General features: G+C 49.8%; 1 protein-coding gene across 1 annotated transcript; it reads left to right on the top strand.

Annotated features, from left to right (window-relative positions):
• The first annotated feature begins 16533 nt into the window (after positions 1-16533).
• Positions 16534-65250, top strand: Shroom3 (shroom family member 3). Its single transcript, XM_036201474.1, is given in 10 exon segments — positions 16534-16676; positions 31290-31421; positions 37981-40405; positions 40407-41174; positions 45980-46053; positions 48368-49258; positions 50409-50867; positions 53638-53788; positions 61772-62044; positions 64273-65250. Coding segments are annotated over 9 exon segments (5481 nt in total). The 5' UTR covers positions 16534-16676; positions 31290-31362; the 3' UTR covers positions 64654-65250.
• Positions 65251-71031: the final 5781 nt, after the last annotated feature.

Here is a 71031-nt window from a genome sequence, read left to right as displayed (position 1 = left end):
GTTTTCTTCGGCTTTCATAACACCAAATAAGAAAAAGAACAGTGGATATTCATTTATTTAGCAAACATTTACCATGTGGGAGGCATCCTAGAAACTAGGGAAGGGTTCTCTGCCTTCAGGGAACCCATCGTATATGAAAAATAAAGCATGTTAATAAGTTACTGTCGTTCTATGGGAGTAGGGTTCAGGGGTTAAGAACATAAGTTTGTTGTAAAGTTAAATATATACCAACCTGTGACCCAACGTAGTCATGCCCAAGTATTTATCCAAGATGGTAGGTGAAAGCAAATGTCTATTTAAAAAAAAAAAAAAAAAAAAAAAAGGAGAGACTTGTTTAGAGTATCCATAGCAACTTTATTCATGTTTGTCTATAACTGGAAATAATCATTCATCTACAAACAGGAAAGCAGGTAAACTGTGGCACACCCATATGATGGAGTACTATTCAGCAAGCAACAAAATGAGCTTCATGTCCTCAGCCCTTGATGAGTCTCAGGAACTCTGTGCTAACTGACAGGTCAGATGAAAAAGAACACATAAAGTGTTTGTTTATTTACTCTACTGTGGATTGAAACCTGGGCCTTTCACGGCCCAGACAAGCACTCTACCCCTGAGCTACATTGCCAGTCCTAATCACTGAACTAATCAATGATGGTAGAAGTCAGTGGTTGCCCAGGAAAGGGGCAGGAAAGAAAGAAGAACTTTGTGTGGTGGTGGAAGGGCTTTGTGTTCTGTTCTCAGTCACATAGATGTTGGCAGTGACTGGACCCTCTTGAACTGGACACACCATTAGCGGAACTGGAAGAGGAGCTCCCTCCCCCCCACCCCTGCCTGTAGGCGTTTGTAACATCACCTTAGGCAAGTTAAGAGATGCCTGGGGACATTGGCCAGGACCTGCGCCTCTCCTTAGCTTGTAGGAGGACAGAGCTAGGTAATGATTGAAAGTATCTAGCTTGGTCTGAGCTCAGGGACTTGTTCACCTTTCTGTGCACTGTGGTGAATATGTGGTTTAAAGTGTGAGTGACTTAGCCTTTATGTTACAGGCACTTTCATCAGGGTTAGGAAGCTTTCGGGGCGACAGAACAGCCACCCCCGGCATTACACGTCTCTTCATTTTAGTGAGGATCTCTTTTGTGTCTGTTGAGCGTTTCACTGTAAAGGTCTGGCCTGCCTGATCAGATCACAGGGGTGCACCCCTGACCAAGATGCTATTTGCAATGGATAGCCGGTGACAAAGAGAAAATTAGTTTTGAAGTGTGGCTGGGTATATCCACCACACACCAGGTGACCCCCGTGTCCAGGAATTGTTGGCCAAACCAAAACAAATCCCATGCTTTCTTTTCTTTTCTTTTCTTTTTTCTTTTTCTTTTTTTTTTTTTGGGTGAGCATTTTGTTTTGTTTTGACTTTTTTGGAGGGGGCTTTCTGGGTTTTGGTTTTGGTTTGGTTTGGTTTTGGTTTTGAGAGAGAGAGAGCATGAAGTTGGATGGGAGTTGGGGAGGATCTGGAAGTAGTTGGGAGATTGGAAAACAATAAAATACATAGTATGATTTTTTTTTTTTCTTTTGAGATAAGGTTTCTCTGTGTAACCCTGGCTGCCCTTGAACTCACTTGGTAGACCAGGCTGGCCTAGAACTGAGTGGGCCATCTGTGTCTGCCTCCAGAGTGCTGTGGTTAAAGGTGTATGCCACCACCATCCATTGAAAATTTTTTCTTAATAAAATGGAAAAAAAAAAAAAAAGGAACTTGTCTTTAAAGTTACATCAAAGAGAGGAAGTGTCTGTTAGGCAAACCCCACTTTTGAAGACTGATTTCATGATAGTATTTCAAGTGAGTTCCTTCTGGGCTGAGGCTCAAAAGCATCTTCTGGGAAGCCAGGCTAAATGTTCACATCTTCCATGATCTTTCTAGAGATGCAGGTGGAAAAAGGAAGTTTCTAGGCTCTGAATCAGATACTTTGTTTTTTTAGACTGGTCTCCAGAGCCAGTTCCAGGACAGGCAGGGCTATCCTAACCCTGAGGTGATAACCCACAGGCCTTTAATCCCAGCACTCGGGAGGCAGAGGCAGACAGATCTCTGAATTTGAGGCCTGCCTGGTCTACAGAGTGAGTTCCAGGACAGCCAGGGTTACACAGGGGGGGAAAGCAGATGACTTATTTAACTTGAATTTTCAGTGACAAAAAAGTTTTGAAAGGACAATAGTTAACCTGTTAAGTTTCCATTGTTTCTTTGAGTTCTAGCATTTGGGAAAGATGTTCTATGCTTTGCCAAATCCAAAGAGGCATTTTGTTGTTGGATTGGTTTAATTCACTTAGTAAACATTTCTCAAACATGGCCCGAGAACTCACCAGCCTCCAGGAATGCAGTGATGAATACCTGGGCATTGTGCTCTAGGGCTTGTAGGTATTCTGAACTGAGGGTGAGCACAAACATGGTTCTGCCAGGCTGTTTCTCCGAATCCAGAGCATTGTCCGGGGAGAGTGCTAGTTTTTCATGTTATTGTGTTTTGTTTCCAAAGCCTCCAGCTAAAAATGAAGATTTAAGATCCTGGTGTTATTTCTCCAAACACTGGCTCTTACTTTGGTACTCTTTTATTATTCCTTACTAAAAATAGCAACAAAAGTCTTGCTTAAAGGCCACTGAGTATAGTAGAGAGGTCACACACAGACTTTGCAAACAGAATGGTCTAGGTCTGAATCTGAGCAGGGATGTTTCCTGATGGCTTGGGGAATCCATTTCCACCTCCATTCCCACCTCCATTTCTGCATGTGTGAAGCAGAGATAATAATACCCGAGAGAAGCTGTGGTAAGGATTAGCTGGCAACATACATGTCGGCTTTACCAGCCACCTGGCGGGTGTTAATTGCTAGCCTTTACTTGCTAATGCTCACTTTCTGAGGCTCAGGCCTGTTTGACACTGCCGGTCCCAGCCGATTTGATCTGCCTCACATTCTTGTAAGGTAGGCACTATTATCTCCCTTTTAAAGTGAGGGAACCCAAGACACAGAGGTCAGATAGCTTGTGGAGTGCTTGGAGGTGTCAGGGTTAGAGCCAAGTCCACCCATTCCCTTAATTGATGAAGTTCAGAACAGGCGTTGGCTACCTTTCCCTTTAAGGGAATATTTCTGAGATGCAGTTATCCCAGAAGAGAATAACACCAGTAATAACTGACCTTCATGTCACTCTTACACACTGCGTGCAAATCATCATTAGTGAAGGAGAAGTTGGCCCCTCCCTCCACCTCACTCACTCACTCACTCACTCACTCACCCACCCCATCCTGGTTGTTGAGCTAAATACATAGAATTACTGTTTCTCCTTCATAAGGCAGAGTTGGACATCTGAAATCTCAGGCCCCTTCCTTAACCACCTAAGAGGGCTCTGCAGAAGCTACCAGAGGGCAAGGTGGGTAGCTCTGATGACAGGCACACTGGGCAGAAGCTAGGTGGTGAAGGGAGGAGCCCTCTACAGAGTGCAGTCAGAGGCTCCATATTGGCAGGACGTCACTGTGGGCCATCTCTGGCCATCCAGGTGAGCTGTGTTCTCTCACTGCAGGGGAGGGCCGTCAATTGGCAAGTTCACTTTAGGACTCTACATTCTGAAGGGAAAAAAAGAAAAGAAAATTTGAAGATCCTACAGGATTAGCAGCAGCCTGGCTGCCCTGACACCCTTGAGGCCTTGTGCCAGGCAGCTTAACTGTGGGCAGGCCCTGATCCAGCCTCCGTCTCACTACCGTAGGCATGGCTGCAGTTAGGAGAATGCAAGACTTGAGTCCCTCACAGCCTCCTCACGGTCGCCTCTAGTCTGCGCCTCTAGCATTCAGCCTTTTGTGTTGGTTCCCATGGTTACCTCTTCACCAGTAGCAGCTGGAATGTGTGGTGTGAGGAGGCTGTCTCCCCTACTGAGCCAGGTCCGGCTGGGGCGGAGGCCAGTGATCCACAGCTGGATTCGTGAAGTGGGGTCACAGTCCAGTACCTCGCCTTTGTCCTGGATTCTGTACTTTCCCCAGACCTGACATGGCGGGCTGACGGACAGCTCCCAGGGTATTTCTTACCCCAGCCCTGCCTGGTTCGACTGTCACTGACCTGCCTGACTTTAGTCTACAGGGACTCTTTCTGTGTGTGAGTGCCTAGAAGACACTGTTCTGCTCAGTCAGTCTCTTCCCCGACTCCTTTCCTGTGGGCTTTTGTGCCCCAAACTGTTAGTTGACGTTGAGGGGACCAGGAACTGGTATAAAGGCAGGTTTTGCTTCCAGCCTGGACGACTAGGCAGGTCCTGGAAACCCAGGAGAGTGTGGCAACTGGCGGTCACAAATGAGAACAAAGCTAGCCAAGAGTGTGTGTGTCCCCGAGCTCTCCCAGAACTGTTTGGTCGCCTGTCTTGGAGGCCAGTGTGCCTCCAGGTAGAGGTTAAGCTGCCTGGTGGTAAAGGGAGGAAAGTCCGCAGGAGAAGCCACCACATCCATTCTGCTGCAGAAGGCGCTGCCTGAGGAATCCTCAGGCTCACCTAGAATGAGACACACTTTTCTAGAGAACTTTCCACCCTATAGGTAACTTAAGAAGCCCTTGGGCGGTGGCCCAGTGGGAGAGGGTGGTTAAGACATTCTTGGGGGCTTGTTGTAGCTTAGGCTTTCTATTTTACCATTTCTTCGTGATCCTAAATACGTTAGATACTATGTGTTTCAGAAACACTCCCTAGGTTGTTGCAAAGATTAAATTTGCTAGGTAAAAATGCTTTGTAAAGCATAGAGCAGCCCACGGTACCAGTCATAATATTTTCAAATGATGTTTTGAGACTGCTGTGCCAAACTGAGGCCACGGATTCCTCTGTCCTGCTGTGTGCTATATGGGCCAAATGTCCCTTCTTAGATACAATTAGGGGGGCTGGATGTGGTGGCACACGTCTTTCATTCCAGCACACCGGAGGGGGTGGGGCAGAAGCAGGTGGATCTCTATATGAGTTTGAAACCAGCCTGGTCTACACAGCAAGTTCCAAGCCAGTAAAGGCTTCATAATGAAATTCTGTCTCAAACAAAACAAAAAACGGTGTGTGTGAGGGGAATAAATGATTGGGACCAGAGATAGCTCAGATCTTGGAGTTTGGGGGATTCTTGAGTATTTAAATTGTTGAGCATATTTAATCCTAAACTCTGAAATAATAACAGTTTTTTTAAAAAGCATGTCATTTCAGTTGTCAAAAATTTGGGGTTTGAGAACAGTTTTGTTTTCCGTATTAGGATGTGAAACCTGTGTGTGTCAGTGGACCCAGAAATCTCAGCACACAGGGACACCCCAGATCAGACAGAGGGAGGCATCCCAGCCCCTGTTACACTATCCACAGTGATGAAAGGGAGGGTAAAAGTAATGGGGACAAGTAGAACCCCCCCCCCCCAACGCAGTCACACCTTGAGGATAGCTCTGTGAACTGGTTAGCTCTGCATCCTGGCTGCCTTTTGATACCTCACCTACCTTATCAGTGGCTCTCCCACAGAATTAAAGCTGGCCAGTAGCAAAGTGGGAAACCTGTAGGCTTATTATTTCCAGATATTGAAATAGCATGGAATGTTTATTCCCATCCGAAAAAGCAGAATGAATCTTGGAAACAGATGCATTTGCCATGGGCTTAGAGACCGTGCATGTGAGCTCCTTCCTAAGACCCAGTAATCCTCTTGGGCTTCCATTGCAAGCAAGACCGTGAGTCCGTTTGCCAGGATTCCTCGGCGGACGCTGAACTTAGTAAGGAGTCTATTTCCTCTCAGTGAATGACAGCCTCCATTAGCATTTAAAAATTGTGCGTGCTTGCGTGCGTGTGTGCGTACGAGCACACGCGTGCCTGAGTGTAAGTATGTACACCATTAGGCAAGCCTAGGGTTGGGACAGCTTCTCTGCTTGTAGATGGGACAAAGAAAGCTTGGCTCCTGTCCATGGCACTGGGACCCCAGTGTCCTTCCAGAGCCCCAGCCCCCCCATCTTGCTCCCCTGCGGGAGAGTAGGCTTCTCACCCAGAGCTTGAGGTGAGATGGACTTGACAGAAGAATCGGGTTTCATTCTTCCTGAGGCCTGGGGCTGGAGCAGCAGCCTTCACTCCTCTGTCTGTGCCCTTGACCTTGACCATTTCCTTCTCACCTCCACGTCCCCTCTGCCAGTCACTTCCTAAGGGGTCCATATATAGTACAGTATGTTACCAGCGCTTTGCTGCAAAACACCCCCTTATCACTTTGGGGTTATTTATATCTCCTTCCAAATGCATTAGGCATCATAGCTTCTCCCCCACCCTCTCCTCTCTTTAAGGACTCGGGGTCCATTGTGACCCCACTGTCTTAACCCTGCACAGCAAATGCCCACATCCATCTGTCGTATGTAGACCATGCTGATTGGCTGCTAGCAGCTTCCACCTTGCAGAAGTTATCATGGCACAGGTAGATATAACCCCCCAAAAGATAGGTCCTTTTTTCCCTTTTTTTTTAAAAAAAAAAAAAAACAGAAAGTTCTGAGGCTCAGAGAACTAGCCAGGAACTAGCAGAGCCCAAATCAGAGCATAGGTCTTCTGGCTCCAAATCACAGAGAACGGAGGTCAGAGACTGGAAATTCCAGCTTGGAGCCTTGGAGCCTGCACTTGGGAAGTGGTCAGCACGAGTTGACGTCACCCTCAGATGCTGTTTGATCAGGACGTGTCACATATGGCCCTTTCTCAGTTTCATGCATGATAACCTCATCCATGTGGCAGAACAGCCCAGAACACTGACTTGACTTGGGCAAGTCTGGTGGCCCAGTGAACTCCAGGGATCTACCCGTCTCCACCTCCCCATGCTGGGATTACAGGTGTGCAGTGCAGCACCTGAGTCTTTGCAGAAGTGATGGGGATCTGAACTCGGGTCCTCATGCCTGCACCGCAGGCCTTACCCACCCACTGAGCTGTCTTCCCAGCCCTGAGAGCCAACTATTAGATAATTATTTACTGGGTCTTATTGCTAGAAAGAGAAACGTAACTGGCCAAGGAAGAAAAGAACCCCAGATAGGATTAAGACACCCCCCCACCCCCCCCCCCCCCCCGAGACAGGGTTTCTCTGTGTAGTTTTGGTGCCTTTCCTGGAACTCGCTTTGGAGACCAGGCTGGCCTCGAACTCACAGAGATCCGCCTGGCTCTGCCTCCTGAGTGTTGGGATTAAAGGCATGTGCCACCACCGCCCGGCTGGATTAAGACTTTTACATGGTGGTTATGAGCATTCCCCTTGCCGCCAGCCAGCCTCCTCGAGTGCTCACATAAGGGGTAATAAGGACAGCTGTCGTGTCTTGACGAGTGGTTGTGTATATCTGAAGATGAGTATAGGGCCCAGCTTGGCTCAGAGTATTCCTAAAGTAATTAGAGCTTCTATGACAGGCACGTAGTCACCTGCTCTCCATACGACTGGTGGGTGTGAGCATATGCACAGACAGTGATGGACAGAGGGAGAGGGCTTGCTCAGTCTCCTGTACTGTATTTCCACAGCACTCATCGGGCCTGTGGGTGTGTAATCGAACAATTATTTGCACAGAGCGGGGTCCTACCTGTTTGCCTTCATTGCAAGTGTAGTGCTTGATTTCAATATACATTCCGTGATTGGCCCTTAGTGACGATTGGCCGAACAGATGGTTAGGCGGGGTATAGAAGCGGCCAGGCTCTCGTCTCAGAACAAACCAGCTCTCTTGATATGTGTCAGATTGTTTTCAGCAGTGTGCCTAGTGTTAGGAAGCATTCTTAGAGCAAGAATGCAAGCCGGGTGTTGTGGGTAGGAGGCAGGGTGCCCTTTGCTGGCCCAGTGTCTCCAGGTGTAGGAACAGTTGGCCTTGGGCGAGAGGAGTCCCATTTGAATTTCAGCAACTTTCTCTTTTCTCTCTTCTCCGTGGGCTTTCCCTGCGGAGAAGCGTTGGGGATTACGTGCTTGCCACCCTTTCCACAGAACTTTTAGGGTTGTCACGTTCAAAGGCTCAAGCCGCTGTCCCGCTGGAGGTGCCGTAGGAGGTTGGTGGAAGCCTGGAGAAGTGAGGTCCAGTAAGAGGTCAGCAGCCCTTTGGGGACATGCCCTTGAAGGACAGAGTGGGACTGCAGCACCTTCCTCTCTCTTTGCCTCCTCTCCCTGGCTGTCCGTGGGCTGAGGCGGTTTACAGTGTCACATGTCCCTGCCATGGCCTGCTGCGGTAGACCCCAACAACAGAGCCAAGCAACCATGGCCTAAAACTGAGCCAAAGTAAAGCCTTGTAAAAAAAAAAAAAAAAAAAAAAAAAAAAAATAGGCTGATTACCTCAGCCGCAGTGACAGAAGGCTGACACACCGGGTGCCTGATACATGTGAGTCTCAAGAAGTGAGCATTTGTGGACAGTGTGAGTCAGAGTGCTTTATACGAATCAAACTCTGTATATCTGTGTTCCGGCTGTTAGCATTCCTGTTTTGTAGGGGAAGAAAGTGAGATGCAAAGGTAGGTATCCCGCCCAAGGTCAGAGACCTACCAGGCTGTAGAGCCCGATTGAGGACTCAGGCAGCTGGCTCTGGAATCCCTGTTGTCCATACACATGTGAGAACTAGACACGTCTCAGGGTTGTTCCAAGTCTTTGGCTCTGAATCTTTGAAGCTGAACCTAGCAGAGGTCTCACCAGTTGAATTGTAAGGCCCTGAGCAGGGCCCTTGCTTATCACACGCCTTTACTTAAGGCTCGGTGTGGCAGAGGGCCTGGTGTGGCAGAGGGCCTGGTGTGCCAGAGGGCCTGGTGTGCCAGAGGGCTTGCTGAGTACAAAGACTGAAGTCAAGGGCTGGAGAGATGGCTCAGTGGGTAAAGGGACCTTTTGCCACGATTGATGGCCTGAGTTCAAATCCCTGGCCCCACATGATAGAAGGAAGTAGTTACACTCTGATCTGAACACACTTGAGCACCCATACCATGGCACACACTCATGTGTACACACACACTATAAATAAATAACTTCAAAATAAAAGATTGAAGCAGATTAATACTTTTAGGCAGTTGAAAGATAGGGCTAGTCACTTGATCCCCACCCCCCATTCCTCCCTTTCCCATCTTGAAACAAGAAATGGATAAGCTTGTAGATTGTTTAAATGCCAGTGATAAAGATTATAGGCGTAGGTCCGTTTGGAATGTTTCCAGGTCGGTAAGAGAAAGCAACCAGAGCAAGGGCATTGGACCCAGGCCTGAGGTGTGCAGAGACCATCCCACCCAAGGCTGAGGGGTTATGTGTGGCCCTCTTGTCACGAACCAAGCTGAGGGAGCAGGGTGAGTGAGCAGGAAGACAAGGAGTTTCTAAGAGCATGTCAGCGCCATGCCTGTGATTAGAAGTCCCAGATAGGGCGACACCAGCATATTGCCAGTGGGGAACCAGCATGCCGTCAGAGGGGATGCAGACTGAGCTGCCTAGATCTCAAGGGGTGATTAGAAAAGCAGAAAAAAAAAAAAGAGGAATGAAGAGATAGTGACCCAGAGGGTCAAGCCTCAAATAGATAAGTGGCCAAGGGTCAGTAATGAGAGCAAGGGGGCCTTTGGAGAAAGGGGCAGTGCATTGAGAATGTCTGGGGAACCTTTGACCCGTGGTCACATGGTCAGTCGCCAGACACTGAAGAGTGGCTATGTTTAAGAACAGACATCTGTAAAGGCCAGGAGTTCTTAAAACGCCCTTCGGTCACTGAAGGAGCTCAGGCCTTGTCAGCCTCCAGAGGCTCTGGAAGAGAGGAAGGAGGTGTGTGCTGGGGACCCCACCGCAAAGGCAACCTGAGAACTTGCAAGCCCAAGACAAAGGGCAAATGATCAGAGAGACAGGGAAGATCTGGAGCGGAAGGAGAGCGAAAAGTGACTTGAAACACCCAGAATGTAATGTGGCCTTCAGGAGGGAAGGCACACTGTCGTGAAAGAAGCATGCATAAACCCAAAGGCAATTCTCCGGGTTCTGAGGACAGATAGAGTACTGTGTAAACATCCACTGCCCACTTAATTACTAAAAGCTTTCTGGTTGCCAGTTTCTGGCAATGCCACAACTCTCTCAAGAAAGGCTCCACCAAAAGTTAGGGCTGGTGGCCTAAGGGGACAGTGACAAGAAGGGACGAGCTCACCTTTCTTAGGAACAAGCATCGCCTTAGAGAGTTGAAGGCACAGAGCCTCATTTGGGGAGCCAGAACGCACCCACAAAAGGCCGCCTCCCACCTCTTACCATACTCATCTTGGGTGGTGCTGGTTCAAAACAACATAGTGAATAGTGAAGGAAAAACCAGATGGGAACCCTGGCTGAGCACACTGCTTGCCAAGGCAGACAGGATGCAAATGAGCAGCCCCATGCGGTGATAGGCACAATAAAGGAAATACTGGGTACCAGGAAGGAGACTGTTGACATCAGATAAGGCAGCCGGTGAAGGGGGACGCTTGACCCGGAACCTGAAAGCTAAGGAATAGCCAGGAAGAAATGGAAGGAATGTTCTGAGTAGACAGAAGATGTGGTAGAGAGCTTGGTGGGTGTAGGGAAACTTGAGAGGCTCTGGGTGAGGTCAGGGCTTGCTGAGGTTAGGAAGGTTGAAGGATGGCCAGGAGTCAGCGAGGTTGACTCCTTGAGTCTAGGTTAAGGAGCACTTCCTCAGTGTGCAGTAGAAATCAGGTGACACTGTCCACTCAGTTTAAAGGTTGCGTTGACTGCTGCAGAGACTCTGGATTAGAGAGGACAGCAGTGGACGGGGAAGAAGTGCCTGGTCTCAACAGGGGAATGGAGCCTGCCTGTCCTTGGGTTGTTACCATCCATATCCTGGAGGCCCCATCCTTCCATTTGCCACTCTTCTTCCCATTCAAGGATAAAAGAGAGAAAGTAAACGAAGTGGACCTGGCGAGCCCATTTGAATAGGCTCAGGCCCCCGTGTGGTCTCTGGCTTTCACCTTCACTGTAGATTTTACAGTGTTCAAACAGCCACGGGAACAGAATGATCTGGAGCTTTCTCTTCTTGTGTTGGCAGAAACTCAGTCCAGAAAGTAGTTAATGGACGCTATTAAAACACCACACAGTAAAGCAGTCATTGTGTGCTCAGGAGCTGGGGATCTCAAGGGGCAGAATGTACCCATCCTACGAAGCACAAGGAGATAGCCGGCTGACCTGCATTTCTTGTTTCTTAAGTATGAGGAAGAAAGACGTTCCGCTGGCTGGAGTTGCAGATCACAATCATCTTTAGCCCGGCTCACCCTTCTCAGCGTGGCTTAACTCGTAGTTTATCACCCATGGTTGTGATACTGAGGCCAGAGACTAGGAAGAGACAGCATAAAACAGTCCCCAGAAGTATCCCATTAGTGTTGCAACACTAACTTAGGAGTTGGCTTACAGATTTGTTGACCATTTAGCAGTTCTTCATCTGCTCAACAAATATTGGTTGATCGTCCCAGGGTTCATAGTGGGGCTGCTTATGTTAGGTGAGCAATTAAAGAGGGGCCTACAAAAGCAGGCAGGTGGAAACCCTGTGATCATCCCTGATGGACGCATCCACACTAGTGTGTGCTCTGTGTGCTGGGAGGAGGAGGAGGGGGAGTGGGCTCAGCTTGCTTTCACCCCTGCTGTGTTGGGGGAGGAAGGGGGGTACACCAGCCTGTGGGGAATTGGTTTTCAGGGACGTGGTCCAGAAAGGCGGCACAGCCTCATGGTTTATTTCAGTATTTTCACTTGAAGAGGTTTTGCTGATCCCAGGAGCTTCTACAGTGTATTTTAAGTAAAACTAATTCCACGTGAGAACTTTGAATTAGTGGATCTATCATCACTGTTCTCATCTAGGTTAGTAATCCGAAGGCCTAACTAAAAGTCTGGCAGAAACAGAGTTTTTGAAACTGCAGAGTTGAAAGGAGGAAGAGTGAGTAGTTGTCTGGGATTTCAGTCCCCAGTGAGTATAATTCTGTGTGTGGTCTGAGCCAAGACATACAGCTTCTGTGTCTCAGTGTGTTCTGGAAAATGGGTCTTAGGGGGGGAAAAACACAACTCATTCCTTGTCTCTTTCATAAGGAGTTTTGATAATAACTCACAACATATGGGAAAGCGCACACATCCTTTTGTAGGAAAGACCTGGGTCAGTCTGCCTGAGGCATGTGGTACCCCATTAGGACTTGTGGGATGAGATCAAAGTGCCTGCAGGCTGTCAATTACTGCTGTGGGGGCAGTCAGCAGAGGAGTCTGCAGTGGGTGGGGAGACCGCCTTCTGGAGACAGTAGGAGTGGAAATGCCCAGACAGGCTCGCTGTGCAGGTAAGTGGTTCTGTGTACAGATAAGACAGACAGAAAGAGAACTCCAGGGTGCCGAGTTGATGGGCCTCCCCAAGTTCATTCTAGAACTGTCTTCCATCTACCGTCACCGTAGATTCCTTTTCATTAGAACGTATAAATTTAAAACGACTTATTTGTTGTTGTTCAGATTATTCTAGAAGAGTTTAAGGCAGGAGCGTGGGTGCCGGCGGATGCTTCCTCGACCCTCCAGACTGATTGCCACTGGTGTCTGTCCCAGCTCCCCCACTCTGGTTCTTGGACCTCCCTGTCCGGCCCCCTGAACCAGCCTGAGGCAGAAGTGTAAGTGAGGCTCTGCAGGCAGGCAGGCTGCTGTGGTGTCTCCTGCGATTGCGGTCCTTCGTTCAGATGGTCTCATTAGTCTTGTGCCCAGCTGCCCTGGCCCTCTGAGATGACACGTGGCTAACTGCCATGGCTCAAGAGGGCGGTGCCGAGACGCTGGTCTCGGCCCATTAAAAAGCCTTAAAAGAGGATTGCATGTGCCTGGTGCTTGCGGCTCTCTCCCATTGGCTTTTCCTTCCTGCCCAACCGTTGCCCGGGACACCCACAACCCGTGGCTCTGCCTCTAGGTATGTCCAGGATGGGGACCAGGGAAAGAAAAAGAACAGAGCTTGCTCAGAGGCTCAGCCACTGTTCAGAAAGGACAGAGCCAACACCTGCGGTTTAAGTCAAAAATGAGGAAGTTATTAAATGCCACAAAGGCTCTCGGCAAGGCCTGCCTGTGGTTTTTTTCTCCAGTAGAGGACACTAAGGTCTAGGGACACCTGGAAAGGACAAATCCAGCCCTTGTTTGTGGCAGAGTGGATGATGTCAGTGGGTGGTGGTCTTGAAGGGTGCTTTGTTTGTGAAATGACATTTACTTGTGAGGAGCAGAACACAGGACAGTTTGCGGGAGTCAGCCTCCCCTGCTCCCCTCCTGTCTGTGCCCCGGAAATGGAACTCAGGCCGTCGGGCCAGCAGCTCTTGCCCCTCCCTCTCGCTGGCCGTGAGAGTGTGCTTTCTGCGTTCATAAAGTCTTTACACTGGGGTGTTGAAGGGGGAGAGACCTTTGAGTCTACTTTGCACCTCAACTTAAGCCAAATGTCTGTCTGATTGGTATCGCTGGGGTTGTGTGAGAATTTCTGAGTACGGACGGCATGCATTTTGTAGACGGTTTTGGCCTGTTAGCGCTCACCGGCCAAGGCTCTTCTCTCCTCTCCGAGTGAACTAGGCTTCTCCAGTTGCAGCTGCTTTGAGAGTAACCATTGAAAGAAAGAAGCTCTAAAATGAAGATATTGTATTAAGACAGAAATGAAAATAATGGGGTTATTAGGTACATACCACGCTAGACAGTTAATAGACATTATCTAGAACTTTTAGAACAACCCTGCAAGACAGATACAGTAATAATGGCTAATTTGCTGAGTGTTTAATATACTCTGGGCTCTGTTCTAAATACTTCACCTATGTTATAAAAATGTCTCAACAACCCTGTGCAACAAGCGGCCCTTTGCATCCATTTTATAGATGAAAGAGCAGAGGTGTGAGAGGACCCAGCTAGTCAGGACACATTCTCCAGAGCCGAGTTTTTAGCCCTTGTCCACAGTCCCTTGTATTGTCTTTCCTACAGCTAAGGAGCCTGAGGCCCAGAGTTTACTGGCCCAGTGCCATTAATGTCATAAGTGGTATAACCTCAAGCAAGCCTTAATGGTCAGGTTTAGAGTTCTGTTGAGTGAGGCGGGACTGCAGAGATGGAACTACATGTCAAATACAGTTTTGCATGGCTATCGTGGAATACCTAAGGCGGGCCAGCTGGGTAAAAAAGAGAGTTTTATTAAGCTCGAACTTCTGGAGGCTGAAAGTCCCAAGTGGAGCAGGCTTCTTGGTTCTGTCTCTGGCAAGAGCCCTCAAGGCTACACCATATCTTACTGGATTGCATCATGGCTGGGAGCATAGATCAAGAGCAAAAGGCTGCCGTGCAAAACAGGAAGGTGGATAATGATTCAAGGGCCAAGTTTATCTGTCTAACAGCCCAGTCTTCCAAGGGCAGGACTGTTAATATCCCCCACCGTGCAATCCCACCTCTTAAGCTACCACTCTCCAGAGCCCGTAAGTCCTCAGGAGACACCTTCAGAACTGATCTAGGCCACCACTTAGGTAAAGAGAGACTCTGTGCCCGAAGAATAGAAAATTGCAGGGCTGGAGAGATGGCTCAGCAGTTGAGAGCACTGACTGCTCTTCCAGAGGATCCTGGTTCAATTTCCCGGCACCCACATGGTGGCTCATAGTTGTCTGTAACTCCTCCAGTTCCTGGGGACCTGACACCCATGGCAAAAACACCAATGCACATAAAATAAAAATAAATAAATTTTTAAAAAAAGAATAGAAAACCCCAGCTGAGCCCCTGACCCCCTCCCCCAGTACCCTGGGATAAAAAGTTCTTTTTATTGGTCTTAGGGTTGGAGAAAGAGTGTTTTTTGACTTCATTCTGTGCTCTAAAAAATAGGAGGCCAGATGGACAGGATTAATCTTGACAGCTGCTTGGTAATCCTTCCCTTTTGGCCAAGGCATATGCAGAGGCGGAGCAGCCTTGTGAGCCTGTCCTAGGCCCAGCAATTGGATCTCAGCGGCTTAGAAAAACCCTTGAAGACAAACTTCAAATACCACCACGAGGCTGACCAGACCCACCAGTGGTTGGCAAATTGGCTCAGTGGGCAAGAGCACTTCCGGCACAAGCCCCACAACCCGAGTTGGGTCCCGGGAATCCATGTAGGAGACCAGATGCAGGGGTGCAGATCCGTAATCCCATCACTCCTGCGGGGATGGGGGAGGGAGGGACTGAAGAGTCCCCTGGGCCAGGTAGCCTGGAACACGCGTGCAGCACAGTAGAAACAGAAAACCAGGAAAAGGGAGTCGATTCCCCAAAGTTATCCTCTGACCACGGGTGCCACGGCTCGTCCACACCCATACTCACACTTCCACGCCACACACGATAATAAAACAAATTTAAAACTAGCTCAAAGCTTGAAGCAGGGCCAGTGTGAGAAAGAGGTGACAATCGAGCGTGTTTAGAAATTCGAGGACCCGAGTCTTTCCTGAGGAGAAACGCGCCTGTCCCCGTGGCAGAAGGGCGCTGGCAATGTGGGGCTCACCATTTTTCTCTGAGGGCCTGCGAGTGGAGCAGAGGAGTTACAGGGATGAGGTTGGGCCCGGGGGTGGGAGGCTGGATTGAAGTGGGTGCACAAAAGGCCTGCCGCCCAACACGGCAGGATCTAAACAGTCTGAAATAGTTGCAGCCCGAGAGTAGTCCTGTGTCCTCCTGAGCTGCAACCCACTAAAGCAGAGCATGGGCGGTTCGCTGCCCTTGGGGATTATGCCCCTGACACAGAAGCTGAGAAGTGACTTGGTTTCCGGGAAACAGTGTGATGGTTTGGACCATTGAGTTCATTTCCAGTTGTGTGTCCACGTCGAGTCCTAACAGTTAATGTGGCCGAGGTACGGCTCCGCGGTAGAGCATTTGTCCAGCAGCATGCCCAGAGCCCCGGGTTACCCCGGAGGACTGCAGTGCCAGGGCCTCATGCATGCCAGCCGAGTGTTCTAGCTCTGAACGACACCAAAGTCCCGGGACTGCAAAATATAAGAAATAACTACTGTATCTTTGTAGTTGGAGTTTTCCTGCCTGGCCCAGTCAGGACAAATCTCTCTTACCCGCCAGTCCCACAGTCGCTCAGACCCAACCAAGAAAGCACATAGAAACTTATATTGCTTACAAACTGTATGGCCATGGCAGGCTACTTGTTATCTACTTCTTCTATCTTAAATTAACCCATTTCTGTTAGTCTATACTTTGCCACATGGCGTGTGGCTTACCAGTGCCTTACATCTTGTCATGGTGGCAGCTGGCAGTGTCTCTTCCAGCCTTCTACTTCCCAGAATTCTCTTCTCTTTGTCCTGCCTATACTTCCTGCCTGGCCACTGGCCAATCAGAACTTTATTTACACAGAGCGCTATCCGCAGCATATCTTTCTGAGAAACACAGAAATATGCGTAGCTAGCCGTAGAGACACAGGCAGGAAGGGTAGAAGACCCTCTGTAGATTTGCTGGCTTTAGGGCAGACAGCTTGGGGTGCAGACTGAATCCTGCGTTAGCTCAGCTGTTTTGTTCTGGCTCCAGTCCGTGGTGGTGTGTTTTTCCAGTGAGATCCACTTGCGCTCCTCCCTGTGAAACCCACCGCGCTCAGCTGTTTATTGTCTTGTTTTTCACAGAGATGTGTGTGCGGACCCGGGCCATGCGGCTCCTGGCGCCTCTGACTCCCTCAGCTCAGAGCTGCTCACTGGAGGCCCCCAGCACCCCCAGCACCCCCAGCACCGGAAAGAGACGTGGTCAGGAAGGGTGAAACTTCGGCTGAAGCAGAGGTAGGAGGCATGGAGGTCAACACCACCAAGCAGTGTGGAAGGGAAGACCGGCGCCCTCCGGGGAGGGTGCAGGCAACGATGGCCGAAGACACAGGCTGGTGGGAGAGGAAAGGAGCCGTCCGAACAAGGGGGCTGCGTAGGTTAAAGTTCAGAGGGATGATGATCTTGTTTGTTTTAGACCATGGGATTGAACCCATGGTCTTGAAGCATAATAGTAAATGCTCTACCACTGTGCTATTAGACATTAGAAATTTGAATTGTGCTATTAGACATTAGAAATTTGAATTATGCACTGGTGTAGCGGCATAGGCCTTTAATCCTAGTACTTGGGAGGGAGGCAGGTGAGTGTCCATGAGCTGAAGGCCAGCCTGGTCTGCATAGTAAGTTCTAGGCCCACCAGAGCTACATAGTGAGTCCCTGTCTTGGGGGTGGGGGATCTGTGCCAACCTATATTTGCTTGTTCCATGTTTAAGATACACAAATACGCGTTAAAGTATCTGTTATGTTTCATGTAGTAAAACCACACTCATATTTGATGTTTACATCAGGATTCTTTACTATATTCCACTTTAAGAAAGATACTGGAAAGTAGTTTGAGCGTGCCAGAGGGCCAGAGAAGCCAGCAGCCTGGGGTGGGGGTGGTATGTAGGCTGGGCACAGGCTGAGCTTCTCGGAACCATCGGGCTGGCTTGCTCCCAGCAACAGGTGGAGACAGGAGCTCCGAGACTGTTGCCACTCCCCTTGGTCACCTCGTGTCTTCACAGCGCAGAGAACCCAAACCATGTCATCCGCTGGGCTGTGTAGGTGAATCTCGCGTCACTGGCAGAGCCTGGAGGTCAGGAAGTTGTTATTCGGACAACTGCTGCTCTAACCTGGGAAGAAAATGACCAAGATCCTTAACCAAGTCTGTGCTGGTAGGACACAGGATGTCACAGACTCAAGATGGATTAAGGGGACAGAGATACGAGCAGACGAGAGTACAGGAAGGGAGGAGGACAGTTCAAGATGGTTTCCAGGGACACTGCTGTGGAGCACTTGGAGATGCTGGTAGGCCAACACTGGGAGAGCAGAAAGAGTAGAGGCTGCCTGCTGGTTAAGAGTGGGGATTCAGGCTGGGTGTGGGGACACATGCCTTTAATCCCAGCAGCCAGGGAGCAGAGATGGGTGGATATCTGTGAGTTTCATAGGAGACTCTGTCTCCACAAGAAAGGTAGAAGACAGTTGATGTTCTCTGGTCTCTACATTCAGACGTGTGCACACAGACATGAAGACACACACACAAATACACACAGAAAATATTCTGTAAGGCAATCCTTGAAAAGTTGAACAAGGGCTGGAGGGATGGCTCAGAGGTTAAGAGCACTGGCTGCTCTTCCAGAGGTCCTGAGTTCAATTCCCAGCAACCACATGGTGGCTCACAACCATCTGTAATGAGATCTGGTGCCCTCTTCTGGGCTGCAGTTGTACATGCAGGCAGAACACTGTATACATGATAAATAAATCTTTTTTTAAAAGCTGAACAAAACAAATGAACTTAGATATATCTATTCAGTAGCCTAACCATAAATAAACCATTTTTAAATCTAGCCAGGGATACTGGGTGCTATGCTGTATGCCGTAATCCTTGGGGTTGGGGAGAGGTCTAAAATGAGAGCTTATCTGGCAATGTAGCACCGCCACCTGGCTGACCTTGATTTTTTTTTTTAATTATTTTATTTCATGTACATTGGCATTTTGTCTGCATGTATGAGGAGGATGTCAGGTCCCCTGGAACTGGAGTTACAGACAGTTGGGGGCTGCCATGTGGGTTTTCTGGAAGAGCAGCCAGTGCTCTTAACCACAGAGCCATCTCTCCAGCCCAACCTTGATATTTTTAAGGAAACTGGCCAGTAACTGTGTAGAATGCCTTCGATTTGGAGGCGTCATTGTTTTCCCGTGGTGAAGTTGAGCCTTTGGCATTTTGGGCAGGCATACCACTCAAATGATGTGTGTCTTCCATAGTGCCTTGTGATGTTAATGTTTCATCACTGCTGATGGCAACTTTGGTGACTTGGTTATGGTGAGGTCCCCATGTTTCTCTACTGTGAAGGGCTATGTGTCCCTTTGCAATTCAGAATTGCATAGGAGAGTAACGTTGAGGCTGTATCAGAGTTTCTCTTCAATCTTTCTTTTCATTAGCTTTAAAATCTGATATTGTCAGGCGGTGGTGGCGCATGCCTTTGATCCGGCACTTGGGAGGCAGAGCCAGGCGGATCTCTGTGAGTTCGAGGCCAGCCTGGTCTACAGAGTGAGATCCAGGACAGGCACCAAAACTACACAGAGAAACCCTGTCTCAAAAACAAAAACAAAAAAACTGCTGATATTATCTGTGACAACAGGAACATTCTAGAAGCTATTTTTATTTCCTTCATTCTTTCTACGTCTATCCATTGGGATTCTTCTGCAGGGAAATACTTTTTTTCCCTCTCCCATCTAGTTTTCCAGTGATTGATTTATATCAATAAGGATTTCATATTTATTTTATTTCTTGGATGATAATCTCTGCTTCTGTCATTTATGTCCATGCTGCAGATTGTCTCAGTGTTGGCCGTTTGAAATGATACCAGGCTGGCTCTGGTCTAAATCCTAGTCTGAAACATACAAAGGTGTGAAGTACCATTATTTTGTCTATACTGGTACAGAAAGCAGATAATGATGTTCTTATCTATGGAGTTAAAAAAAAAAGTGTCGAGGCAGGAGATTAGTAGTGGTACTTCATGGAGGCCAGTAACTGTTATTTGGACAGCTGGAAACTTCTAGGGTCACCTCATGGGCCAAATACAAGAGGTCAGAATTCTATTCAGCTCCTTCTTCATTTAGCAATCCAGCTTTCCTTCCCCAGGTAGTCTTCCCAGTGTGCAACAGTAGTCCTGTTCCCCAGTGTGCAACAGTAATCCTAACACTTGGAGGCTGAGACTGGTGAAATTTGAGTTCAAGGCCACCCCAAGCTACATCCTTAGCCGCTGTTGCAGGGAGAGAGACAGGAGAGTATTTGCATTCGTTTGTTTGAAGTAGGTTCTTTGTTGTATCCTAGGTCAGCCTAGAACTTTTGATCCTCCTGCCTCTGCTGTGGTTTCAAGTGTGAACCACCACCACACCCCCGTGAGAGGAACGGAGAATCTTTATGATCTCACCTATCTTGGCAGAAATGTTTCCCTAAAAATCCGTGGAGCTCTGGGTTAGGATGGTTGGTAATGAGTCTGTAACGGAGACAAGCTATTCTAGCTTACAACGGAGGATTTCCCCCTCCAGTTCCTCCGGGTTCCCTCCACCACTGCCATTAGAATAGCTATCTGGGATCAAAGGGTACATACATCCTCTGTGAGGTAGATCAGAGAACAAATAGCACCCAGTGTTTCTGCACCCCCAGTTCTCTCAGTGGGGTGTTCAGAGCTGCCTTCTGCCTGCCCTCCAGATAAAGTGTCTCAGAGAAACCCCGGTGAGGCGCCACAATGCTGATGCTTCAAAAGCAGAAGCCATGAGCACTGGCGGTTCTCAAACGGCAGGCACGGGGAGGAGGCTTCCTGCTTTCTCTTTGGATGCATCCTCCAGCAAAGGTTTCCCTGGCTTCCCCTGCCCACAGGGTCATTTTGGCATTTCAAAGCGGTGTGCTGCCGACCCGGATGCTGGTTTTTCCCAGGAAAAGTACTAAGGGCCACCCTTTCTTCTTCCCTCCGTGGGCTGGAGTTGGGTTTTAATTGGTCCATTTACATAGGTGACTGGGAGGTGGGGTCCCTCTGGCTTGCTCTGAGCTCTGGCAGTCCCTGCCCTTTAACTGCCTGCTCACCTGCCTGGGATAGGAGTCGCTGGAGCTCCACCCCTGTGGGCGGAGCAGAAACCCAGCGGGGTGACTTTGCTTTCTGCCCGGCTCCTGAGTACCAACCAGATTGGCCAGGGGTTTGCTCTATGCGATGTTTCTGTTTGCCAGGAGGTAAGTGCACACTGTTGGAATGAGATTCAGGATCTTTCATTGCAGGGTTCTAACTCAAGAGCCTTTTTTGGATGTCTTTTTGATACTGTGTTGTATCTGGGTTTTTGTTTTATTTTCTGCCTCTTTTTTTTTTTTTAATGTTTTTTGGGATTTTGTTGTTGTTTTATAGTTGGCTAGCTGGTTGGTGTTTTGTTTTTGCTTAGTTTTGTTTTTCCTGAGACTCTGTAACCCAGGTTGACCTGGAACTCCCCCGGCTGGCCTCAGACTCACCATAATCATCCTACTTTTAGCTTCCAAGAATGTCTATTTTTAAAGAAAAATAAGCAGCCGCGTGTTACGTTTCAGCATACTTCTCGTTCTCTTCAAATGCCCCACACTCCCCGGTGTTCTGTGAGGGCTTCTGTCCGGGAATTTCCAGCCACTGGTCTACCCACAGGGCTACCCAGTTCCTCATGGCTTATCCACCTAGACTGTTTGTCTGTCTCCCTCAGATCAGCAAGTGCTCTGTTCCTCCTTCAGGCTCCTGAAGCTCCCTGTGGACTTTCAGAACTCTGCTGGGGGGCGGGGCCTGGGCCGGAGGACTGGTTGCCAAGTCCTCCCAATGCTCTGTTGCCAGCCTGTGTAGAAAGTAAAGGACGTTTTGTTTCGTAGATCAAGTTTCCAGTCTACATAACTTTTGTCTCTTCTGATGACAATTTCTGTTTGTCTGAAAGTGACTACTTTTTACTTTGTTAGAAGGGCCTTCTTACTGTGCAGTGCAGGACATCTCCTTACTGTGCAGTGCAGGACATCTCCTTACTGTGCAGTGCAGGACACCTTCTTACTGTGCAGTGCAGGACATCTCCTTACTGTGCAGTGCAGGACGGCCCCTTACTGTGCAGTGCAGGACGGCCCCTTACTGTGCAGTGCAGGACGGCCCCTTACTGTGCAGTGCAGGACATCTCCTTACTGTGCAGTGCAGGACATCTCCTTACTGTGCAGTGCAGGACATCTCCTTACTGTGCAGTGCAGGACGGCCCCTTACTGTGCAGTGCAGGACGGCCCCTTACTGTGCAGTGCAGGACATCTCCTTAACTGTGCAGTGCAGGACGGCCCCTTACTGTGCAGTGCAGGGCGGTCCCTTACTGTGCAGTGCAGGACATCTCCTTACTGTGCAGTGCAGGACGGCCCCTTACTGTGTAGTGCAGGACATCTCCTTACTGTGCAGTGCAGGACATCTCCTTACTGTGCAGTGCAGGACGGCCCCTTACTGTGCAGTGTAGGACATCTCCTTACTGTGCAGTGTAGGACATCTCCTTACTGTGCAGTGCAGGATGGCCCCTTACTGTGCAGTGCAGGACGGCCCCTTACTGTGCAGTACAGGACGCCCCTTACTGTGCAGTGCAGGACAGCCCCTTACTGTGCAGTGCAGGACATCTTCTTACTGTGCAGTGCAGGACGGCCCCTTACTGTGCAGTGCAGGGCGGCCCCTTACTGTGTAGTGCAGGACATCTTCTTACTGTGCAGTGCAGGACGGCCCCTTACTGTACAGTGCAGGATGGCCCCTCACATCCATCTCCCTGAGTGCTGGCATTGCAGACATGTTCCACCTACCATACCTGCTTTCTCCTTCACGGAGTCTCAGGCTGGCCTCAAACTCACATGCTCTGGGTAGCCAGAAGGTGACCCTAATTCCTGCCTCTCTGCCTCCGTCTCCCGAGTGCTGGGACTATGGGAGTGTGCCACTGCCTGGCTTCTCCTTCACTCCTGAAGGTGATCCACGTAGTACAGAATTCCAGGCTGGGAGGTTTTTCTCTGAACTCTCCCTTTTACATTCCTTATTATGTTTTTATAGGACATACAGGAAAATGGGATGAATTCGGGCATTTTATAATACGTGTCTGCCATCATCCTTTGCTCACAGTCCCCACTCCCACCGCCACCCCCCCCCAGCAGTTGATACCTCACTCTGCTCCTGTCGTGTCTACATGGCATCTGAGGGGATGTTGCCCGTGATTCTTAACCTTTGCTCTCCCATGGGTGAATTCTCACCTCTGGGCTTCTCTCAGATATGAGAATTTTAGTTTTTTTAATTTTAAGTAAATTTTTTTAAATTTTAAAATTTTAAAATTTTTATAATTACTTTTTACAATTAACTTTTACAATTACTTTTTATTTATGTACATTTCAAAGTACATATAATCTTTGATAATATCACCCACATTATCCTCTCTCCTTCCCTTAAAGCCCCCTCCTCCTTCCCTGCCTTCCTCATTTATATCTTCAAGCCCACTGCATTATTTGGGGTTACCCACATGAGTATGGATGCTGGCCTTGGCTGGCTTCTTTCTGTGAAGCCTCTGAGTCTGTCCCCCTTCTGTCCACTGAGCCTCCTGGACTTGGGGTTGGCGCCCTGACCTGTGTTTGGGGGGAGTTTCTCCCAGTCAGAATTTCAAAGATTCCAGGCGTTCCCTTTCCTCCTTCCACTTCCTCTAAGGTCCCCGTGCTGTGGGTTCCACACCTCCTGTGGGTCCCGTGCTCCGTGGATGCTCTGCTTCTCTCTTGGTTTTGAGGATCCACCCTCCCTACCTCAGTCTTTCCCCCTTGCTCTTAAGATTTAAGGGGTTCCATTAAGATGCCCACAGGTTTGAGGTTCTTTCTTCAGCCGGGTCCAGCCTGGGTGGGAAGTTCCTCTCCCCACTTGTTAAGCCAGGAGGGAGGGATGGAACCTCCGAGTGTCGCCTGGAGGATAGGGGAAAGATCCAGCCCTCTCTAGTAAGCTTTGAAGTCCTCCTTGTCCACGAAAGGGCATCTGGGGCTGGAGAGATGACTCAGAGGTCCTGAGTTCAATTCCCAGCAACCACACAGTAGCTCACAACCATCTGTAATGAGATCTGGCGCCCTCTTCTGTATACATAATAAATAAATAAATCTTTAAAAAAAAAAAAAAGGACACCTGTGCATGGCTGCACTCGGCATAGTAGAGAGCTTGGCCACTTCCTTTTCTTTCCCTTCCCTCACAGATTTTGGATTCTGCTTTTACTCTTGTATAATTGTGATTTTAAAATTCCGTCAATTAATGCAGTGCCTGCCTCCAGGGATGCTTTGGTTCAGACAGTATGCTGTGGAGAAGAACAGGTGCGGGGCACTGTGTGGGTAATGTCCTAGGGCTCCGGCTGACTTGAATATGGATTTTTGTTATGATCCTGTTCATTGCCATGCCACATAAACGGTAAGAGAAAAATCTGAGTGCACACATTCAGAAGTGCCCTCGATGCCAGAGACCACAGGGCTGGTTTTTCGGGTTTAGCTGGCACTCTGTCCTCTGATTCTCCTCCTGAGTGGCAGCTTCTGTGGTAGCCAGCTGTGGCGGTGAACTGCCTCCGTGTTGTAGAATTTATTATGGAAGTACTGGTAGGTAGGAAGGAATGGGAGCCGGCGTTCTAGAAGTTTCCTCCTTGTCAGGGGCTCTGTCCCCAAACCTAGACTGTTCTTTTTGTTTGGGTTCCAGTTACTTTAAACTTTATTTTAATGAACAGGTTTTTGTTTTTCCAGTATGATTTTTAAAGAATAGATTTCTTTTAAACGTTTTAAAATTGCTATTTACCTTTTTCTAATCTCCTCAGTTTCCTTATCTGTAGCCTCTTATCTTAAATGGGGAGACAGTAAAAAAAGGGAAATGAAAAGCCCAGCTCCATGCATTGTGCATCAGGAAAAGGAATTCAGCTTCTTCAGGGTTAGCGGTTTCAGAGATACTGTTTTTATTTAATGGAGTAGTGTTCTCTCTCTCTCTCTCTCTCTCTCTCTCTCTCTCTCACACACACACACACACACACACACACACACACACACACACAGATGCCATTGAACATTTATATAGCATGAATTAGCTTGATTTTGAAATATTTTGGTTGATATTTGGGCTCCCTCACACTTCCAGACAGTCTCTGGGATTGTACTCAAGGGGAGGTTTCCAGCTGTGGTGGCGGAGGGACCAGCCCACCCAGCCCTGCGGGCCCCTGGGTGGAGGGGAAGAACCCAGTCTTCCATTTGCCCCATTAAGCTGCTCCTGCTTTGTCTGCTCGTAGACGTCCTGGGAAGGACCCGGGAGAACCCAAAGGGGACCCAGCCTTTCTCATCTTCACCGCTATCTCAGCCTCTCTGAATCCTTAAGAATTTGTGTGTGGTGTCTGTGTGCGTCAGCCTGACTGAGAGCCATCCAGCGTGGAAGTTGGTTCTTCCTGTCAAAGCTTGTGCACAGTAGGGAAGAAAATTCTGAAGTCATTACCTCTGATGCCCCAAAACATTGGTAAAATCCAGTCCCCTTTCCTGCCTTCCGAAGAGAAAATCAAGCCTCAGTCCATGCGCAGGATCGAGGCAGAGAGACCACTGGTAAAGCTTCTGCTGTGCTACTGTCCTGTTGCAGTTGTGTTTGAAGGGCTGTCGGTGGCCAAGGGGAACGCGACGGCAGATGGTAGGTAGTGTGGTGTTTGTATCCAGTTGTTGTGACTTAGGTGTGAATGCTGGCACATAGGAGAGTCAGTTGCTCTGGGGTGTGTGTGTGTGTGTGTGTGTGTGTGTGTGTGTGTGTGTGTGTGTGAGAGAGAGAGAGAGAGAGAGAGAGAGAGAGAGAGAGTTGGGCGGAGGGCAGGATTGAAATATTGAGAAATAGAGCATTTGGGCATCACTTATTCACTGTTGACTAACTAACTAACAAACAAACAAACAAAAGACAAACCCATTGCTAATCCCTCCCTTCTATTATAGTCTTTCTGTGTTAGTCCATAAACATGTTTCGGAATGGAGGGTGAGGAGAAATAAACCACATAGTAGGGAAGGCGATCTGGAGATAAATGTGGGTTCAGTGTGGTAAACACAGTACAAGGAAAGGGTGTTAGCTTTTCTCCTAATTTATGGTGTTAGTCATCTGTATGTTAGCAGACTTCACTCTTGTGATTCAGTCGGCAAAGCCAAAGGTCCCCAGGGTACATTACGAGTGTGACATTTCAGAAGAACACCCCCTTTCAGAGAGGACTGTATGTTACTCTGAGGTGATATTACCTCATAAATACCTTTCTTCCCACCAGTCCACCTCTTTGGTTGTTCTGATGTTTGGGGTAGATCCCCAGGCTTTGTGCACACTAGACAAGCTCTGTACCAGTGTGCCACACACTTGCACCTTTATGTCAGGCTTGTGTTTACATACTGGGATGCTGGGAAAGGATACATAAGAAATTAACGAGAGTAGTCAGCTATGGGAAATGGAGTCTAGAGGGACAAGATCGCACATTTGGTTTTTATTTATTTCTTAGTCATGTGAGTTTATCGTCTATTCAAAAGACTTCAAATGAATATGGGGAAATGTTAATTATTAAGTTTAGTTTAAGTCCACACATAACTAAGGTAGTCTTTGTGTTGATGTGAATATATTTCTCTGTGTGTGTCCATTTTTAAAATAGATGAAGAAATAGCCGTATATAGTGGCATACAGCTTGGGACTGAGGCAAGGGAAATAATTTGAACCAATCAGTTTGGGGTCCGCCAGGCAGGAGAGTAACACCATCTTAAAACAACATAACGCAGATGAGGAAAATGATCAGTGACACACCAGGAGAACCTTAGAGTCAGCGTTCTGCCCCAGCTAAGCCTGTGGGGTTCGGCAGGGGTATCATGAAGACGCTCCACCTGAAGGCTGCACCGTCCCCTCTGACAGACAACTCAGTACATCACTGCCGTGATGGTGAGAATGTGGAGTGTTTGGGCGGACTCTGTCTTCTGTGGCAGTGTATGCAGTAAGCAGTGGACAAACAGGTAGATGGGTCAGTCAGAGCTAAAAATACGGTCATTTGATTCTGTGGTGTTACCAGTCCGAGGCTGTTTTGGGTCTTGTATGTGTGACTTGTGTCTGGTTGACAGGTGGCCTTTGCACCTGGAAGGCCACGCAGCCCAGTCACAGCAGCCCATCTGGGAGCAGGACCAACAGACGCCCTCCAGGGCTCATTCTCTAAGCCACAGTTGCCACTTTCTCCACTTTTCCAACACACAACAGTCCTCTGAGGTCATCTGGAGTCCCAGTCTACCTCTGAGTCTTGGCTCCAGACCCCATTCAAGTAAACTTTTGATGCTTGTGGCCAGAGCACCACACGTGCTCCGAATCCACACCATCGGCTCTTCTGTCTACTCTTGTTTTGAATATTCCAAACTTATTCTCATCTCAGGGACTTGGCATTCTTTGTTCTTTACTAAACATCACGCACGCACACGCACGCACACACACACACACACACACGCACACACACACACATGCACGCACACACACACACGCACACACACACGCACACACACGCACGCACGCACACACACACACACGCACACACACACACGCACATACACACACGCACGCACACGCACACACACACACACACGCACACACACACACACTATCAATTCTAAGTGGTCACTGAGGATGAAGATTCTTCTGCCTCCGTAACTTTAAAGAAGATCTTCCTTCCATTCCTTCAAGTTTTTTATCAGGCTTTCATCATCACTTATCCTGGTTGGTAGAATTTATTCACTGTGATATTGGCAGTATCTTCCTAAAACTTCAGATGTGAGCCTCGGCCATCTTTTACTGTGGCATAGCATGAGACGCTCACCATCAGGCTCTTCCTCTCGTTCCGCCTCCCCCTGGCACCTGTCTCCCTGTTTGTCATCTCGTCAGCTGATTGTGTGGCTTGTGCCATGTTTTTGGTTTGCCCATCTCGGGCATGCTCTTCCTTCTGCCTGGGTATCCTTCACATCCGCGTCCCGCAGCCTTTGATCCTGTGAACTGTTGCATAGCTAGACTGTTCAGTTGTCAATCACTTTGATGGACAGAGTGATTGGTTCTGGAGAAAATGAGTTTATGATGAACATGCTTTTGACAGGCATGCTGAGACATGCCTGTAATCCTCGTGCTCAGTGTCCAGGGCAGCAGCCTTCCTACTTCAGGCTAGTCTGTGCCACATAGTAAGGCTCTATAATATGTAAACAAATGGGTTTATTTCAGTTCACAGTTGTGAAAATTTCAGTCCGTGATCAACTGGTCTTGTTTGTTTGGGGCCTGTGGCAGGGCAGGAAGTGTGTAGCAGGGCAGGAAGTAGCATTGGTAGTGCGTGCACAGGTGCTCACCTCATAGGCCTGTGCAGGACAGGAAGTGGCATTGGTGTGCACAGGTGCTCACCTCATAGGCCTGTGCAGGACAGGAAGTGGCATTGGTGTGGCCACAGGGGGTTTTTTTGGGGCCCTTTTTTCACCTTCAAGGCCTGTGCAGGACAGGAAGTGGCATTGGTGTGCACAGGTGCTCACAGGAATTGAGGAAGAAGAGTGTCTTAGTTACCTCTGTGTTCCTCTGATACAAAAGCAACTTAAAGGAGAAAAGAGAATTCTGGCTTCCAGTTCCTGAGGGATAGACACTATGGTGGTGAGGAAGACATGGCAGTGGGCAGGAAAGGCATGGAGGCAGGTCAGGAGGCTTGGCTGGCCACATTGTAGCTGTACACGGTGAAGCACAGTATGAACAGGAAGTGTGGCCAGCTATAGAGCCCCAAGGCCCTCCCTCTGCAATCCACTTCCTCGACCGACCTTCTGAAGGTTCCACAACCTTCACAAACAGCACCACTAACCAGGGGCCAAGTGTTGAGGCACACGAGCCTGTGAGGGACATTTCACGGTAAAACCACAACAACGAAGGTCTCCCCATCCCTTCATGGACGCGCCTGCAGTAACCAGCAGACCTCCCTCCCAGTGAAGTTCCTGCCACCTCCCGGTGAAGTCAGCCAGGAGCCACCGGCAGCCACGAGCATCGTGCTCATCTTCTTGCCAGACTGTATTCTCTAAATCTTGCTGCTCCAGTCTTCCTTGCCTCCCATTCTCAATATAAATCTGTCTAAACACAATGATTAATAACCATGTTCCTGCCTTGGAACTGCCTAGGTTCATGAATTTGACCTGGCTAAAAATCAGCCACTCGTGAGTGCTATGCTGTCTTGAAACTGCCAAATCATATTCAGCCTTTCTTACCTCTCGGGGCATGGACAAAATGTAGACACATCAAGTGCCAGAATGTCATCCTCTGGGTGGTTTCTGGTCCAATTCCCAGTGTAGCTGGTGTTCCCGTCTGAACCCTCATAGCCGGAGTGGGTTACTCTTCTCATCACGTGACAGAATACCCACCTGAAGAAACTTCGTGGAGCTGAGCGGGTGCAGCCCATCACGGGGAGGAAGGCAGGAAGGGAGAGCATCTCACGTTCTTGGTACTGCCGACATGGGGTAGCTAGCTGCTCGTTACTGCCAAGGAGCAGAGATCACAGGCCAGAAGTGAGGCTGGGCTGTAATTACCCCTCAAGGCCCTTCCCTCGGCAGCCCACGTCCTCTGTCTGTCTAGACCCCACCTCCTAGAGGTCCCACAGCCTCTCAGAACAGCACATTGTAAGCTAGGGCCGAGGGTTCAAACATGTGAGCCCAAAGAGGACACCTCGCACTCAGATCATAACCCTGGCCCATTATAACCAGAAGGAAATTCAAGGTGAAAATGTATTACTTACAGGTACTTAAAAAAAAAAAAAACCCAAACTCAAAACCAGTGGTATCTGGTTTAGAAACTAAATTGGAACCCACGTTTCCTTTCTTGGGCTAATGGGATGAAGGAGAAAACAAGAGACCAAGAAGAGAGCGAGTGTATCCCAGCCCGCCCAGGACCTCTCTAGTCCCCTAAGGGCCTGTCTCTTGAGCCTTTAGGGGACTAGAGAGCACCAAGCCAGCTCTTTGGAGGGGCAGATGGAGAGCTGCAGGCTAGCACAGCACATCAGCTCCCCTGTTGCTAGACCTCCTTGGACCATGCACTTCAAGTTCCCCAGAAAAGTGGGCTGCGGCCTCAGCCCAGTTCCTCAAGTGTGGCTTGGTTTTCTGCAGCGCCATCTTCGATTCCTGGTTCATCACAAGGTTCCTTTCGTTATCATGTAGATTCCAGACAGGCAGTTGTACCGTTTGGCCTCTGTTTACCCTTCTGGTTTCAGGCCGCCTCAACACGGTGGCCACACCCTGTTTGCTTTGACCACAGTTAACTTGGAGACCAGTCTCTGTGTGATAGTTATTTGAGGGTACCCCTGATAGGAGAGGCACAGACGGCTCATCCAACGGTCAGAGGATAACTGTGGAGTCGGTTCTCTCTCTCCACCATCCCCAGGGGTCCCAGGGAGCCGACTCAGACTGTCAGGCTTGCACAGAAGTCTTTGCCAGCTGAGCCATCTGGCTGGCCCTCCTCTTTGTAATTATTGACTCTCAATCTCCATAAACGATCTTGGAGCTGGAAGGGGGGTTGTGTCAATATTTTCTCCTACCCATTCCCATATCCGCCATCATCCACCCTCAACTTCTTTCTCCCCGGTTTTTCCCTTCCTTTTAGGTCGGTCTAATAGGCTTGTCTGCCTGGCCTCTATTCTGTCAATTCATTAACAGCAAATGAGTTATATCGAATAATACTTACTATCTACTGATATTTTACTCTGGGCCAGCTATATTATATAATGTTAGCCTCAGAAAATCAGGTTAAAATAAGATGAATTGAGCCTCTGATTAGTGTCTTCAGGTTTTAGGCGTGCAGAGGCTTAGGGACTGGAAGTGACTTCCACAGCTGGTTAACAGTGAAGTCTGGCTGAGGACTGAAGTCTCCAGGCACCTGGTCAAGTAGTGTTCATTTGCCTAACAAATTAAAGTTGACGGGCATCGTGGGATCGGGTTTTCCTGTGCATTACAGAAGCTAATGATTTTTCACAGAGGAGAAATGGATAGGGTTTTAGGGATAAGTTGCATCTATTATTTCCATCTTATCAAGTGGGGTCCTGTATCCCAAAGTGTTTCCAGACTACGGAAGTTTCCCCCTGTGGTCTCAGAGTTCAGAAGTTGTCAGCGTGAGATGCCTGGCGGGCCACCTCACTCCTTTGCCAAAAACACTGTGCCGCCACTGCCCCGTGACTCTGGCTTCCTGTAGTCCCTGCTTCCTCCTTGAACTCGTGTTTGGTTCTAAAGGACACCCACATGGTCTCTTCGGCTCCATCCGATCTTTGTGTTTGAAGGGCAGGATGCTTAAAAGTTGAAGTCACCGACTTGCAAAATGAGAAAGTCTTCTGGAGAACGCTGTGTTCTCTAGACTGTGGCGTAGGACATGTGATTGTCAGTGCAGGGCAATGTCTGACTTTCACACAGTTCTTACCGAGACAGTGAAACAGCACCGTCCACCCAGGGTCTGGCGGAGGACTTGAAAAGCCCCAGGAAGCTTTTTACAACCCATCTCCACAAAGTCCCTTGGGAAATAGGAAGGAATTTTGGTGTTTTTCTTTAAGTCTGGAGGGTCCAGGAAGACCAAGGCAACCATGTCCTTACATTCTTAAGGCACAAAATGCCAACATGGAGGAAGCCTATATAAAGTTACCCTGGCTTGGCAACATTCCTGTGTGGTCCAAAGTGATGGGAGACTAAGAAGTAAAATGGAATATTTGTTGAGCTGAGGAGAAGTAAGCGATGCTTGCATCTGTGATCTCTGGGGACCCAGGCCACCTTGCTTAGTGAGGGGACTGGGCTGAGGAACTGCTGATGCTGAAGGGTCCCCTCCTGTGTCTCCACAGGTGCAGTGATCCCGCTGCTCGCCCTCACTCGTGGCATACCACCAAATTTGGAGAGAACCAGCCTGATGCCAGCATGATGCAGATATCTCGGGGCACGATGGGCCCTCCTTGGCACCAGAGCTACCATTCCAGGTGAGTGGCCACAGCTGGCATCTGAGGGTTCCTCTCCTTCAGAGGCCATGTTCTCCCCCGAGTGTCCTTTTTCCCCTCCTCTTAAAATGCTAACTGTGGGTGACTCATCCTCCATCACTCCCTGACCTGGATGGTTGAGGGGGGCTGGAAAGCTTGAGCACGGCTGGTGATTTGAGCTATTTATGGAACCCATTCCCTGTCAGCTATTTCTCAACACCTATTATAATCTTATATTTGAAAATTCGACAGACTTCTTTCCTGGGTGCTTCAGTGTCCTGTCTGCACTATTAGAAATTGTATATGTTTTCAGCTAAATTGATGATATGCTTGTATTTAAATGCTCTCCTTGGGTTTTCTCCTCCTGCCAAATCAATGTATCTTGCCCTGTAGCAGAAACAACTAAGATGGAGAATTTCTCAGTGATGTGATTTCCCGAAGTCTGCTGTTCACTTCCCTCCTCTGTATACAGGACTATTCTAAAGAATACAGAACTTGCTAGGCAGTGGTGGCACACATCTTTAATCCCAGCACTCGAGTGGCAGAGGCAGGCCAATCTCTGTGAGTTCGAGGCCAGCCTGGTCTACAGAGCTAGTTCCAGGACAGCCTGGACAGGGCTACCCAGAAAAACTCTATCTCGAAAAACTAAAAAGAAAAAAATAATAAAAGGAGTACAGAATTTTTTGCCATTTTGCAGTGTGTACAAATTACTGTCTGAGTGTGGACAGCGGATCGGTATGTGAGTGAGGACAGATCTGAGTCAGGTCCTGCAGTCTTCACATGTAGCTGCTGGGTGACATGTATGCTGTAGTCAAGAATGAACAGTGCCTCTGTGAGTGCGGCAGCCCAAGGGGTTTACCCGGGAAAAGGGGATCCTAGCCCAGACCCTCGGGCATACTGAAGGAAAAACCGGAGTCAGGATTGCCCACACCAGCTGCATGCACAAGCTCGCCTCCATTTTGATCCCGAGGGGTCAGGCTCTACACTGTATTCTCATCACTTGAGTCAGGCAGAGGTGGGGCGAGGGTAGGGAGGTGGGAAGGGCATTTTACACCTACGTAAGAGCGAGGTGCAGGTAGTGTGTTAGGGAGAGCCACGAGGAGGCTTCTGGAAGGGTTATTTAACAGAGGGTGGCTGTACTTGGGAGAAAGGTAGGATTGACTCATTTACAGCCCTTAAGGATCATGATTGGCTCAAAGGCAAATCCTAGGCCTCTCTTTGGTGGACACAGGACAGGACAGACCTCTTCTGTCATATTAGAGTAAAAATCAGGCCACAGGAAGAAGTGACTCCTAGTTACTTAACTTCCTATAGACATTCCTTTCCCTCTCTGTAGGCCTCCCAGTCTCTCTCTTAGGGGGTTTTGAGACAGGGTTTCTCTGTCTAACAGCCCTGGCCTGTAGACCAGGCAGGCCTCGAACTCACAGAGATCCGCCTGCCTCCGCCTTCCAAGTGCTGGGATTAAAGGCGTGTGCCACCCACACCTGGTGTCCTCCCAGTCTCTTAAGGGGACCAGTTCACCCATCTGAGCCATCTGCTCCAGAGTAGGTTCCCTCACGGTTCACCCTCCACAAAGGACCCTTGATTTACAGCGCTGTAAGTGCTGGGGCTTTGTACAGTGTGGACACCTGACACCTGAGGGAGGAGGAGCAGGGGCTTTAGGTGTGACCTTGGGGTTACTCTCATTCCTGCTCGTGAGCGTGAGCACTCTTTGATCTCGGCTTCCTATTCTCTAAAATGGAATTAGCGACACCTATGTCACTGGGTCATTGTGAGCATTAAATAAAGGAATGCACGCAACTCCAAGTGCAGGGGGAACATTCCATACATGACAATTCTAATAAGCAGGCTGGGGGAAAAAAAAAAAAAAAGCAGGTTGGGGGCTGGAGAGATGGCTCAGCGGTTAAGAGCACTGGTTGTTCTTCCAGAGGTCATGAGTTCAATTCCCAGCAACCACATGGTGGTTCACAACCATCTGTAATGAGGTCTGGTGCCCTTTTCTGGCATGCAGCCAGAACACTGTATACATAATAAAATCTTTAAAAAAAAAAAAAAAGAAGAAGAAGAAAGAAAGAAAGAAAGAAAGAAAGAAAGAAAGAAAGAAAGCAAGCAAGCAAGCAAGCAAGCAAGCAAGCAGGCTGAAGATTTGGGGGTCCAGGGAAACTTGCTGAAGGACTTATGATAAAGCAGAGCACATGAGTGCCACCAAATGGTGAATCCCTTACAGCCTCCCAGCCCTCCCATCCTCACTGGCTTAGGAAGCCCTAAATCTGAAGCCCTACTGTGACTTCAGGGATATACCGACCCTACAGCAGAATCAGACGGTTGTAGTCAGGGTGTGGGGCACCTGCTTGAGTGACTGCAGTGGTATCCAGTAGTATCCGGAAGGCCGCCCTGCCCTTCTTTCTCCCCTTGTCCCACTGTGTCTGCCTCCTGCTCCTTTGATGCCAGCATGGCTGTTAACACAAAAGCACTGTGTGCCAAGAGGAAGCAAGCTCAGATTACCCAGAATGCTGCAGGTCTCCGTCTTCTCCCACCTTTGCCCAGGCACACCTCTGTGGCTCTGCCACACGGCATCCCTTCCCTGTCAGTCTACTTGGGGACACACAGTGGCGGCGGCAGCTGGGAAAGGACCACCGGGGTGTCTGTCCCCTAGGCTCACGGTGACCTAGTGTGCCGGGTTGGTGGTTGGCGGTTGGCGTCTGTCTGGTGGCTTGGATTTAGTTTTCCCAGCCCAATTTTAGGTCTAAATCCAGGGGTGGTCTTCTCGTGAAAACAGGAGAGTGGGGATGGGGAGGTGTAGGGAGGACAGAGGCAGTGAGGGCAGTCGGCTTTAACTGTCTTGTGAGCGAGGTGGGATTTGGAATCGTCCCGAAATTTGATGGTAGCTGCTTTCTGCCAGGCCCTTGCCACTTTCTCTCTGCTGTCATGTGAAAGTACCACGAAGCGGTTCTAAAGTATCGGAAGAGACTGTGAGGACACGTAGTCAGGACACGTAGTCTCTCCGAAAAGAGGCTGAAGTAGTACTATCAAAACACTCCCACACAGGACTCACTGAGAGATCCATTCACCTGGCAAATGTGAGCACCCCCATGTCTCAGGTGGCCTTAGTGATGGGCACGCTCCCTGAGCTTCATCTTGTAATACTGTTTCTCCAAGAGTCTTCCATGAAATGAAAGTTCATTAAGTGTTCCTTGGCAGAAAGTTTCTAGAGTCGAATAAGTTTAGAAAACTTTGCTTCGTGTATTTCCCCTTTGGAACAACAGATGAACAATAGTTTATGGAAGCCCCAGAAGTCTGGTGGTAAACAGACTTGTTTATCTTCAGCCCAGTGTTTTGCAAACAGATTCGATCATTTTAGGAATTAGGGTTCTGTGAGTACACATCAGGACATTTTTCATATACTTGTTTGTGCTTTTCACAATGTTTTGAGCATTTAAAAATTACTTTTTTAAAAAAAGAAATACTTCATTCTGTGAATATAAGTGTTTTGCCTATCTGCATGTATGTGTACCACGTGCATGCCTGGTGCCCTCGGGTCTGCAGAGATCACCAGGTGGATGTTCCAGGGACCAAAGGCAGGTCCTCTGCAGTATCAACAAGTGCTCTGAACTGCTGAGCCATCTCTCCAGCCCTCAAAATCACTTCTAAGGACACAAACCCCAGAGTAGCATAGAAGAGCACATGTATGTCTGCCACAGAATCAGCAAATGCTTTGTGTGTGCGCTCGTGCTTTCAACATTGTGGCTAGAACGGAGTAGCTTTTATATGACCAAAGCTGTGATAGGATATCAAGTGGTGTAAATGCTATGAGGGGAATAAAAACAGCATTATAGGATGTAAAGAGAGCCAAGGTGATGGTTATTTCTGGAAGTCTTCTGACATCGAGACTTGAGGAAGGGAAGGGAGCGAGCCAGGTGACGGGCACTCCGGGTGGTAGAGCAGTGAGTCCAAAAACTCCGAGACACTGGCAGAAATGGGCCTCATACGTCTGAGTCATTGCCCGGAGGGTCAAGGGCTGGCATGCAGTGAGCAAGGACAGCAGTAGCCGGTGAGGTTGGAGAAGACGCAGTCCTTGATAGTCAGGTTGCCTGTGTTAGCACTGAAGCTGTGGCGGGTGTGAAGATTTCATTCCTCACTGTGACTCTCCCACCTCCATTCCGTAGTTTAGAATTATCAAAGGATGATCAGGAACATCAAAGCTAATGGGAGTGAGTATCTCCAGATAACGGTGGACAGACTTGTTCCCAGAGGCCAACATCAGGCCCCCACATCCCCGGGCAGCCTGAGGATGGACCACTGAGGGACAGAGCAACCCCCAGGGGAGGAGAGTAGCCTTACAAAGTCCTCGTGCGGTGCTGTCGACTTGAGGTCTGCATCAGGAAGTGGGTCCCTAGACACTGGCTCTGGTCTGGTATGTGTGTGGGTGTGTGTGGGTGTGTGTGTGTGTGTGTGTGTGTGTGTGTGTGAGAGAGAGAGAGAGAGAGAGAGAGAGAGAGAGAGAGAGAGAGAGAGAGAGAGAGAGAGAGAGGCGTGACTTCCTGTATTCTGAGATCCATCGTGATGGCATTCTCCTGCTCAGTGGTCCAGCCGGCTGTTGGTGTAGTTGCCTATGTGTATGTTCCCAGGTTAGGTCTGAATTTCCCTTTCAGCAAATGACTTTTGCTGTGTCGTCACCTCTGCATCTCCTGCTGCGGGAAGTTAAAGGCATTGCAGCCCAACAGATGGGGCTGACTTTTATGGCTCCCCTTACCCTTGCAACAAGGCTCTGCACTTTAGAGGAGAACAGGGAGGAGGAAGGAAGGGCACGGCAAAATTTAGCCACGACACATGCCATGCCGTTGAGGGCAGGTCAGTTTTTCCTGAGCTGGCAGGCTCACAAACTGTTTCTTCTTTCTCTCTTGACCTTATCCTGTCCTTCCCAAAGCAGGCTGCTTCAGGAAGTTGACTTTCCCTGAGGAGAAGAATTAGATTCTGTTGAGGTAAAATGCTGAGCTTGTGGTCTTCTTGCTGACCCCGGAATGTTTTGCTGGTCCATCACAAGTTTTAACTCTGAACATTGTCTTCGAGTCTCTTCATACATTCTCCGGAGACGTTCCAGCTTAAAACATTAGCATACACTCGGCACTGTGCCATTACATTTACTTATGTGAGATCTAGAAATATATATACTACCTGATTTTAAATGCTCTTGAGTCTCTACTTGTCTGAAAATGAAACGCCTAGGTAAGAGCTCGTGATTTACCTTCCTTTGGAGAACAGTGGGTCACGGTGTTTACCATAAGGAGACTGCTGGTTGATCTTTGTTTATTCTAGGAGTCTTCTCCTGAGGTAGAATTTCTTTTTCCTTTCTGGTTCCTCGCATATGCTGGGCAAGGGCTCACCACCGAGCTGTACTCCCAGCTCAGATATATTTCATGGCAAATTTGTATTTGATGTGTGTAGGTGTTTTGTCTCCATGTAGGTCTGTGTACTTATGCATACCCAGTGGCTGCCAAGGCCAGAAGGCAGAGTCAGATCTCTTGGGATAGGAGTTAGAGACGGTTGTGAGCCACCATGTGAGTGCTGAGAACCGAACCCAGCCAGTGCTGTTAGCTGCTGAGCCGTCTCTCCAGCCCCTATCATCAATTAGTATAGCAGTTTTAAGCTCATAGCAAAATTGAATGGAAGCTACAAGATTCCCCAAACTCCCTGGTCCCCACATGTGCATGTTCGACTCTGATTATCTAACAAAAACAGTTTCCTGAGGTATGAAGGGCCCCTATTGAGACTCTTTCCCTCTCCCCAACCCAGAGGAGCAGAAACAAAGGTCTTGCTCTCCTGAAGGCACACTGAGGATGGCTTTGGTGTTGGAACCCCAGCCTAAAGGACCTCCTGAGGCTAAGACCTCCTTCCCAGCCTCCCTTTCTCCCTTACCCTCTCTTCTCTCATTGGCCTTCTCTACCACCACCCCCCCCGTCTCCCCAAGTAATATTCTCCTCTCAGCTTCGAGTTTAGCTTCTCCCCACAAACAAACTGTCCCTACCAATGTTGAGACTCCAGGAAGGTTGCCAGGGCCCAGCTTTTGACTCCATAAAAAGGAATGCTATTAACTAAAATCATAAGCATGTGCTCCCCAAGTCCCCCAGCCTTCACATGCCTATTCGCTTACTAAGCTTTTCTCCGTCTCCCCCACAATGTCTGTAAGAGACAGAGAATGTCCTCCCCATCATCCCTCCTCCTCCTCCTCAGTTTTTCCCCACTCCCCTCCTTCATGTTCACAAATGTCATTTACAGTGGAGCAAGTCACATCATCATGCTGCCTGTGCCTAAGGCCACCCCTATCTTCTCGTAAGCCGGAGCGATTAATTAGAGGCCCCTAAAGCTACAGCCTTGGGCAGTTAATCCTAGTGACGACACGGGGGAATCGGAACAAGCCCCAAACAAGGCCCTTTTTTTTGCCCGCCCTCCCGGAAAAACGGGACATCTTGCATAAGAGTGCATTTATAAGCTGAGCCCTGTGTCGGTGAGCCCACTAAACTCCTCAGCCGCCTGACTGCTTTGTCTCTGTTCTCCCTCCCAGCTCTTCCACAAGTGACCTCTCCAACTACGACCATGCGTATCTGAGGCGGAGCCCTGACCAGTGCAGCTCCCAGGGGAGTGTGGAAAGCCTGGAGCCTAGTGGCGGGTACCCATCCTGCCACCCTCTTTCCCCCGCCAAGTCCACCAGCAGCATCGACCAGCTCGGCCACCTCCATAACAAAAGAGACTCGGCATATAGTTCCTTCTCCACGAGTTCTAGCATCCTAGAGTACCCACCCCCTGGTGGCCCCGGCCAAGAACGGTCAGCTTCCACGGACATGATTTCTGCGCGAGGCGGCCTCCTAGAAGGGATGAGGCAAGCGGACATTCGCTATGTCAAGACAGTCTACGACACCCGGAGGGGGGTCTCGTCAGAGTATGAGGTGAACCCTTCAGCTCTGCTTCTTCAGGGTAGGGACGCCCAGGCAGCAGCAGCAGGGAGTCAGGGCTGTGCTAAATGGCATAGCGTTCCTCGGGGCAAGGGGGCACCGTCCCCATCCTGGAACCAGCAGTGCCCCAGTGCCTCAGATGCTGCCGCCGACAACCTGCCTCAGAAAGTGGGCGCACCCATGCCCCCCACTCGGAGCGACAGTTACGCGGCCTTCCGGCAACGCGAGCGTCCCAGCTCCTGGTCTAGCCTTGATCAGAAGAGGTTCTGCAGGCCGCAGCCAAGCTCCTCGGGCCCCTTGAAGACGCCCTTCGTGGAGGAACAGCTGCACACAGTCCTAGAGAGGAGTCCAGAGAGCAGCCCCCCGGTGAAGCCCAGGCATGGTTACACCCAGAAGGCCCAGCCTGGCCAACCCCTGCTGCCCACTGGCATCTACCCGGTGCCTTCTCCAGAGCCACACTTTGCCCAGGTGCCTCAGCCTTCTGTGAGCAGTAACGGTACGGTCTACCCTGCCCTGGTCAAAGAGAGTGGCTATGCCCAGGGCGCCTGTACCAGGATGGCAGCCTTGGATGAGAACGGGAACCAAGATGAAGCCAGCAGGCCCGGGTTCGCCTTCGGTCAGCCCCTGGAGCGTGGCTCAGCCACCCCGGCGGAGAGAAGCCCAGAGCCCACGGCCAAGTACGTCTCCTACAAAGTCCATTTTTCTGCAGTGCCTGGAAATGAAGACGCCTCCCCGAAGAGACACGTCACGCCTCTCCAGGGCCACGAGAGAAGGAACGCCCATGGCAGCGGCAGCCACCACCACGGCCCCTCCCCTCCCCAGCCCTGGGACGGTGACTTCCAGGAAGATCACAACGCCAACCTCAGGCAGAGACCGGAGAGGGAAGGTCACGGCGGCCAGAGCCCGCCGTCGTCCTCCTCCTCGGGCAACTTTGGCAGGACCAAGTTGGCCTTCGCATCCCTCCAGAACATTCCAGAGAGTCTGAGGAGACAAAGCAGCGCCGAGCTGGCAGGAGAGGCCCAGGAGGGTCCCCCCGGTGGCAGGCCCGGCTGCGCCCTCCACACCCACGTCGAAGAGCCCGGTTGGAAAGCCGGGCCCGACAGCAGGAGCTACCTGGACAGGCCTGCTTCCTGTCCGAGGCCGGAGGGGAAGGCGCAGGCTGCAGACTCGAGGTCTGCAGAGCCCCCTGCCCCACCCCTGCAGCAGGCATCCGCTCTGGCCCCCAGGAGACCCAGCTGCAGCAGCGCCTCCTCCTCCGCCTGCTCCGCCGCCGCCACCGCCACCCCGCAGTACAGGAAGGCCCAGTGTTCGGTGCTGGAGAAGGTCTCCAAGATAGAGGAGCGAGAGCAGGGGCGCCACCGGCTCCCCAGTGTGGGCAGCTCCACCACCTACGGCCTGAACGCCAGGCCCGGTCGGGCCGGCAGTGACTTTGAGGATCCCAAAGCCGCCGGCGCCCATCTCTCCACGGAGCCCGCGGAGCAGCGGCGCAGCGGGGAGCAGACCTTCAAACCCGGGCAGGCGAAGCCCGAGGAGGCGCCCTGGCAGCCGTGCGGCCAGCCGCAGAGGAGGGCCGCCGACGGCCGCGGACCCCCCGGCCGAGGCGCCGAGCCCCCGAGGCCCGAGGCCCGCCTGCTCCGCAGCCAGAGCACCTTCCAGCTCTTCAGCGAGGCCGAGAGGGAGGCCGCGTGGTCGGAGGACCGGCCCGGCACCCCGGAGTCGCCCCCGCTCGACGCGCCCTTCAGCCGCGCCTACAGAAACAGCATCAAGGATGCCCAGTCCCGCGTCCTGGGGGCCACCTCGTTCCGTCGCCGGGACCTAGAGCCGGGCACCCCCGCCACCTCGAGGCCCTGGCGCCCCCGACCCGCCTCTGCCCACGTGGGGATGCGGAGCCCCGAGGCCGCCGCCGCCGCATCAGCATCAACATCAGCATCCGCATCGGCATCCTCCTCGTCCTCCCCACACACCCCTCGGGAGCGGCACAGCGTGACCCCGGCCGCACCCCAGGCTGCCCGGCGAGGTGCACGGAGGCGCCTCACGCCCGGAGCAGAAGAAGCGCTCCTACTCGGAGCCCGAGAAGATGAACGAGGTCGGGGTGTCGGAGGAGGCCGAGCCCGCCGCGCCCTGCGGTCCCCAGCGGCCGGCGGCGGCGGTGGCGGCGGCGGCGGCGGCGCGCTTCTCGGAGAGCACCGTGGCCGACCGGCGCCGCATCTTCGAGCGCGACGGCAAGGCCTGCTCCAGCCTCAGCCTGTCCGGGCCCGAGCTCAAGCAGTTCCAGCAGAGCGCCCTGGCCGACTACATCCAGCGCAAGACCGGCAAGCGGCCCGCCTCGGCCGCCTGTGCCCAGGAGCCTGGGCTGCGCGAGCGCGTCCAGAGCGCCTACCTCCAGGCCGGCCCCGACGGCCCCGGCCCCGGCTTGGCCTCCGCCTGCAGCCTGAGCTCGCTGCTGCGGGAGCCCGAGGCGCTGCACCGCAAGGAGCACCCCCATCTGTCCTCGGCAGCTGCCGCTGCAGATGCTCCCCAGGCCCCCCGGGATCGTAGCAGCTCCTTCGCCAGCGGACGCCTCGTCGGGGAGCGACGACGCTGGGACTCCCAGGTCCCCAGACAGCTGCTCAGCGGAGCTAACTGCGGACCCAGGGGCACCCAGAGAACGGACAGGACCCCTGGCGGGCCGCCTTCCTGGGACATGGTGGCCGCCAAGGCGGGGAAGTCCAAGTCAGCCGAGGATCTGCTGGAGCGCTCTGATACCCTGGCGGTCCCTGTGCATGTGAGGTCCAGGTCGTCTCCCACCTCGGACAAGAAAGGCCAGGTAGGTGCAGCCAAACCCCCGGCCTGGGGCTGGCCCTCTGCCTCTCTAACATCCCTCCTTGGTTCAGTTTTCTTCTTGTAAATGCAGGAAAATAATTTCTTTTTTTCCTACGGTTTTCCAGAGTCCCTTACTTGATTTCCGTACAGATCTATAAATACCTATATAGGTTCTTTTAGTGATATAGTTGTTTTATGGGTGTTTGTGGTGCTGGCAGTTGAACCCTTCATGCCCAGCAAGTACGTCGCCACGGAGCTATACCCACCCGGCCTCTTCTGCTTTTTCTTTTGAGATAGGATCTCACTACCGTTGTCCAGTGTGGGGGCCCACAGAGGTTTCCTAGTGAGATCTGAGCTTGCTTTACACAGCAGGGTTGCATAAGGGGATGGATTGGTCACCAGGTGTTTGGAAGGATCTGCACTTGGCTGTGCTAGGGGGAGGTCTTTTGCTCCACCCCTTGGCATTTCTGTAAATAGCCCTTTAGCAGCAGCAGAAGGGGCCGGTGGGTTTTGACCCAGGCCCTCCCGAGGTTATCCTGTGTTCCTATCTGTCTCTCTCCCTCTATATTTCTATCTAAAGGTTCCTCACTTCTCCCTGCTCAAGAGCACCCTGGGGGAAAAACTGGGAGCAGGTCCCCCACAGTCTAGACTGGCCTTGAACTTTTCGGTTCATCTGACTCAGAATTCCAAGTAGTTGAAAGAAACCTTTGCCACCAGCTCTTGGTTTTGCTATTTTATGTAGGTGGGACCCTGTCTCCCAGTGTATTGAAGCAGGTGTGCATTCACATACCCACTCACACACATCCCTCTTGGAGAAGATGCTGCGCTCTCCCAGATAGTTTCTGCTGAAAACTATCTAGGAGTATTCTCTCCAGTGTAACTTGTGCTTTAAAAAAAAAAAAACAAAAAACAAAAAATTATGGAGGCCATTAAAGCCTAGAGTGCTGCTACAGGTCATTTAAACTCTGTAGGTACAAGATTTTCCAGCTAATTTTTACAGCAGTAGTTTACTACATAGAAGCCCAAACACCTTGTTCTTCTTTCCCAGTACTGTAAAGATGATATGATTAAAAAAAAATAAAAAGAAAAAAAATTAAGAAAAAAGCTGGGTGTATGGTAGTACACACTTTTATTACCAGTGCTCAGGAGGCAGGTACGTCTCTGTGAGTTCAAGGCCAGCCTGGTCTACATAGTGAGTTCTAGGATAGCCAGGGCTATGTAGAGAGATCCTGTCTCAAAAAAAAAAAAACAAAAAAAAAAAAAAAAGGATAGAAAAGCATAGGCAAAAAATAAATTTCGTGTTTAAATGTCATTATTCTGTCTTGGGGAATTGGTTGGATAACTGAGTGCTTTGTGTCCTCTCCCCCGCTCCTCACCGCCCCCAATATTTCATAAGCTGGTCACTTGGAAAGTAAGATTTCAAGTGAGCTTTTAGTTTGTTTTGGAGATGTGGTAAGGTTTCTTCAAATCCCAAGTTAGCACTTTGTACTATTTGTGGAATTGTTTTTAGAAGGGTAACTGAACATAGAACAGTATTTAGGCGTTCTTCTAATAAGGGGACACCACACTTAATTGTTATTTAATCGGGGGATATGGAGCCAAGGAGGATATCCAGGATGAGAGACCTGCTTTGTGCTGCTCAGCACCAACTCACAGACATTCTTGAGCTGCCGCCCGGGCCGGAGCTAGCCCCGGCCTGACTAGAGACACCGTGGGATAACTTCCTGCGTGCTCTTCATCTTTAGCCTTATTTGTGGTTAAAACAAAGCAGTGGGCTGGAAGGTGTTGCTGCTTGGCGAGAGAAAGCCAGCAGGTACAGGCCCTGGATTTGGTCTCCGACCACTGAAGAGGTGGCTCGGGGGTGAGGTGGGATGGGGTGGGGGGATGACAAAATGATTCTTATCGAATAAATACTTGGGTTATGGAGTCAAGGCAAATTATCGTTTTTTTTTTTTTTAGAACTATAACTTCGAATTTTTAGTTTTTAGAATTGTAAGTTTAAAGAACTCTCCCATTATCTAGGTTTTTTTGGTAAAGATTTAGTTAATGGAGAATTTTTCTTCTAGCTTCAGTGAATTCAAACAAGGTAAGTAACTTTGTACAGGCTGAGGTAAAACCAAAATTCTGTGGATTTCCTTTCTGGCTCTATCTGAGTTTATGACACCCACAGAACATGATTGCTCTTACTAATCAGATGCTGGTATAGTGTGAGATCTTATAAGCTCTAGTGTGTGTGTGTGTGTGGGGGGGGGTGTCTGTGAACAACTCTATGCACATCTGACAGTCCGTCTCAAAATTCTGTCAGGTGCTTTCTGTCCCCAGAACAAGTCATCGTAAAAATCAGTTCCCCTGAGTATAATGCTTGATAATTTGGAGGCCTGAAATATTAACTGCCAGAGGCCACTGTTTGAACTACAGGCAGCCTGAGAGCTTTACTCCGGGACCTGACGGGGCCTCTCCCTCGCTTCCTTGGTAGTCCCTCTGACACACACAGCACCCATTCCTTATTTCCCTCGCCTTCCTCTTCATCTGAAGAGGATAGCGACAGTTAGAGAAGGGGCCTCCGTGCTCATTAGACCCCTGCTCATTAGTGTCCACTGAAGTCCAGCCACACCTTGGCATCTTAGTGCTGGGTCCTGCAAAGCTGCAAAAACACCCGGATATTTCCACTGCGGAGACAGAATCTTACATGTTGTTAAAATATAGCAGAGTCCCTCAGAGCTGGTTAAGAGCACTTGCAAAGGATGGGGCTTCAGATCTCAGCACCCACATGACAGCTCACAAGCATCTGTGACTCCAGTTCTAGGGGATCCAACACCTTCTGGCCTCTGCAGACACCATGCGTGCATGACAGACAATACACATAAAAACAAAATAAATCTTAAAATGTAGAATAGCCTTTTTTTTTTTTTTAATAAACTCTACATAGCTTAATTCTGAGGCGGAGGCTTCTCTGGTTCATCTGGACTGCATCTTCAGGGCCCTTCACATTCCCTGTGAGGTGGGAATGACACGCAGTAATTACTGAGGAAATTAGTGGCTCATACTGCAGTGTTAGGGGGAGACAGGATTCTTTGGGATAACCAGTAAGCCGGTAAGCAGCAGATAGTAAGCACCCATTCACTGAGCATAATTAATAGAATTGACTTTCTGTGAATTGTAAAATTACAACTCAATTACAATACTAATTGAGTTTGTGCTGTGTGCCAATCATTGTACTGTTTTATAGCTATAAAATTAATCTTTGTCTATGCAGTGAGGTTGATTGATAACTGTTAGTTAAAGAGGGGTAACTGGTGCCCAGGAAGGGTACAGAATCTGCTCAAGGCGGTAGAGAATGTTAGAGACAGTATTGCCTTGCTTTGGTCTTGACATCATTAAACCACGCTGTTCCCTTGAATAAAGAGAGGTCAGCAGGGGAAAAGGTGGCATGACACCTTCTGTCTGAAAATAGCAGGTGGTAAATTGATTTCTTTTTAGTGTTTATTAGTTAATAATGACATTTAAACTAGGTTTTATGTGGGTTCCTAATTCACTTTAGTAGATGTTGGAAACTAATACCCTAGAGTAGATAACTATTGCAGTCTCTGTATTTTGTTGGTGACAGAGATAATTAAACTTGGAACCCCTCAAAAAGAGTCTAGATTGGGGATTTTATCCATTTTAGGTTACATCTTAGGTGTGCTGAGAGCTGGGGGTTGGCTCAGATTTCTCTGTTTTTGTTTAGTTGAACTCAACAGAGATCTGCCTGCCCCTTTAAGTCAGTTTTGAAATAATTACCAAAAATGAGTCAGATGTTTACCAAGTTAGTATGTGTCTGTGCCTGGTATTTCTCCGGCAACCGCTGTTCTTTTCTGTGTTGCCCTAATACATTCTTCACACGTAGCAGTTTATAGAAAGTCAAGTATTCCTTGACAGTGTACACACGCAAGAGGAATATTCTCCTTGGGTTTCTGCTGCGTTGAGAAGACATTTGGGGGATATGGCTCAGTGGTGAAGACCTTGCTTGGCATGTTGAGAGCCCAATGCTTTGAGGGTGCAGGGTGGAGAATTGATTAACTGGAAATTTGATAAAGTCTCTCAATAGCTGACTATTGGAGTTAACTCCTGCCCCCTTTTAAATGCATACCCACATAAATAGCCTTCCCAGGGCCGAATCCCATGAATGCAGGCTAGCTGCTTCCGCAAACGGAAACACAGAGGATGGAATTGAATGTGAAAACATTTAAACTTCACTGTGCTGGGAACTCAGATGGCTCCCAGGCTGTTCAGGTTAACTGTTGGCAAAACCCGGCCCAATTGCATCAGCCAGGAAGGGTGGTGGAACAGGAGCCCTGTCCTGCAGTGGTAGAGTCACTGCATGGAATCATCTGCAAGTGTTCAAACTCGATTACATCCACCCATCAGCTGCCTTTAACCTATTGAAATTCTACAGAAAGATCTTGGCTTGACTCCTACTTCCTCTGTTTGTTTAACTGTAGGCAGTGTTTCTGAGTTGACCGTGTATGTATGTACACGTGTACCGATGAATGCATGTATACATGCAGATTTCAATAGAAATGTCAATAGATAATATTCCATGCAAGATACTAAGCAAAGTGTCCGGCACAGTAATATACCTGATGAGGGAAATGTGCGATTATTAATGCCTGGGCATTCGCTGCTTCTTCCTGTAAATCACCTTTGACTTTTGGGGAGCAGCAGTGGAGGAGGGGAAACGATACTGAGAATTGAACCCAGGGCCTCATGCATGCTAGGCAAGCATTCCCTGCACCCTCCTTCAACCTTGCCCTATTCTTGTGCTTCCAGGATGTGCTCCTGAGGGAAGACGGCAGCTTTGGTTTCGTGAAGGACCCATGTTGTCTGGCTGGCACTGGATCTAGGTATGTACGTATATGTGGCAATAGAAAGAAGAATGTTAGCAAGGGTGAGAAGTCAGAACCTTGACCCTGTACACTGTGGGGATGTAAATTGGCGGCAGTGTAGAAACCCGTATGGAGGCTCCCGAAGGCATTTAAACTGAGCTAGCATATGACCCAACCATAGCAATCCTGAGTATATATCCCAAAGGATTGAAAGCTGAGTCTGAGAAAGGCTTGCGTGTGAGTGTTCATCGCAGGGCTGTTTACTATTGACAGTAGTCAGAAATAGTCAAGGACTCAAGTCTCCATCAGGGAATGACCATGTAAACAGAACACAGTGGAATATTGTTCAACCTTAAAAAGCGAAGAAATCCTATTGAATATGAGCCTTGATTATATTAGCTAAATGAACTAAGATGCTTTCTTCGTTTTTACCCTACAATTGTTCCTGAGAAACAGAAAAGCAGTCTCCATGAAGAAACTCAACCAAATTAAGCGTTGAACTTAAGTCGTGCTTTCTGAGGGGTGTAGTGTTAGTGTGCTGGGTGAGAGCAAACATCAACTAACAACACCTGAGACTAGACTGGCTCCTTCCTGGGTGTAGCATTAGTCTGTGTTTATGATGTATGTCTAGAGACTTTTAAAGGGGACATCATAAACACAGGCTAATATGACACTCAGGAAGGAGCCAGTCTGATATTTAGACGCTCACATACTAACATTACATCTCTTTGAGAGCAGGCTAGGTGACCCCCTAGAAGATGCTGAGTATTATTGTTTGGCTGGTTGGTTTTGTTTTGAGAATGATTCTTACCCTGTAGTCTAGGAATTTGCTAGCTGGCCCAAAAAGCTTGCTTGGAACTTTGAATCCTGCCTCAGCCTCCCTAGTGCATACCACACCCAGCTAAGATGCTAAATTTAAAATGGTTCTGATCCTCCAATCTGGAGAGTGACCAGGCAGAAGAAACACCATTCTTGTCAGATATACACCAACAGGGTACTTCCTGCAAGGTGGTAGGGATCCCAAAATGCATGAATAGAAGGGAAAAGCATTCCCGAGGACTTACCCCTGAATCCACTGAGAAGTGCAAAAACACCCATAAACATAGCAGGGTCCCTTGTAAAGAAATGGACTCAGTGAAGGAGGTCTGTGATGGGGAGGGAGAGGTGTGGGTGGATGTTTCCTGTCCCGACTGCCTGTTCCCAAATAACTGGCAGCTGCTTCCCAGATGACTGACTCAGCGACGCAATATAAATTATAAATGCTCGGCTGATAGCTCAGGCTTGTTACTAGCTAACTTGTACACTTAAATTAATCCATATTTCTTATCTATGCTTTGCCACACGACTTGGTACCTTTTCTCCGTATGGTGTGTCCATCTTGCTCTCTCAGCAACTCCCTGTGTCTGCCCTTCCTCATCCCATCGTCCTCAGTTTGGCTTTCCCACCCAGCTTTATCCTGTTCAGCTATTGGCCAGTCAGCTTGTTTATTAAAGGAATCACAGAAGGATTATTCCACAGTAGAGAGAGGCTACATCTGAGAGGGAGAAGCTCTGAGGCTCCTTCTCAGGCATCTGTAGCTAATAAAAATAAAGGCATGCATGTGGCTGCAAGTCTGTGGCCTGCCTCTATGTGCTGCATTAGCCTTGCCTGACACTAACGGTTTTGTGGTCAGCTGCTGCCGGGATGTGCGAAAGAGTCACAGCTCTGTCGCACCTGCTCCTCTGTGTCTCTGATTTCCATAACCAAGGGATTTCCTTGGTGACTATAGACACTTGCTTAAGGCACCATGTAGGTATTTGCTTATTGTCAGTCTCCTGCAGAGGTAACTGAATTAGCTTTTTATTTAGTTAGTTATTCATTTTTGTCTTAGGAAATGAGAACACTAAGAGACTTGGAGAACAGAAAATGCTGTAATCAAACCTCCAGACTCAGCAGCCACACAAATGTTCCCCAGGCAGACCCTTCCTTTGGGATGGTTCGGGGCGACGACAGTGAAGCATCAGGCTTTCCCCCTAGAACCCGGAGCAGCTCCCCACAGTGATCCAAAGAGGAGCCGAAGATGTGGGCTCCCTGTTTTCCTTCATGTCCTACAGTCTGTCCTCAGAAGCCATCTTACATGTGTGTCGTGGCAGGAGACGGGGCTGTGGGGGAGACTTAGAAAGGAAGGGTCCAGCAGATACTGCCTATAGGGACTCCACTTTCTACTTGGTTTAAGTTGGTTCAGGGAGGGTATTCAGCTTCTGTGGGGGTGAGGGTCCTCATCTGTGTTTCTGATGGTCAGTGTTTGCTGTTTCTGGAGAGCTCTGACCCCCCTGTCTGTGCCTTGTTCCAGGACTGTCAGTTGCTCAGACAGAGGCCAGAAAGAGCTGGCATTGCCCCTATACCATCCTACCTCTTGCTGGAATGGCTCAGGCTACAAAGCCACTGTTGGTTCCTCTGCTCCTGCCGAATGTTCTGGAGCCCCAGACCATCTGAAGCAACTTAGAACACCTTGCCCTAGGCCACTTTCGGCAGGAATGCAAGGCCACTTTCCAGATGCCAGAGCTGCCTCCATGGCCCCACTCGGCTCCCCTCTGCCGTCCTCCGTCCCCTCCAGTTACCATTCACAGCTCCCCATTGACCAGCAGACGGACAGGAGTGGTCAGGCCGGGCGACAGCCTCTTCCGCCCTCCGCCCCCGCAGTGGCCCACAGACACGATGGCCATAGCCTGACCCCGGCTCCCAGCCCCAGATGCCGTGAGTTCAACAGCCCGGAGCATGGGCTGGAAGAGGCAATGTGCAAGAGGGGGTCCCTGCCTCAGCGACCCCCTCCACTTTGGGTGAAGTGGGCCCCCACAGTCAGAGAGGACGGCCTTCCTGAGGACACCTCGGCGCCTGAGTTTGCAAACAGGAAGCACTATAAAAACCAGAGTCTGCCCAGTTCATGCAGCGCTTCAGACCCAGACACTCCAGGCAGGATCTCTCTCCGAATATCGGAGTCGGCCCTGCAGGCTTCCCCGCCACCCCGGGGGGACTATGATGACGAAGTGTTTGTGAAGGACTTGCACCCCAGGGTTTCTTCAAGCCCCACATTTGAAGCTCTTCCCCCACCTCCGCCTCTACCTCCTCCACCGAGCCAGGAAACCCCAGTGAATGGCTCCGATGACTTTCCTCCGCCTCCCCCTCAAGCCGTGGACGAGGCACTGCTGGATGGTGAGGCATCCAAGGAACCTGTGTGCAGCAGGTGAGTGAGCCGGGCAGCCAGGGCGAGCCTTCAGTGAGGGGAAGGGGTCATGGCAGCCAGGCTTCCCAGGGTGTTGCTCATGGGAGAGCCCTACAATAGAGACTCGGTATGCCGGTTCAGCTCATGAAACTGGCACTACTGGTCATCTGTTTCCCTCGAAGGGCTAGTGTTGGTTGTGTGCTGCGAAGTGGGAATTTAAAGAGCCAAGACCCGACTCCTCTTGTCTGACTGAGCTTTGGATCAGTTTAAGAAACAGAATCCGGAAACACTGTTTTATTGCTGGCAGGACAGACAGTGAAGAATACGACTTCTGTCTGGCCGAAAGGGTCTCCTGATACAGAACCCCAGATTAGGCTTCCTGTCTCCGGGCACTCAGTATCCACAGAGGTAAAGGACAGAGCTAACAGTCGCCAGTGTCTAGGGGAAGTGTGGAAGCCAGGCTAACGAGGAACAAGCATTTCCCAGCACAGTCTCTGAGACTGGTTATTGCTATAGCAGAAATCTCTCTGGGGTCCAGCAGGGTGGCTCAGTTTATGCTAAGGCCTCTGGCCACCAAGCCTAATGACCCAAGGGTGATCCTCAGGACCCATGTGGTGGAAGGAGAGAGCCTGTGCTCTGACTTTCACACATACACTGTTGCACACATGCTTCTCCAAATAAATACATGTTCAACAAACAAACACTCTGTGGTGGCACACACCTTTAATCCCAGCACTGAGGAGGCAGAGGCCTGTGGATCTCTGTGAGTTCCAGGACAGCCTGGCCTGTGTAGAGAGACCCTGTCTCAAAAACAACAACAAACAAAAACAAAACATAAACAAAAATATGTCTATGGGGTAGCATCTTCTGATTGCCACCAAGGTCACTCACCACCACTATTTTCTGTCTGTCCATATCTTCTAGAAAGTTCTGGAGCCCAATAGTAACATTTGTCAAAACTGAATTGCTAGTGGATGTGTCTTAGGGGACCAGCCCCGGGCTCAGGAGAAGGCCCTTCAGAGCCCCGTGGTTTGGGAGAGCACCACAGATGTCTCCTCACACTCCTCCTGATTTGGGAGGCTGGAGCACTGATGAGAGTCTCTCTCCTGTGCCCTCACCTCCAGCTTTCTGTCAGCTCTTCCCTTAACCATTCTCTCTTTTCTTTCCCTAGTAGTTCCTGCCGATTTCCCAAGGTGACCGTCACAAGGGACAGGCACATGACTTCCAAACCACCCCAGACTTCAGCCGCAGGTTCAGAAGCCGAGTCCAGCACACCTTCTGACGGGAATGCTGAGCCGCGGCTCGCCAGCCCTCTTGGCCAGCAGCCCTCTCCCAGCCAGACCCAAAGCCTCATCCATGAGCCTATCGGTAGAACTCAGGATCTAGGAAAGAAAATCCACGCCGAGCCCCAGAAGACCTCGGAAGATATCCGATCAGAGGCTCTTGCCAAGGAAATTATCCACCAAGACAAATCTCTGGCAGACATTTTGGATCCGGACTCCAGAATGAAGACAACGATGGACCTGATGGAGGGTTTGTTCCCCAGAGATGCTAGTGTGCTGGCGGAGAGCGGCGCAAAGAGGAGGGCCTTAGAAATAGCCGTCAGACACACAGGGTGTGAAGCCAAGAGGTAAGTCCCCTGTAGTGCGCCTTACAACTAGACCCCTTCCTGGGGTCATGGCATTGGAGTACTTGAGTGATTGATGTGTTCCTGCTGCCCCAGATGACTGACCATCTGAGCTTAGGGGAGTGGCTGAGGACAAACGTCCAACAGCAGAAATGAGTGAGCAGCAGCGGTGATTGTCGTGAACACCCTCTGTTCACTGTCCATGTGCCGTGCATCTTCATGTAAACACTGCTGCCTCTCATTGTCACAGGCCCCCGAGAGCCGCCAGCTACCTCTGAAACACAGAGGTATAGTAATGTCTTCATCCACCAAGGCCCTAGAACGTGTGGGGGGAAGCGCTTAGATTTGAACCCTGGCTTCCCGCTCTCTTAGCAATTATACAATGTCCAGTTATATAAAAAATACAATGCAGCAGACATATACTTGCCTGTCCTGTCAGCCTTACGTTTTCAGGACCTCCCCTAGGCTCAGTGCTGAGAAGGGAGCAAGGAGATGTGGGCATATCTGAGGCCTCCACATGTCTCTCAGTGAGTTCGAGGCCAGCCTGGTCTACAGAGTGAGTTCCAGGACAGCCAGGACTACACAGAGAAACCCTGTCTTGAAAAACCAAAAGAAAAGGAAAAGGGGGGTGGGGTGGGCTAAAGAAATAGGTGTATATAGGACATTGACTTTGAGGCATTAAGGTGAGCATTTGCTCACATCCTAAAAATTGAGGTCTCAGTGGGAATGCTCCTAGATGTGCAGGGCCCCTTGGCCTCTGCTCTGGAGGCTCCCAAGCCCTCTGCTGGTCCTGGAACACTGCTCCAGCACCAGCCACAGCAGGACTGTGAGCGGTTGTGTTTCCCATTGCCTGGATTTCTTGAGTTACTCTGAGATTTTCTTACATACTGGATTTCGTTAAAGGCTATTAGGAGAAAGATTAGAGTGGGCTTTTTTTCCTTTTTAATTTTCAGTGAAAACTAGGCGTATTGACAGACTGAGGCTCAGCAGTGAGTAGCTTCCAGATGAAATACAAACAGAACATTTCACCCAAATACGGGTTTGCGGTTTAGAAACTTCCAGCTGATTCCAGCTGAATCAGGAGGACTGAACAGGAACACCGTGTTTTATTGGGTGGGAGGGGAAGAGCTGTGTGCGTGGTATTTGTAGTCTGTGGGCAGAGCTCTTCTAATTTGAAGCCTCACAGTCACCTCGTCCGTCTTTACAGTTTCAGATTTGGGGAGTCGAGGCCACCTTAGGTGCGGTCACTTCTCCAGAGTCACACTGCAGGAAACATCACTGAATACCTGCAGTGTGCAGGGCAGCCCACTGGGCACCCCAGGGTCTCGCCATGCTGTGTGGAAACGGTCGTGCTGTTTTCTGGCCACTTGCCGCACAGAGATGTCAAAGTGTATCCTTAGGCCGGCGTTGTCTTTGAGAGAATTTGGTGATGAAATAAATGGTCCTGCTGCAGCAAGCCAGCATTCTGAACCCCTCAGAAAGACGGCACGCGCCACCTTCTGGTGGAAGTGAGCGAAGTCCTGTGGTGAGGGACAGTCAGATTCCCGAGCGGCCTGTGGGGCAGGAACACTGGAGGTACCCTGTTAGAAGCTGCAATAAATACCTCGCTGAAGGCTTTTTCCGATTTCCTAATCAGCCGGCTTCCACGTAGACACGCCGCTTAGAGGAAATGGGTAAAATGTTTGTATGTGTGGTTCTTTATTCTTGAGTAAAATCACAGGGTCAGAGTTAAGCAATATCATCACATCATTGCAGAGTTAAAGTTCCTCTTCAAGAGGACCTAACTTACTTCCATGAGTCATTGATTCATCAGTGGTGTCTGAACCCCAGTCTGAGCTGAGGTGTCCTTCAGTGGTAGAACACTTGCTGAGCATGCGCAAGGACCTCGGTTCCATCCCCAGCTCCTCAAAACAGTCAAACAAACCGTGGTAAAACAAAGAGCATGAGACGCCATGTTTCTCGGTTCCCAGTTTGTTTGGACAGCCCTGAGCCCGCCACCCCAGCCCACTGTGTGGCCAGTGGGTAGGTTTTCCTCGTTGACTTCAGTTTCTTCCTCCCTCTGCCTCCTTTCTTTTCTTCTTTTGGAGTGCAGTAGCCTTGGCTGGTTTCAAAGTCTTGATCCTCCTGCCTCGTCCTCAGTACTTGAGATTACAGGCAAGCGCCGCCATACCCCACTGATGACTGGGTTTTATATTAGTTCACTGTTAACAAAGCAGGAAGCTCCAGATTTCACAGGCTTGTGATATGGTGTGGTATCAGGCTTGCTTAAGTGAAAAATGTGTGTATTTAAGCATCAGAAAGATTCTGGAGGAGTGGGGCGGGGGGGGGGGGGGGGCAGGGAATGACCAGTAGCCTGGGGTTGTTCAGCACCTTGGGTCTGCTTCACACGGACCCACACTGGCTTTCTGTGAAATAAGGAGTCAAAATCTTGATCACCAAAGAAGAATCGTGAATAGAAGCAGAATGACTCATAGCCTGGTTCCCACTGCCTTTGGGAGTTTTCCATCCTGGGTTTATCTCGTTTTTTAGCGCCCCCCCCCCCACACACACACACAGTAATCACTCATCAGTAAATCATTTGCCCATTCGTCATTTCTGGGGAAAACTTCAGTGGAGGTCGTTGCCCACTTCTGAAGGACCGAAGGAGGGAAAGGCGATGCCCTGAGCTCGCGCTGCTCCGAGCTGAGCTCACGCTGCACTGCACTGCTCTGAGCTCGCACTGCTCCGCTCTGAGCTCGCACTGCACTGCTCTGAGCTCGCCCTGCCGTTTCAGGAGCGACGACAAGGAAGCCGCGGGTGTGCTGGTCAACTGCCCGGCCTACTACAGTGTGTCTGCTGCCAAGGCGGAGCTGCTGAACAAAATCAAGGACATGCCCGAGGAGGTGCCCGAGGAGGAGGAGCAGGAGGACGTCAACGAGAAGAAGGTAGAGTGGGACTTGGTCTCCCCAAGGGTGGGGAGGTCCTGGTAATGAACACGGCCACCAGCCCCTGAGGCAGGGGGACAGCTGTCGTCCCATCCCGGGCAGTTCCCAGAGGCTCCTGGGAGCGGACGGGGCAGGTAAGTCACTGTCATTCTCCTTTTGCAAAGGGTGAAAGAAAGCTTAGAGAGGTTGAGTTACTTAATAAGGTCTCACAGGTAGAGCTGGATCTCAGCACAGGGACTCTGACAACTGTTCTCGGCTGCTGGTTGTAGTGTATGTAGGTCAAGAGGAAAACCAGAGGCTCTTAGACTTTTGCTTAGGGAGAGAAGCCAGCTGTCCAGACACTTGGAGGAAAGGTAAGACTGACCTTTCTTTATACACCCCACCCCCAGCTCTTTAAAGCGCAGGATTGAAATGTTAGCATTTGGTACTCCTACAGACGTTTTAAATGTCAGACATTTTTACATGACCGTGCTGTTATCCCAGCCTCCCCACATACCATGTCTGCAGGGCAGAACGCCCTTCCACTTTGCCTCCAGCCCTCCCTAGACCCCAGGCCCGCCTTCTGCAAAGGACCTTTGCGGCTAAGTCAGTGTGCATAGGATGTGTGCTCTAGCGCTGGTGATACCAGGAATCATTGACAACCTGCATATGTGATTCTACCCATGTACAGAACGTGCCCCAGGGCCTCTTCCTAATGTGCTGGGTAAAGAAAGCCACAGTGCCCAGACACCACCACCACCACCACCCCCTGAAACGGAGAGATTTGAGAGGCACCCCCTCAGATTTTCCTCTTACTGCTGCAGCATTGTGAGTTCAGGGCTGGAGGGCTGCAACAGCCAGGAAGTAGTACACCACATTTCTCCCAACCAGAGGTTTCTCCTTCGGGTCCCCGCTGACTGGGCCCGTTTTGTGGGTCATAGTGCTTTGCTGCACCACAGAGAAGGAGCCGTTTGTGTGCCGCCATCCATGGGTTATGTCGTTGTGACATCATCAACTGAGTGTCTCCCTGTGTCCTCTTGTCCTGCACGTGGGCATCTCTGCACTGCTGTAGTAAGGGGTTAAGTGCACAGCACTTCTTCTCATCTCCGGTTGTTGAAGATTTCATTATTTGTTTTATGTGTTCAGTGTTTTGCCTGTATGTATGTCATGTATGTATGTCCACCACATACATGCCTGGTGCCTGTGGAGATTAGAAGGGAGTATCCGATCCTCTGGAACTCCCTGTGTGTGTGTGTGTGTGTGGTGTGTGTGTGTGTGTGTGTGTGTGTGTGTGTGCGTGTGTGCGTGCGTGCGTGCGTGCGTGCGTGCGCTAGAAATAGAACCTGGATCCTCTGGGAGAGCAGCCAGTGCTCTTGACCGCCGAGCCCTCTCCAGCCCTCATTTCATGTTTGAACTGCTTTTTTATTACTTTATAGGACTAACTCATCCTCTCAGGAAGTAAATCAGCACTATTCAGTTAGGGTCCATGGGTGAGCTGCTTCCCTAATCTTTCTTTACACAAAATTCCACCAGTACCTATATTGGCACATTTTAAAAGCGTGACTTTAAAACTACTTTACCCATTGCTCTGGAGAGTGGCTGCTGCTGACGGGTCCGAGAGGCAGCTGTGGCTCCTCGGCTCTCCGATTCGGCTCTTCTCGGTTGGGTTTGTTTTGTGTTTTTTGGAGTTTTTATTTTATTTTATTTTCGGAGATTTTTTGTTTTTGTTTTTTGAGACAGGGTTTTTCTGTCTGTCTGTCTTTCTGTCCTGGAACTCCTCTAGACCAGGCTGGCCTTAAACTCACAGAGATCTGCCTGCGTCTGCCTCCCGAGTGCTGGGATCGAAGCCGCGCACCGCCACTCAGCTTTTTTTTTTTTTTTTTTTTTGTTAGTGTTTCAGATATCATCATATTCAGTTCTGAATTTTCCATTTTTAGTTTCTCTGTTGTTTGCATGTTCCCATTCAAGAGTGTTTACTCTGGTAAAGAACACTTATTTAAAAAAAACAAAACAAAACAAAAACAAAAACATTTTAAAGACTGATAATCCCAATGTCAGAATCACAAGTCTAGCATCTGTGAGTGGCCTTTTCTGGTTCTTATATCCTGAGTAGCTGTGTGCTGTGTTCTGTGTTGTTGTGAGCCCTGGTCCCGTTAGGAGCCTCTATAGAGTTGGTGTCTGAGGCAGACATCAATACTGTACGCCCAGGATGTCTCACTTTGGACAGTAATTCAGCACGCAGTCCATTTTCGGAGTCCTTGTGACATTCTGTGACCACTGTGCCCTCAGGCTCTAGTTTGGGACTGTTGGCATGGTGCAGTTCTCAGAGCCTGGCACTGACTTTGCTTCTCCCAACATGTGCAGCCTAGAGGTGAGCCCAGAAGCTCCGTGAGCCCCTGCAGCATTCCGAGCATCTTCTGGTCCAGCTCCCTCCTCTCTGGGGGTTTCCCACAGTCTTTGGCTCCCAGGGACCCCTGTTCATAGTCCTCTGGCTGGAAAGACAGGTTCTCACTCACAGCACTCTATGCAGCTATGCAGAGCAGCCTATGCAGCTATGCAGTTCTTTAAGGAGAAGGGGAATGTGATGGGATCCCCTCACACTCCAGACCGAGGGGTTGCTTCCTCCAGCTCCCAGGAAGGGTTCTGGGGTGCCTTGCCCCCACTACATGTGGTGGGTCTCCCTGAGTGGAGCCACACTGGAGACAGCTGGGAGAGAAATCACAGATTCCCCATATCAGTTCACCCAAGCCCAGCTCCACCCCCAGGCTCTACAGACAAGCTTTCCTCAGTTTACCCTGTGGCTCTCAAGGTGTGAGAAGCAGGAGACTCACCCATGTGGGTTGCTGTTGTGCACCTCAGTCTGCTGCCAAGGTCAGCGTCTCGGAATGCCCTCCTGAACCTCGGGGTTTAATTACAACATGCAGAGGGCGGGGGCGCTGCAGTGGCTTAGTTATGGCGTCTTCACTCACACCAGAGTTTCCCTCTGGGGCTTGGCAGAAGGCAGGATGGATGGGCATTTCCAAAAAGTCCCTGTGGAGCAGGGCGGGTGAGAGCAGTCACAGAAGGTGGTACAGCCCTGGCACACAAAATCCAGGGAGCCATTGGAGGGCCTTTGAAAGAGGGTTGTTGTGGAAATAGGCAGGAACTGGTGTGGATTAGTGTGGAGGGTGGAAGAGAAAGGTTGGTCAGGATGGCCCCCAGCTGCAGGCTGCTGCACTGGCAGGGTCAGCTAAGGATGGCCCCCAGCTGCAGGCTGCTGCACTGTCAGGGACAGCTAAGGATGGCCCCCAGCTGCAGGCTGCTGCACTGGCGGGGACAGCTAAGGATGGCCCCAGCTGCAGGCTGCTGCACTGGCAGGGTCAGCTAAGGATGGCCCCAGCTGCAGGCTGCTGCACTGGCAGGGTCAGCTAAGGATGGCCCCAGCTGCAGGCTGCTGCACTGGCGGTGTCAGCTAAGGATGGCCCCCAGCTGCAGGCTGCTGCACTGGCGGGGACAGCTAAGGATGGCCCCAGCTGCAGGCTGCTGCACTGACAGGTCAGCTAAGGATGGCCCCCAGCTGCAGGCTGCTGCACTGGCGGGGACAGCTATGGATGGCCCCCAGCTGCAGGCTGCTGCACTGGCGGGGACAGCTAAGGATGGCCCCCAGCTGCAGGCTGCTGCACTGTCAGGTCAGCTAAGGATGGCCCCCAGCTGCAGGCTGCTGGACTGTCAGGATCAGCTAAGGATGGCCCCCAGCTGCAGGCTGCTGCACTGTCAGGGACAGCTAAGACAGCATCTGGGAAGACAGTTGACCTTGCAGATTCATTACTGTTCCTCCATCTTAGCAGACCTTAACTGGCACCAGGGACCATCTCAAATAGATACAGTGACATTCCAGTCACCAGCCTCCTGGAGGAGAAATGGGGAAGGATTCTTGGCACAGGATATGCTGGGTGGAGGTTTGGCCTCCTTACTAAGTCTGAAACTGCCCAGCTTTCAAAAGCTGGGCAAAGCCAGCAGTACCACGCTGTGCCCTTGATCTCACATTTACAACCAAGGAAGAAGCCTGGACTCCACCTGTCCCCAGCCCCTCGGCCAGTAGTGCTGGGCTTTTCTTGAGGTAAGAACAGCCACCAGGAGTCATGATGTTTGGGGGAATGCTGTGGGTACAAACCCTCCCAGCAGGAGGCAAGCGGCGCTGCCACACAGGGAAGCTGGGTCAGGCGTCTGCTTTCTCCAGACTATCCTGACCTGTGATGATAGCACAGAAAACAAGGTATGTCTGAGCAGTTTGTTTCCCAGCGGCCTCACACGGGCTTTATTTCATTTGAGCCCTACAGCGTCCCTGTGAGCTATTTGGAAGTGGTAGTTGAGGTCTGCACCCTGGAGCCAGACAACCTGGGTTTAAGCCTGGCTCTGCCACTTACTGTATGGGCTTGGGCCTGCCCCGCACCCTCCGTCCACCTCCCGGGGCTTATCAGTGACACGGGCAGGATGTGGTAGGGCCTGTGTTGTTGAGTTGTCAGAGCAGTGGTTGAATGGAAGATGCTTGTTCTGCCTGGCCCAGAGCATGCGCTCCGTAATGAAGACGTGAATGCAGGCTTCAGGCAGGTGCTGTGGGCAGCTGATGGCACGGGTCAGGTGACTGCCTGGCAGTGATGGTGGCAGGAGCCGATCCCTCTCTGACTCAGTGTGTTCATCCAGTGATGAGGGAGAGAGAGGCCCCGCAAGAAGCTTCCTGCAGATGGCGAGATGGGAGGATGTGTTGAACTGGGTTTAGAAAAGGAACCCATATAAATAGCATCTCCCACAGCCGGAAGTAACGTTTGTCAGACGAAAAGCCCAGTGGGTAAATGTCAGAGGTTTACAAGTGAAGTAGCTCCCTCAGGAGGGAGACTGGTATGTTACTAACAGTCTCTCTCTCTCCGGCTGAAGAGATGGCTGAGAGTTAAGAGCACTTGCTGCCCTTGCGGAGGACCTGGGACCTGGGTTCAGTTCCCCGAACCAGCAAGGCGTGCGTGGCTCACAGCTACCTGTAACTCTGGCTCTAGGGCATCTGACACTCTGTTCTGGTGCCCACGGGCATCTGCACATGTGCATGCACACGCCACATACACACACACACACACACAGCGCACATATTTACAAGCAGTACACACATAGATGTTTGAACAAATCCTTCCCTTCTCCCTTTCCTGCCCTAAGTGAGTTCTATTGAAGTCTGCTCTTTGTTGTTTTAAAGATCTTCCCAGCAAGGAAGTGGCTTTAGCACAGCAGGCTTTGACACTTTGGCCTCCTCACTGCATTAGCAAGCCCAATCTCCGTAATAAAGACTTAAGAAAAACAATCCACCTATGTAAAGGGTGAGACAGGAAGGACTGAGGTGCCGGCCTTTCCGTGAAACCCACCCACCGTGCGTGTTCACAGGCTTCTGTGGTATCCACTGTGGCGCTCCCCAGCATCCACGCCCTTGACAGCCAGGGCTGGGCCTGGACAGAAAGACCCAGCAGAACCCTTGACCCCTGACCCCCATATGAGTACCTATGCACCGAGCCTGCCTGCTGCCTAGGGTCTGAGAACCAGCAAGCTGAGGCCAGGACTGGCAGAATGTGCCCCCACCCCTGCCCACCACCAGACGTGTAAGGGAGACGTGCCCATTCGTGCTGGGGTTTGCTCAAGAGCAAAGTGATATTTTCACACTTGACTCTTAAAGTACCAGGATGAGGGTTTTTTTTTTTTAATGGGGGGGCGGGACAGGGTGGGGGTAGACATCAATTAAATCAATAAGGCATTTTGAGTTCCCTTCAGGAATAATGTCCTAAAATGCTAGATCCAAAAGAAGTCATATTTAGAGAAATAATGAAAACAGGCTGTTGGTCCCCTTTTTCTACAGTTGTTTTAAGCGTTTTCCTAGAAGTTTTATATCCTCAGGACAGGAGTTTAAAACAGAGGCCAAAAATTTGGGCAAGCAGAAAGCTTTCTTCTGTAGAGTAGATCATTTTAGATAAACTCCAGTTTTCTTTTGTAATTACAGTGTGCACGTGCCTAGTGTGTGTCTAAGGCTCATGTGCCATGGCATGCAGGTGGTGGTTAGAGCAGCTCTGTGGCGTCCTTCTCTCCCACCATGCTTATGGAGGCTCCAGGGATTCAGGTTGCTAACCCTGCATGGCACTCCCTTGACCCGATAAGCTGGCTCTCTGGCCCTGTGTTTTCTATTTTAAAAATATTATGGTGCTTATTATTTGTGTATAATGTATGCATGCTCAACAGTACATACATTTGGAGGTCAGCTGACAGCCTGGGCGAATCTGTTCTCCTGCAACTGTGGGAGACCAGGGTATTAGTCAGCCTTGGTGGCAAGCACCCCCACCTGCTGGGCCATCTTAACCACCCTGTTGTTTTTTTTTTTTTTTTTTTAAGAGAAGATCTTGCTGTGTAGCCATAATGCACCTGGAACTCACTGTGTAGACCAGGCCTTGAACTTGCAGCTGGCCGCTGCTCCTTTCTCCCAAGTGCTGGGATTACAGGAGTTTACTGAGCATGCCTGGCTGATACAGTATCGGCTCATAATATTTAGAGTGCCTCGCAGCTGTGCTGTCCAAGCTTAAGAACACCAGGGCTGGCGTCTCCTAGCTGTCGGCCATGCTCTGGCAGGGAAGCCCTGGACGGCCTGACAGTGTCTGCTGCCCTGCTGTTATCCGGAGCTGCTCTCACATGAACGAAGTTAGCCAAGCTCAGCACTCCCTAGCAGGCAATTCTGCAGTTATGGTCTGCCTGCTCTGTCTCGCACCATCATGGCTGCCGGCGAAGGGGCTTGGGGGCGGGGCAGTAGAGAAAATAATTAACCTTAAGTAATATTCCCTCCCACTGTTTCCTGGGCTCAGTCTTCCATTGAGGAGTCAAGTGCTGACGCTATACCGCTTCCCACTGAAAAGGTAACAGGTGTCTTTAAGCCGCCCACAGCCATGAGGAGTAGGGAATTTGGAAGGACAACAGGCTGTCACTATTCCAGCCAGAGCATGAGCATTTCAAGGATGTATGAACCTGCTGACACAGAGCTGTGAGGTTCTGGCTCTGGGTGGCAGGTTGAGCATTTCCCTAGGGCATTGCGAGCATGCTCCTAACCATGACTGGGGCTCAGAGCAAAACATCAGCTTCATTGCCTTCCCCCATCTCCAGTCCTTTGTATGCCAAGGCTGGGCATGGTATAGATGCCCAATGATCCCAGCACTCAACAGGCAGAGGCAGGAGAATTGCCACAAGTTCCCACAGTACTGTCTACACAGTACATTGGAAGCAAACCTGGGATACATAGCAAGACCCCCAGAGGTTGTAATCAACAACAAAATACACACAGAGGATAAGTTCGTGTAGCCTCATTTATAAGTACAAAAAATTGTAATTAGGGGTTTAAATTACATAGCCATGGTAACTAATCCAAATTTAGTTCACAACAAAACCTGACTTTCTGATAAAGTTCTGGCATCAGTGTCAGTAATGATTATGTGAGAATTGCCCCTCAGTGGACACTTCAAGCATCACCCTCACCTGTTGTACGTGGTAGAACGGTATCTATGAAACATGAGGAGACGGGTCTGTGCGGCATGGAGTGCACAGTAGTTACCGTGACAGGTCAGCTATCGCTCAGCTCTCAGACCATGGACCAGGCCCTTCTGTCCTGTTGCGCGGCTCCTCTGTAAGAGGATGTTTACCCTGCCCCTGCCTTCTAACTCATGGCATTGTACCCAGTAAGAACAGTCACAGAAGGACTGAATGAGAAGTTAACACACCAATGGGAGAGGCAGAACTGTGCGCCATGACATGGTGGGGAAGCATGAGCAGGCAGTGTGTAATCAGGTGTTGGCCGGTAACCAGACATTAGGGGAAGGCCAGAAAAATGTTGACAGTGAGTCACTGGTCCTTGGAGAGCAGAGGGGCCTCTTAGCTGAGCCTTGGAGGCAGGGTGGGGCTAGGAGGTGCTGGCTGCTGGCTCATCTTTGCTGTGTGGCTCCCCTGTTGTTCCAGGCTGAGCTCATCGGAAGCCTCACCCACAAGCTCGAGACCCTCCAGGAAGCGAAGGGGAGCCTGCTCTTGGACATCCAGCTGAACAATGCCCTGGGAGAAGAGGTGGAGGCCCTCATCAGTGAGCTCTGCAAACCCAATGAGTTTGACAAGTACAAGATGTTCATAGGGGACTTGGACAAGGTGGTCAACCTGCTGCTCTCGCTCTCTGGACGCCTCGCCCGGGTGGAGAACGTCCTCAGCGGCCTCGGTGAAGACGCCAGTAAAGAAGAAAGGGTATGTGGCCCAGCGGGTTGCCCTGTGCCCACAGAGAGCAGCCGTTAGACACGGTCCCTTCGCTCAGACGGTGGTCTCTGTGGAGCTGTGGGCATCAGCATCTTCCTACAAGATGCAGTGCTGACACTTAGGGAGCTAGATCCCACAGTTTTTCCCCTCCCTCCTTGCTTCCTCAAGGAGATAAAAAACGATGGTAGACATTTAAGAAAGAGAAGGACAGGCATGGTGTCAGACGGACCGCTGAGAAAGGCCACAGAACTATTAGGATGACGGGGCAGGAATGAGCTCCAGGGAACCTGAGTGGAGGGCCCAGGCTGTGGGTGGGTACGCTCCTGGCATGACAGTGCTGTTGTGACTGTCACCAGGCTTCATGCTGCATATGTAGTGTTCTGAATCCTTACCACGCTGCCTTAGTGCCTGGCCTCTTTAAGAAACTAAAAGTGGGGCCTGGAGAGGTGGCTCAGAGGTTAAGAGCACCAACTGTTCTTCCAGAGGTCCTGAGTTCAATTCCCAGCATCCACATGGTGGCTCACAACCATCTGTAATGAGATCTGGCGCCCTCTTCTGTATACATAATAAATAAAAAATAAATCTTTAAAAAAAGAACAAAAAGAAACTAAAAGTAGCTGGGTGGTGGTGGCGCACGCCTTTAATCCCAGCACTCAGGAGGCAGAGGCAGGCGGATCTTTGTGAGTTCGAGGCCAGCCTGGGCTACAGAGCGAGATCCAAAGCTACACAGGGAAACCCTGTCTCAAAAAAAGAAAAAAAAAAAAAAAAAAAAGAAAGAAACTAAAAGTGTCAGTAGAAAAGAGGGAAAAGTGACCCGGTAAATACCAAAGTCCAGCATCTTCATATGCAGTGGCAGGTCGTGGGGGAGGGGAGGAACGGCCATAAAGTGCAGAGTCTCCAGGTTTTTATCTGAGACACAGGTGAGAAGGATACGGCTTGTGTAATTCAGTGCCTCCAGACTGTACTGGGTAGGTCCGATTAGTGGAGAGAACCTGTGAAAATGGAGGGTCTGTTTTTGTTTGGTTGTTTTAAGACAGATTTCACTGTGTGGTGTAGCCCCAAACCCACCCTTTACAGTTATACTGTTTCCTAGGCATTATTATAGAAATCTTACAAGCTGAGCATGGTGTTGATGGTGCACACCTTTAATCCCTTGGAGAGGCTGTGTTAAGTCCAGCCTGGTCTACATGGCACGTTCCAGGCCAGCCAGGGATCCATAGTGAGACCCTGTCTCAAAAAGATCTAACAAGCTAGTTGGCAAATGTGGGGCAGGGTCACATGAGCCTTTACTGATCCTAAGTAAGGTAATTTATACTGAGGATTTGAAGCATCTAGAAAGTCAATTAGCCCTGAAGAGACAAGGCTGTTTACCATTGGGTATATGTCGGCATCTTTGGTGGACAGACTTCAATTCCTGATTAGAGGCCCAAGAAGCAGCCTGGGGTGGTGAAGATTGACTCTTTAGAGATGGGAATGTAGTCCTATTTTTACAGTGGGGGGGAGGTGGTCCTCAAAACTTGTATAGTTGTTAGTTTTTTAAAGAATTAAGAAGAGGTCGTGTTAAAACACAGATTTTAGGGCCCTTCCTGCAGAGGTATAAGATTTTTAGCTTGCTTATTTTTACTTTATACTAATGGTTGTTTTGCCTGTTTAAGGAATGCCCTGTTACTGCCATGTGGGTGCTGGGAATCGAACCCAGGTCCTCTGGAAGAGCAGTCAGTGCTCTGAACCACCACACCATCTCTCCAGTCCCCTGCAAAGTTTTTGATTCAGTGGAAGGAGAGGAGGCTGGGAATCTTTCTGGTGTCCCCAGGGGGGTACAGTACTCAAGAAAAGTGGAGAATTGACTCTCTAAGTGTAAACCTAAAAGGGTCAGGTTGTTACCACACAGTGTTCAGCATAAGGATCGTAAACTTGAAAAACCTGTCCTTAGCACAAGTGAGTCGAGAAGGGGGCTGCAGTCTGATGCAAGGCAGCCGCAGGGTCCTGCATCCCCTGCCTTCCCAGTGCTGCATCCCCATATCCCCTTCCCCGTGCTGCATCCCCTTATCCCCTTCCCTGTGCTGCATCCCCTTATCCCCTTCCCTGTGCTGCATCCCCTTATCCCCTTCCCCGTGCTCCATCCCCTGCCTTCCCCGTGCTGCATCCCCTTATCCCCTTCCCCGTGCTGCATCCCCTGCCTTCCCCGTGCCGACCGCCCGTCCGCTTTACCCTGGCAGAGCTCTCTGAACGAGAAGAGGAAGGTTCTGGCTGGCCAGCACGAGGATGCGCGGGAGCTCAAGGAGAACCTGGACCGGAGGGAGCGCGTGGTGCTGGCCATCCTGGCCAATTACCTGTCGGCCGAGCAGCTCCAGGACTACCAGCACTTCGTGAAGATGAAGTCCACACTCCTCATCGAGCAGCGGAAGCTGGACGACAAGATCAAACTGGGCCAGGAGCAGGTCAAGTGTCTGCTGGAGTCACTCCCCTCGGACTTCAGGCCCAAGGCAGGGGCCATCTCCCTGCCCCCAGCCGTCACCAGCCGTGTGACTCCGGGTGTGACTCCGGGCGGGGGCTCTGGACTCGGGGCCATTTTCCCAGCGTTGACCTCTCCACTTTAACCTCTCCTGAAAGACCCAGCCAAGAGACGCTACTCCCAACACTATTTAATCTGAAAGATGTTTCACTACAACCGCAGTCTAGACTGGGGGGTCTCTGGGGGGCTTCCGGGGTAAAAGGAAGAGATTGCACCCAGGAGGAAGGCCGTCTTTCCTTTCACGGTTGGTTGGTCTTGTGAGCTCGCCTGCTGCCGGGGCCTTCCCACCGTATTTACTGTGGCGTAGAAGGAAAGTCAAAGACGCCGAGCTGATGGGAGGGGGTCTGATCGTGGAGGTGTTCCCAGGCCGAAGCAGCAGAGACCAGTGTGTGCCACCCTCAGGAATGTATCCACAGTGGCCTTCCTTGCTGGTGGGCAGCGTACCCTGATGGCGGGGTGCAATACCAGTCTGAGACACAAAGCCTTAAAGAGACACACACGTTAAGAAAACTGTAAAACCTTGAACCTTTTTGTTATTTATATTTTTAAAAATGAAAAAGATCATTATGTTTGTGTGCTAACCACTGACTTGATTCTATGTGTGGTGGATGTAGACAATTACGTGTGAGCTTTGTATTTTGTGAAGACCTTAATGAAGAATTCCAAAGATAGTCAAATTGAATATGGAGATTTTTGTGAGTTTTTTTTTTTCCTTCTGCTCTTGTCTGATTTGTGTGTATACATTTGCGTGTAAACACACTTGTGTGTATGCTGTGTGGGTGGATGTGAGTGCCAGGGTATTCATGTAGAAGTTAGACTACAACTGTGTGTGGGCTCTAAGGCTCGAACTCGGGTCGTCAGCCTTGGGTAACTAGTACTTTTTACTCACTGAGCCATCTCTCCAGGCTTTGTCTGGTGTTGAAGACCAGTGGCCATCCTACACTTGCGTTAACTGGGGGAGGCCCCAGATTCCATGATGCGCAGGTCTTACCACATTTCTCCTGAACCAAACACCACTTTCCCCAAGAAGACGGCTCTGCGGCTCAGTGACGACTCCTGGGGTACGTGTCGTCTTCCCCAGTGTACTGACGAGACAGCAGTTCTCAAACCTGTAAGTCCAGAGTCTGGGCCAGTTCAAAACTGAATCCATGCTACATCCATCCCATGCAGGCTGTGGACTAATCGTGCTTACTCAGTGAGCTACACAATCGTGATGTTTTAATACTTTTTAAAAGTTGGTTCTCCTAAATGGCAAACCTGCCGATTATGAGGTTTCTAACTGTTGTATTTCAGTGAGAGCGTGTGAGTGGTCCCGTGGCCCAAGTCTGTTAAAACCTGAAAGCTGACTTCAGTGAGACCACATAAGGGGTTCTGTGGCCTGAGGTCTAAGTCTGTTCAGACAAATCGGGATGAGCATGGGGCCATGGGCCAGGAGGCAGGCTGTGCACAGCCACTGGAGAAGGAAAGAGCCTCGTGTTTTGAGCAGACGACACACCACAAACCGTTTTTGCTTGTTGTTAATGTAGAGGCCACCCAAAGCTTTCTTGCCAGCAGTCAGCCAGAGCTGTTACTTTGTTCTGTGACGCTTATATACTGTGCTGGTGCACTGACCCAGGGGCATCATGACTCAAGAAGCCGAAGAGAATTCAACAGCCACGCTACACTGCCTGGTTAGTTTGAAGTTAATACAGTCCGTCCAACTGACATTTTGTCAGATGTGGACCACTCAGAAACCCAAAAGCCGTGCCTGTGGGGAATTGTCTTGCTCAGCACGTGTCTGCAGATGCTCGTAGTAAAAGCCGTGGAGGAATCCTGGGGCTCCAGGACCTGACACTTTGAAATGATTCTTCAGGGATGGTGAGGTGGCTTAGCAGTGCAAGGCGCTTGCTGCCAGCCCTGCCAGCCCTGAGCACTAACCCTGGAACCTGCACAGTGGAAATAGAGAACCAACTCCTGCAAGGAGTCCCCTGAGCTCTACACATAAGCTGTGGCACATGTACACGCATACGTGCGCACGTACACACACACACACACACACACACACACACACACACACACACACACACGAGATAAGTAAATGCAAGGAAGCATGCTTGCCTTGCAGGTAGAAGCTCAAGCCCCAGAAAGAGCAGGACACATGAGCGTGCACATGTAACCCCAGCATTAGGGAGGTGGAGACGAGCACATCCCTGGGGCTCGCTGGCCAGCCAGCCTAGCTTTTGTGGTAAGTTCCAGGCCCGTGAGAAACTGCCCCACAACAGGGTGGGCAGCGCCTGAGAAACACCTAAGGTTGTCCTCTGAACTCCACACGTTCAAGTACAAACACTTCAGGATTTGCCTGGGTCAGTCCACACTATTTTGACTTTCCTGGTTTAGACATGTAAGACAGTGACTTCACAGCAGAGTGGCAAGCATGGTGTGCCACAGCTTCAGACCCTGCCAGCCCTGAGTCAGTTACTGCGATCGATATCCTTCCCCTGTCACAAGGGAGTGAGTGAGGGCCCCAGAGGGACTTGCCAATTTGATTCTTAGGGGATGTGGCCTTCATGGAGGTGGAACTTGACCCCCATGCTTTGAAGAAACTACTACCCTTTCAAAGTCCAGTTTAAACTAGCTAGAAGAGCCTCTTTTCATCCCTTTGCAGATCATTTTTTTTTTTGTTGGAGCTGAGGACCGAACCCAGGGCCTTGGGCTTGCTAGGCAAGCGCTCTACCACTGAGCTAAATCCCCAGCCCCTGCAGATCATTCTTTCCTATTAAAAATTGTATTTTCTGTAGAAGCTTCTAACAGGTTCCACTGCGAAGGGTATGAGAGCACAGCCGAGCCATCACTCGGGGTTTGGAACAGGAATGTGTCACTGTTCACTCACTATGATTTCAGAGACGCACTTTCCCACTCACACGGGTGTGGTAGTGTTGTGTCCTAAGAACATACCAGAAACCTGGAAGTTCCAGGAAAGACTGTCCTGTGACCAAGTCAGGAGGTCACCTGGGACGTTCCCGGCCTGTCGCTACAAGCTAGCTGACTCAGCCTCCTTTGGTGCTGCTTTACCCCCAAGAATGAGGGAGGAGCCTCTTATCTAAGACACCAAACACGGTTTCCCTTGCTCTAGAGGCTCACTTCAGGTTTCACTTTGTACAGCTGGTTTCCAAACAAGGAGTAGCTAACTTGGGCCAGATCAGTAGCTGCCATTAAGGAGAGGAAGCAGGGCTGCTTCTGCCCATCTTCTTTCGGCCTTGTTACTGTCTGACCGAAACTCACGTAGTTTAAAAGGGGCATCCATGCCTTTGCTGCAATCGTACATAACAGATCTGTTTTGAAGTTTATCATTTAAAAATTTCATATATTTAATTATATTTTTTTAATCTTATTCTCCCACTTCCGCCCCGCTCCAACTCTCCCTGGACCCTCTCAACACAACCCTCTCTCCAAAAAAAACCACTGAATCCCAATTCATGCTGCCCATGTGTGCCTGGGGGAGGGGCAACCTATCACCTGCCACACCCTCAAAATATGACTGCCTCCCCGACCCCTGCCACCACCAACAGCTAATAGCTCTTCAGCTAGGAGTGAGGCCTTAGGAGCCTCTCTCCTGTCCATGCTGACGTACCCAAGCACCTTCATTAAATGACTGATTTTATTTTTCTGGATACTTAGGGAAATATTGGGTTGTTTTTATTTTGTTTTGTTTTTTTCTTGTGTTCCCAAATTCATTGTTCTCTGGTTTTACCTTCCTTGATAACCACTTAGCTTTAGCATGCTAATTTGGAAATATTATTATTATTTGGAGAAACATAGGTTTTATTCACATTACTACTAGAAAGAAAAAGGACTATCTGAAATCACTTCATTTCCGACAGGTCTAAAGTAATCAGGGTACACAAGGACCTTGCCACACAGAAATCAATGGCAAAGGACATATAGCTACCTTCACTCTGAGGTGAAACATCAGAAAAAATGATGACCATTTGCATACCATGGCGAGATATGTGAACTATTTACTTACTCTAATTTTTAGATTAAAAAAAACCCCTTACTTATGGGAGCTCATTTGAGGCCAACTCATAGTGTCTCAGTGTCTCAGAATCCCTTGGGATGCTTCTTAAAACTGCCCATTGCTAAGGCACCAGGGTAGGCTGGGCCCTGGGTTTAACCTGTCTGCAGCTTCTCCTGGTGCGCCCTGTAAGAACCACTGCTGTGGTTGCTGTACCGTTTCTAGTGGTAGGGTCAGAAGGCTCTCAGGAACCTGTGAAATCCCAGGTTTAAAGATTTTAAAATAAAAATCACGGAAGTTCAAAGCAATGACATCTTTGCTGAGTTTAGCTATGTTATTTATATTATTGTTATCATCTTCCCCTGCTTTGAAGTATCCTACCCCCCAAGTGATGACGGGGCTTTACATTTAAACAAACACAATTGTGTTTTTTCCTAAGAATCAAATTGTCCTGACTGAATGGATGATCACTGGCCTCTTTAGGATTCTCGCTTCCTCTCAAGTCTATGAAACTTGAGTTACACTCTTGACGGTCTACTGAAGCAGAGTGTGTCTGTTTCCTCTGAAGAATGAAAGGAAAGCCCTGAAGGCGAGGAGGGAAAACCAGCAACAGACTCCCTGGTGTCACATTTCTCAGTTCCTCTCTCTAAATGGAAAGGAGCTGTGCAACTGTGAAAATATCAGCGTTGCTGCTGACCTGTACGGTGGCCTGAAGGAAGAAATGTAGCACAAGGACATAGTAAGTAATGAGAAATAAGTGGCCGTGGAGTTCCAGGAAATTATGTGAGCACCCTAAAACTAAAGGCTGCCAGGGAAAGAGACCTGAAAAGATACCCCTCCTTAAGGATGCTCAGACCTTAGAGAACTGGGCTTGCCTCACATAGCAGGGAGATGGCTTGTGCGAGCTAGACCAGGTTGCATCCCCCAGCAGGTAGGAAGCAAGCCTCCATAGTGCAGACAAGCAAGTCTACCTGCACAGATAACAACGGGCCACGGAAAAGCAGGCCACTCTAGGAGCCCACTGGCTTTCAGACAAGCGGAATCTTTCAGAACTCGGGCTTGTAGTCAGGAAGCCTGGGAAAAGGTTAGCACCAGGGTAGCTGGGGATAACCCACACTATGGGATGTGGTTAGAGCTGGAAACTTCATCCGATGTCCTCACTGCCACCACACTGACCTGGTAGGCAGAGGTGCAGATAGAAACAGTGCAGACAGACTCCAACTTACAAAGCAATACGATTTATAATTTGCCAGCCTTATAATGGTACAGAAATACATTCACTCAACTAGTCTGCTTCTTAGCTCTAGTATAGCATTCGATAAAGTTGGTGAGCTGAACATTTACTATGAAATAGGGACTGTGTTAGGTGATTTTTGCCCTACTGCAGGCTAATATGTGTTCTGAGCACGGTGAAGGGAGGCTAGGCTGAGTTAGGTAGTGCATGTTAGGTCCATCATTTTCCATGGTTTTCTCGGACATGACTCCTTTTTAATAGAGAAGTATCTGCAGTCCTCCTAACTCACCCCTCTAGCGCCCTCTACTGAGAGAGCTGAATATCACGTTCACCTAAAGGAGCAATTCACGGGGACATCAGTTAGGAGCTGAGAAGCAATAAATATATTGAAAACTGAGGCAACCACAGTTTCCTGTATTATTCCCTTGGCTTTCTCTTCTGGGGTCATATAGCTTTGATCCCTAAGAACAATTTCCCAGACAATAAAGAGCATAAAAAGCACATCAGGTAGACGCCACGTTTGTTGAAAGAGCAAGGGTCACAAACGACATGGTTTCCTGCCATGTGTTTCTCAGATGAACTTTATATGATCTGTAGTACTCAAAGCCTTTACGTCAACAGACTCAGACTGGGGGTCTATTACAAGTATGTAAAATTGTATGTCAATCTTTGTCTCTCAGCTGACCCATGGCTCTCTGTGTGTGTGTGTGTGTGTGTGTGTGTGTCTGAGTGCCTGTGTATGTGTGTGTGTGTGTCTGTCTGTCTGAGTCTGTGTGACTGTGTGTGTGTGTGTGTGTGTGTGTCTGAGTGTCTGTGTATGTGTGTGTGTGTGCGCGTGTGCGTGTGTGCGCACGCCTCCTCTTCTGTGTCTCTCTGTGCATTTTTTCTCTATTTCAGCTTCTATACTGGTCATCATCTTGTTCTTTCATTCCCAAAATGATGGTGATTTTTCTGTCCAGAAGCATGCTATATATGTCTGGAGGTTTTTCATGATCTGTAGTATTGGCTGTTATCATGTTCCATATTGTTGGCCATGTTTCATGTTCTTAAAATTCTGAGGAAACTTGGCCCACGCCAAGGCATTCTTGCCTCATGTGGCTAAAACCCTTAAGGAGGTATTTGTTTCCTGTTGAGAATAACAAATCCCTTTCTTACACTTCTCTCTTTGGCTTCCTTTCAAATCATGGTCTCTGAGTCTTTCCACATCCCACCTAACACTGCTTGTTTTGAATACT

The sequence above is a fragment of the Onychomys torridus genome, chromosome 10 (genome assembly GCF_903995425.1).
Source record: "Onychomys torridus chromosome 10, mOncTor1.1, whole genome shotgun sequence".
Classification (NCBI taxonomy): domain Eukaryota; kingdom Metazoa; phylum Chordata; class Mammalia; order Rodentia; family Cricetidae; genus Onychomys; species Onychomys torridus.
This window is presented reverse-complemented; position numbering and strand designations above follow the sequence as displayed.